The 72,089-nt window shown below is 42.0% G+C and overlaps 1 protein-coding gene across 1 annotated transcript; it reads right to left on the bottom strand.

The window, feature by feature from the left end:
* Window positions 1-42,068: 42,068 nt before the first annotated feature.
* On the bottom strand, window positions 42,069-46,242 carry LOC148035139 (uncharacterized). The gene is made up of 8 exons (XM_087680110.1): window positions 45,729-46,242; window positions 44,208-44,352; window positions 43,955-44,123; window positions 43,566-43,836; window positions 43,207-43,472; window positions 42,871-43,086; window positions 42,574-42,682; window positions 42,069-42,470 (listed from the first exon to the last, which is right to left on the bottom strand). Exons 1-8 carry the CDS (start codon window positions 45,877-45,879, stop codon window positions 42,406-42,408), a joined length of 1,392 nt encoding a protein of 463 aa, XP_087536236.1. The 5' UTR covers window positions 45,880-46,242; the 3' UTR covers window positions 42,069-42,405.
* Window positions 46,243-72,089: the final 25,847 nt, after the last annotated feature.

Raw genomic sequence — 72,089 nt, 5'->3', positions numbered from 1 at the left:
CATCCATCTGATATAGATCTAAGTCAAGCTGAGCAACCAAAGCCAAGACCAAGCGCAGGGTGGTCATCTTAACCACAGGAGAAAAGACCTCATCAAAGTCTACACCATGCTCGTGCTTAAAACCCTTTGCTACCAATCTAGCTTTGTATGCCGGCTTGGGGTGTCCAGGGGTACTTTTCAGCTTGTACACCCACTTGCATGGCAAAGCCTTCTTACCCTTAGGCAAGGCAACCAAATCCCAAGTCTCATTTTTATGTAAGGAGTCAATCTCAGACTGCATAGCCCTCTCCCAGGAGTGACTGTCACCCCTGCGCATAGCCTCATCATAAGTGAAAGGCTCTCCTGCATCTGTAACCAAAACATAATGCATAGAGGGCTGAAATCTATCAGGTGGATGTCTGTCTCTAGCAGACCGTCTCACTGCAGGCTCTGTTGTCTGCCCAGCTGCCTGTCCAACACCCTGACCATGAGCATCTGCTGCAGCTGTAGGCTGTCCAACTGGCTGTGCAGGAGCTCTAGGCTCCTCCTGAAAGATCGCTCTGCGGATCTCAACCACCTTCTCAGGCTGCCTGTGCATCTTGTCTTCATGGAAGACTACATCATGGCTACGTACTATTTTCCGCGCCTGCGGATCCCATAGGTGATAGCCCATCTCTCCTGAATCACCATAACCAAGAAAGATGCATTTAATGCTCTTTGGATCCAACTTACTCCTCTTGTCCTTGGGCACATGGCAGAATGCCTCACATCCAAAGACTCGGAGATGCGCATAAGAGGGTGGCTTACCAACCCAAACTTCCTCTGCAACCTGGAAATTCAATCCATTAGAAGGCGATCGGTTTATGACATGCACTGCCATACTAACTGCCTCAGCCCAAAAGCTCTGTGGTAGGCCTGTATGGCTAAGCATAGAGCGGACACGCTCCTGAATAGTCCTGTTCATACGCTCAGCCAAACCATTCTGGGCGGGGGTGTAAGGGGCGATCAACTAACGCTTAATACCCCTGTCATCACAAAACTGCTCAAAAGCACATGAGACATATTCTCCCCCATTGTCAGTCCTAAGGCATTTCAGCCTATACCCAATCTGGTTCTCAACAAGAGCAAGCCAACGCTAAAAGACTGCCAAGACATCGGACTTTTGCTTTATGGGATAAGCCCACACTTTCCTAGAAAAACCATCAATGAAGGTAACAAAGTACTTCGCGCCACCCATAGACATACACGGCATGGGCCCACAAACATTTGAATGCACCAAAGCCAAGGGCTCACTCATGCATGGCCTACCCGATTTCTTATGCGTAGACCTATCCTGCTTACCATAAAGACAAGGATCACATGAGTCAAAACGTGCATAGTCCAAAGGCGGAAGATACTGCAAACCAGATAACATTTTCATTCCCTTCAAAGACATATGCCCCAAACGGGCATGTCAAAGTGATACATGTGGGATAGAACCCACTGCCAAAACATGGTCTACAGAAGACCCAGATACAACAAGAGGACAGAGGTTGCCAACCTTGGCGCCTCTACCAAGCACAAGTCTGCCTCTGGTAATCTTCCAGGCAGAATCCCCAAAACAGACATGAAACCCTGCATCATCCAACTGTCCTGCAGACATAAGACTGCGCGTAAGCGCAGGTACATGACGTACATCCCTGAGCAAAAAGGAACTGCCAGTGGAAAACTGCAACTGAATATCTCCACAGCCCACAATATCAAGAGACCTGTCATCTCCAAGTCTGACTGATCCAGATACAGTACAGTAAGAGTGAAACCACTCACAGTAAGGCGTCACATGGAAGGACACACCTGAATCCAATAACCAGCACTGTGCATACATACTAGGTGTCTCAGTCAAGTGTGAGGCATCAGAAGAACTAGCTGCAAGTATGAACTCATCACTACCATCGGAATCCTAGGTCTGCGTGACATTAATTTCTTCAATCTTGACGCTGGACTTCGCAGGTACTATGCTGCGATCAAAGGACTTCTCCTGCACTTTCTCTTTCCCCTTATCCTTGCGCTTCTCATTGCGCAACTCATGACACTGTGGTCTGATATGGCCCTTTTTCCCACAATGATGACAAGTGACATTAGCGTTGTGCCCACGCGACTTACTACGTGACTTTCCACGAGATTTAGACCGACCCTTCTGCGAGTCACGGCCACGGCCATGACCACGATCATTCCTATTATTCCTGCCTCTAACTGTCAAAGCATGTGAAACACGAGAGGCATCCAAGTTTTTGCGATTAACCTCTTCCTGCAAAAGAGCACTCTCAACATCATTCAGTTTCAGAGTAGCACTAGAGGCACATAGGGCAGTGTGGAATACATCCCATGACTCATTCAGAGTCCCAAGCAATAAAAGAGGAGTTACTTCCTCTCCAAAGGTGATATCCTGCGAAGTCTTCAGTATAGCATGGAACTGGCTCAAGTGAGCAGACATAGTCGCATTATCCTTCATGCGCAGATCCATAAGCTGCTTCAACCAGTACATCTGACTCACCGGACTTTTCTTATCATAAAGATTCTTGATCTTATTCCATAGATCCCATGCACTTTGTGCTTCCTCAAATACATTATAATGTACCTATTCAGTGAGAGACAATATAATCGTGGACTTGCATAGCTTATCAAGTTCAAGCCAGTCGTCATTGTTCATAGTTTCAGGCTGCTCCCCGCTCAACCGAAGTGGCTTAATCTGAGATTTCTGCACCAAGACCTGCCAAGTTTGACTCTTCCAATAAGAGTACTTGGTACCATCCAACTTCGTGATGTTAAATATGGCATTATCAGTTGAAGAGGACGCCATAATGCAGGCTGGAAATGCACAGACAATGTAAAACTGTTGGTTGTTTTACTGCAGAAAATGCCCAAAATCCACTGAAATGAGCTCCAAATGGCGAGAAAAGTGTGCCAAAGATGCTGTCCACTTAGTACTAGGTGCGGTACACCAAATCAGGATATTTCAGCATAAAAAATACTGCTTAGTCCACCAATAAATGCTTACTGTAATAAATTTCAAAACTGCAATAATGAGAGCAAACTGTCCCAAAACTGGATCTAATGTCAACTAAACAATGCTAGGTCCAAAGCCGGCATAAAGAGGACAAAGCAAAGCCAAATGACAGTGAAAATACATGAGCATAACATCGAGAGATGTCAAATCGCATTTTCCAGTAAGAGGCACACCCCCAGACAATCTAGGCAAAATATACCTGCAACTGCCAAAACCTGACACAAATAGGTGTCTGCTCAAAGGAAAGCTGATCCAAAACTGAGACTTGGCTCATAAGCATCCTGTGAACTAAGACATATATTCAATGCAACATCCAATTTTCAGAGTATAATCCCAAAGTCTCAATACATCTGTAACTGCTCAATGACATAGACTGCTCCAATAGCATGTAATCCCTGCTCAAGATCAAGTAAGCATGCAAGATGCTCCCACTGGCACAAAAGGCGTACAAACGAGCTCAAGGGCTCAAGCAACCCAAGACAAAGTACCAGTGACAAGTGACCAAGTCAATGCGTCATACGCATCCCAAGAGAATGACATACATGAAGCAACTGATGGAAGCAACCAACGAGCAATACATAATTCCAAAATAAGATCTGAAGAAACCTTGTTGAGTCTCTTTGCATCAAATCCCAAATTTCATACTTCTCTTCTCAAATCTCTCTTTGATTGCCTAGATATTCTTCCATATGTTTGTCAATTTTAGGTCAATCGATGATTTTTGGTAAAACTATTGTGTCACATTCTTGGTTTTTTCTCAATGATAGGTCTAATATTGTGACAAATGTTAGATTTTTCTTGGCTTGAAGTGCCTAAAATATTTTTCAAGTTAACAACAGATCTATTTGCATACATTCTAGCTTTTGCATGGGATGTAATTTTATCAAGGGACATGGGAAATGAAATTATCTACAAATTGAACCATGCAACATATGCAATTCATTTGATACAATTTCAATATGGTTCAAAAAAATTTATCAATTTTCTATTATAACTTTTTTGGGGTTCCTTTGGCCTTTAATGAAATCATTAGTAGTTTTTATGGGAATGACATGAAGCATTTCATGGAAGTGTACGGCGGCATGTAGATGCATGTGCCTAATCAATTTGTGATATGTTTGGACTTTGTTGAGTGCATATAGAGCTTGACCAAATTTTTAGAGCTTGGCTAGATTTGACTTGTGAGATAGATTTGGGAGAGCTAAGATTCAACCTAGAGAGAGTAAATATGACTAGAGTACATACAAGAAATAAGGTATGAACTAGAAAAACATGTTCAAGATAAGTTGTCTAGGGCAAGGAACACTGTAGGCCTTCAACATCCTAAAAATACTAAACATTAAACAAATCGATAGTCAAAAGGCAAAACTAGAGAATACTTGGTAGAGGTAGGGTGATAAGAAGAAAGAAAAAAAGGCAAGAAAATGTACATAGCTTTCTAAAATAGAAGAACTACGATTTCTAATAAGTGATATCTCTATTGGAACTTGTACATATAACATGAGCTTGGTGTGACACAAGATGAACTTTTGGAGGAATAGATTTTGGACCCTTATAGTTTGGACTCCCAAATAATGGTTCAATATTTATATGCAACAAACCCTAAATTTCATGCTTCTTCTCACATATGTCAACATTTTCTATTTTCCAAGAGATCTTCCCATACATTAATCAACTTTTTATCATAGATAATATTTTGTAACTATTATTTCCTAATTTGGGCTTTTACTCCAATTGTGATAGGTCTAAGACTACAATAGAGGTAAGAACTGGCTTGTCTTGAATTGCTTAAATAGTTTTTCATGATAGTAGTAGACCTAAATTTCCATCCCTTGTAGCTTTTCATGGGATGTCAATTCTAGCTAAGAGTTTTGGAAAATGAAACTATCTACAAATTGAGCCAATAGCATTTAGAGTTCATTTGATCTAGTTTTATGAATGTTCAAAATATCTTTTGTGTGTTCTATTGTAGTTTTGGGGGGTTCCTTAGTGTGTGATGAATTTGTAGTAAATTTGGTTATGGGAATGAGATGAAACATTGGATGCAAGTTAAACACGTGTAAATACATGTTCCTAATCAGTTTGTGACATAATATGGGAGCAACATAAGATGGAGAAAGGAGAGATAAGACAAGGAGGAAAGAGATGGATGCCAAACCATTTTCTTTCTTTCATATTTTCTTCCACTTCACATAATACAAAGTAGATAACAAAGAATATATAAGATATCACTTTAGGAACTCTTAAGTTGAATCCAAACAAAAGTGAGGAGTTGGTGTTCTCTATGCCAACTATGTAACCATTGTAACCAACGAGGGCCCATAATAAAGAATCACTAGCACATGTTGGCCATGATGCTCATCATCCATGCCAATGTCATAAGTGTAGAACAATCAACTTAGTGGGTACTCTAGATTTATTAAATTGGACTTCTCAAGGACAACTCACTTGTTCATGTATTCTTGAACAAATTTATAACTACTCCATGCAACCTTGCCTAGGACGGTGAAGAGGGCCTAAAGTTGAGTGGGCCAATGACCTTCTAAAAGGGATATAATGTTTTAAAAATCTATTAGCACTTGTAGGATAAATTTTTTCATGGTCAGTTACTATGCATTCATAATGCTTATTATGAATTCATAAGGGACAATCTTTAATCGTAGAAAAGAAGTTAAAGAACTGCCACTAGATAGGAAAACTCGTTGTTCATGGAGAGACACTTCCATTGTAAAAGAAAAATTTTGTGTGTGTGCGTGTATGTATGCATGCACGTGTGTGTGCGTGTGCATGTGTGTGTGCATGCGTGTGTGGGTGTATGTGTGTGTGTGTGTGTCTTGTTTACAAATATATAACTAAGTCTATGCAACCCTAAGGGACCTAAGGTGCATATCATATTTTAAAACTTGGTTTTTTAGTTAACTTATTGTCATCATGTGAAAATACTATTAATGTGTATGCCCAAATAATATTCCCCATCATGGACAACAAATTTTCCTAAACACTCTTAACTTTTTTGGGGATAAAGGTGCATGTGCCTAACCGATCGTGTATTCATGACACTGACAGTACCTGCACACCTCTACACTGTAGGTGGTGGGCATCCATCACTCTCACTTCATTCTTTATTCTTTCAATGACATTTGGATAAGGTAAGGCTAGTCACACATTGTGACTATTGGAGTTTCTACATCTTGTGTCTCTTGCTCTTGTTCTCTTACTTCTTCCACCATAGCTCTTTCTTTCGCTCATGTGCTTCCACTCAGGGCTTCTCCCTTCAACTAGTAACAAAGCCATCATTGAGAAGCTTCACCCACCATTACTTCAGTGCTCGGATTTGAAAAGCTTTATCTATTCATTCATGGCAGCCATGGCTTCGCCTTCAAAGGTATGCATTTGATCTTCCCTCCTTCTTGGCTTGTTCCTGCCCTCCTAAGGCTTGGTCCAAGGCTACATTTGGACCTTGATCATCATTGTTTGAGCCTTCAAGCTAACCAATATGTTAACCCTCATATGAACAAGATGGAAAATCAGGAAACTCTAAAGCAGAGGACAAGGCCAAGGAAAAAGTGAAACGGAAGATGAAGGCACGCCAAGAAAAATATGGAAACATAAGAAGTGCAGAAAAGTCCTAAATCAAAAAGAAAGGCACACAAGAAAAAGTGTAAGTCAATACTTTTGTAAAAGAGCGCAAGGCGCACCATGATTTATTTTAAGAAGTGTTGGGCTCTCACCCGTGCAAATTGTAAAGGTAGATGAACGGTAGTAGGAAGGAAGCTAGGAAGATAGGAGGACAATGGAAAAGGGCCTATGACCAGCCATGTAAAAAGGAGATGACCGTCCAAATGGGATTTAGGGCTTTGTATATAAAGTTCAAAAGATGAATGAGAGCTCATTCTTTGGTGTGTGGCAAAGTGGAATATTCTTCTTCTCTCCTTCTCATCTCTTTGCTTGCTTGTGTGCTTAAGGAAGGGAGTGTGAGAGTGTGAGGAAGTGAGTGTGTGAGGGTTAGGGATCAAGGAGATTAAGCTCTCCACCATTTCCTCTCTTCTTCTTTTCTCCTCTCCTCTCCTCTCCTCTCCTCTCCTCTCCTCTCCTCTCCTCTCCTCTCCTCTCCTCTCCTCTCCTCTCCTCTCCTCTTCTCTTCTCTTCTCTTCTCTTCTCTTCTCTTCTCTTCTCTTCTCTTCTCTTGTCTCACGTGCGACTATGCAGGATGGAGCTTGGAGGTGGAGGTTTGAGGATGCTTGAGCTTGCATCAAGAATCATGGAGCTATCAGAGTGCTTGAGAGAGGAAGCAACTCAATCGGGCATTAAGATAAGCTCACTACACTCGTAGAGAGTGATAGCACGTCGACTATGTGAGAGGTAGCCATTAGTGCTCGCTTGAAATGCTTGAAAAATAAGCAGTCTGTGGGTCTTGGCGGTAGAGCTCGTGCTCGCCTCAACATTTGGTTCCGTTGCTAGGACAACAAATTCAAGCTTGAGTGCTTGTGCGTTTCAAATTGAGCATTAAAGTAAGGGTTCATCCCCGAACCAGAGCTTGAGGTAGATAGGAGGTTTTGGGTCTTTAACCCATGCTACAAGTAAGTATTTTTTATCTTTGATGCTTAGTTTAGTAGGAGAAATTAGTTCAATGCCTTGCTTTTGATTCTTGTTGCATTTAAAGTAGGTTAAGGTTAGAAAATCGTTTGGAAAAGTGTAGGGTTTGCTGCTGCAAAATAAACCACACAGGACACATATCTGTGAAAAACTGGAGGAAGGAGAGCTGAAGGGGGTTGACACCGACAAGCGAGGGGGCAGGATTGGCAAGAACTTTGTGGAGGAGGGGTTTAATAGCCAAGAGACCAAGGGGAAGCTCATTTGAAACCCTGGTTTCCTGAGAGAGTGTGAGAGAGAGCTTCATTGAGTGGACTTGCTTCAATCTCATCACCGACGAGTTCATTGTCTACTACAGGTATTCCCACACCTTGAACTACATGTGTAGCTAAGATTTGGAGGTGCTCGACCCATGGAAAGGCCTCAATTACTCAGTGCGAAGAATTTTGTGCAAGCTCGACGAAAAATGCATCGCGTTCGGCCCATTCAAGTGATGGCGATTCCGGGCCAAGTCCTAGAATCGGCCTATATTCGGCCATTCGGCCCACTTGACTCAGACACCCACCACTCGGCCCGTCCAAGTCAACCAGTTGGACCAACTTGCATTCGGCCCACCTAACTCAACCCTTAGCCGTTCGGCCTAAACCCCATCGGACAAACCACTCGGCCCTCGGCCCAGTCGATTCGGCCCACTACCATTTGCCCACTCGGTCGGCCCGCTTCAATTTGGCCATTCAGCCCTCGAACAACCTCATTTGAACTAGCCAAATTTGACACTCGGACCAATTGCATTCGGCCCTTTCTCATTCGGCCCTCAACCATTCGGACGGGCCGAATCGGACATTCGGCCCCTGCAATTTGGACTAATTGGGCCAAGTCTAATTTTTCAAATTTTTTTGAGCTTTGGACCACCAGACCACCTAGACACCGACTGTCCGAACATTCAAAGACCATACAGACACTAGAGAAGCCTTCTAGCACAAGGAACAAAGGGATCAGCGAGACTCAAGCATAGAGGTGATGCTAGTCGACCGTTTAGCGCTTCAGCCCAACAGCAGCAGCAAATGAAGTCTTAGAGCACTATCGAATCACGACAGAGCAAAGAAAATAACATAGAACCATATAAACCAACGAGGACAGCCAAAAACTAGGCATGCAAGTGTATCAGGCTAAACCCACAACGAGAGTGATAGAGTCATCTAGGCACTTGTCTTCTCACTCACCCTAAATTCCAGTCCTCAAAGCACAATTGAGAAAATCTCAAAGCATGACTTTGCACAGTGCACAAAAAAGAGCACACATGCATAGAGTGAGGGTAAGTTGAGGACTGGTTGTAATTAATAAGGAACTCACCCAAAAGTAAGAACTTGAGGAAACCCACCAATAGGAGAAGTCTCAAAGACATACGCAAGTAATCGAATCCCTGAAGGTGGGACCAAGTGAGAAATGCAGCTGAAAACCAGATGCATACTATTGTGGAGGTGCATCTACCCAACCTTATCAACTTGATCAACGACTTAGTAGAACAGGAAGTCCTAGACATGGAAGAGGGCAATTTGAGTAGTAGAAGCAACAATGAGTTTAACCTAGGAGACTTTCTTAAGTTTGTCCAACATTTAGTGAACCAATATGATGCTCAAACCCGACTAGAATACCACAGTAGGCCGGTAGAGGACATCATAGTAGACCTAGAGGAAGAGAGAAAACTGGCCCGCAGGGCTCTACAAGGCCTGGCTGCGTACAACCAAGATCAGCAAACCAGGAACTTATGCCAGAGCTTAGAAATGTGAGAGATCCAAAGAGTGCTAGCCTTAGCAGGTAGGAATTGGTTAGAGAACGAGAGACCGCTAGAAGGAGATCTCACGCTGAGCGAGCTTCTAACAAAGCGGCTGCTAGATAACACAGTCGCAGAACAAAGCATTGCAGCATCAGCAACATCGCTACTGACGGGGTTGGGAGTCAACCAAGGCTCTAAGAGTGAATCAAAAATCCTTGTGGTAGCAAAGCAACTGGACATATACCAAGCCACCGATGACCCATATAGCTTCATGGAGCAATTTGAGCAAGTCTGTGAGGCCAACGGCCTCACTGATCTTACTCAACACTCCCAAGCCTTCGAATTGTGCTTAGGCAACAAGAGTCAGGACCTTGTATACAAGTCTAAATATTGCAGAGTGTGCCGATTTCAATGGCTTGAAAAATCTCTTCATTAAGAGATTTTTCGAACCTGAATACTCTGATAACCTGTTAGTGCGACTTATGAACATCAAGCAAAAAGAGAAAGAGGATATTCAAGATTATGTGACCCACATGAGGAGCCTCTTCAAGAGAATTCCCATGGGTGAGAGACCAACCGAAAGGGTGGTATCCACAGTATTCATCATCAGAATACGAGGCGAAGAGCTCTACAAAGCCTTGGCCGGCAACTCAAGCTTACAGTGAGACGCACTGGCAAGGGTCTTTGAAGAAGCTATTAGAGTGAAGGACCAACTCAAGGAAAGAGGCTCCAAAGGCTCAAATCAAGAAGAGTCCAATGCCAGGAATTTCAAGAGAGCCTCAATGCTGAGTGAGAGAGCAGACCCAAGCACGCATGACAAAGGGAAGGACACTAAGTCGAGACAAGAGCTAGCAAAGATCAGGATGGACATAGCCAAACTATAGGAGATGATGAGACGACCAACACGCCCACACGTCCAATGTGTGCATTGTGGCGAAAACCACTTGCCAGTTAAGTGTCATGACCCTAGATCACGACCTTGTGCTAATTGTGGTAGATTTGGCCATGACACCATGCATTGTCGATTACCTCGGAAGCTCCCATACCCGCAGCCGTACGATCAACCCCACCTTGCAAATAGGTCATCGAACTTCTTTGGAAGGGGAGCCCCATTGGCTCTTCCAACACCAAATGATGCTAAGCTAACCATCCCTAGGATGGAAATAAATCCTACATGAATTCCAAGACCAACTAGACCCTACGTGGCCCATCCAATGAGTGACACTCCAGTCCACTATGTGGACGAGCCTAGCAACGATGAGCCTTATGTAAACCCATACGTGACGTATGATCAGGAAGGCAATGCTATCCTCATGGACTATCGACCAATACCATTGATGGCATTGGGTAGAGGAAGAGGCAAAGGCCTAGGAGGGCAAACCCAAGAACCAATCGTGTGTTGGATTTGCGGTCACCCACCAGGACACATTTCTTTGCACTGCCCCGAAAGAAAGCAAGCAAACAGAGATAAGGCTAACTTGAGATGCACTGAGTGTGGAATCACTCATCTCTTTATCGATTGCCCTAGGCAAAGACCATCCTCTAGTTTGGCAAACAAGCCATCAGTTCCATTGGGGTTGTTCGGTGTCGAGACACTCAACAGGGAGGCCACACATATCCCATTACATGCCATGATCCGTGTGCAAACGAAGTCAGCCGACATATCATTGCTAGGGCCTAGCAACCTTCACGCAACCTCAATTGGAAAGAGGAGTCAGAGACAAAGGAAGAGGAGACTAGACGCTAAGATCACCCTCAAAACCAAAAGTACCACAACTCTGCCAGCTAGAGGGAAAGTCATTGATGCAGAAGAAGAGGCGTCGACACCTTTGACAGCTGAAAAGGAAAGTGCTAAGGTTGGGGAGTACCCTAACCTGAAGCACCAACTCGAAGCCATCAAGAAGATGAAAGAATGGGTAAGGGAGGCCCAAGAGCACCTAAAGGATGTTGAACCCATATTGGAGAACGAGATCGATGATCTCTCAAGCATAGGCACCCCAATCTCTCTCCCACAACCAAAACCAAGGGAGGTGATGGAACCACAAGCTGAACCACCTGGACAAAGTCTAATTGCCTCAAGCCGAAAAAATAATCAAGGCCATTGGCCAAGAACCATAGATCTAGAAGAGGCGAGTGATAGCAACCTCCTCAGTACACTGGTGACCACTCCGGTAACTCTGAGCTTAAGCAACTTTCTTAGGCAGCACCCAACGCTATGGTGGGAGCTTAAGTAGTGGGTTGAAGAACTAAATGATCCAGTTGCCACAAACTTTCCTAAGCACGATGTAGAAACTCAAATATTGAGTCTGACACTACATTCCATGCATAAATCCCTACACGTCAATGCCTTTTGGGAAGGCACGAAAACACATTCAGTCCTACCACTCTTAGCACTAGGGGACGTCACAAGAAAGGGGATCGTGGACATAGAGGTAGGAGAGAGTGTGCTAAGTCATGTGGTACTCCAAACTTGGGGCAACCCATGGGTCGAAACTGCTAGATTTAACATTACACTTGCAAATAGAATGAAGGTGAAGCCATTCGGAGTGTTAAAAAATTGGCAAGTAAAGATCACAGGAATCAAGTTCTCTGTTGACTTCATAGTCATGAAGGGAGTGGACTACGACATCCTGCTAGGCCAACCTCAGATGCGCAATGCAAGAGTCATAGAAGACTGGGGCAATGATCTTATCTTCTTGGGCAATCGAATAGAAGCTATGAGAGTGGAGTTGGACACTTGGAAGACTACCCCAGTCAACCTAGATGCCATCTCCACCATGCTAAAGGGCAATGGACAAACTAGGGGATCCTATGGAGCCCTTACCGAGTATATCCCGTGCCTTGAGGATGAACAAGACTAGATGCATGTTTTGGCTACCATCGACCTACCGTTCTCAGATACTGAGGAGTACGAACAAGCCGTAAAGGCAACTGATCAGTTCAAGGACAATGGACAAACTAGGGGATCCTATGGAGCCCCTAGTTTGTCCATGCTAAAGGGCAATGGACAAACTAGGGGATCCTATGGAGCCTTTACCAAGTATATCCCATGCCTTGAGGATGAACAAGACTAGATGCATGTTTTGGCTACCATCGACCTACCATTCTCAGATACTGAGGAGTATGAACAAGCCGTAAAGGCAACTAATCAGTTCAAGGACATACCTTTAGTACCAGTCTGCATAATGATCGGAAGTCTACATGGAAGGCCCACTCATTTTGCATTCCGAGTCCCAAACAATAGATCCAAGCTCTAGAAGATCCTAGGATACTTAACCAACAAGTTGGCTGGCAATCCAGCGATGAACCTTAAGCCACTCCAAGATCTCTTGGATGAGTCTGAATGGCAATGGTTCAAGGTACACGATTTGAACTTGAAATAGAATTGGGCCTTACTTCTTGACCAACAAGAAGGGAATAGTCAGAACCAAGAGAATCAAGAGCAACCTGATGAAGATAGCTCCACGATGAATATGAGGACTATTGTTCCTTCAATGGTGAGAGCAAAAAGGAAATTGATACCCTAGAGTATGACACTGGGGGACATGTAATTGAACAAATACAAGTAGACCCCAGACCACGCAAGCAAAGTGCACTTAGAGGTGGAGTCAGACATAAGGACTATGATCAAACTTGGTTGGATTCACACAAGTGCAATCGATTATGAGCAGGCATGCCTAGCCCAACCAAGTGATGCACTGCTGCTGCTGTGAACGGACTCACCTTCTGAGCTACAACCACCAAGAGAGACCCCCTCTTCTAGCGAAAATGGAGAGTTTGATTCCGAATCGAAAGTCAACTCAAATAGTGACCCTGAAATACCTCAGCCTCCCAAGACTAGATGCACTAAGGGGGACCTACCCATTCACCTACAACGCCGAAGATTAAGGGAGAAACAACAAATACTGAGCAAAGAAATGTGGATAGAGGAACAATAAAAACAGTAAGACCTACCAAAATGATTCATGAAGTTCAAAAAGGGAGATAGGGTGGTGATCTTGCTGGGAGCCAAATGATAGGGGCAAGCAAGCGAACCAATCAAGGGAGCCGCCAAGGTCAAGGAGGTCAATTTAGCTAAGGGAGGGGAGACCCCATGACCTGCCTTTATAGCGGATGACTTGGCTGAGCAAGATGAAGCAAGTCTCGTTACTCTCCTACGAGAGTATATAGACGTGTTTGCCTGGTCCCTAGAAGAACTTAAAGGAGTAGATCAGAGTGTGGTGACTCACAACATACCCATAACACCTGACGCAACACCTGCCAAGCAGCAATTATATCCCATGAATTCAAAGCACGCTCATGCTGTTAAGGAAGAAATTAACAAATTGATGAGAGCGGGATTTATCTATGAAATTGAATACACAGACTGGGTCTTGTCCATAGTCATCATCCTAAAGAAAAATGGGAAGATTCGAGTGTGTGTCAATTATAAGAAGATAAATGCAACTAGAAAAAGAGATAATCACCCATTGGCGTACACCGAGCACGTGTTAGAGAGAGTGGTTGGCAAAGAGGCCTACAATTTCCTGCACGGCTTTTCGAGATACAATTAGGTGCAAATGCATCCTAATGATAGGCATAAGACGGCATTCGCCACTGAATGGGGAGTCTTTGCCTACATAGTCATGCCTTTTGGATTGACGAATGCACCAGCCACTTTCCAACGACAGATGTGTACAATATTCAAAGACATGCTGAGGAAGGAGTTAGAAAGGTTGGAGGAACCAAAGCTAATGACAATGTAGAAATCCTCTTAATTACCAAGAACTTTTGCTCCAATACTTTTAATACGGCTATACCGCCTCTCATTGAACCCCTTGAAATGCCAGTTTTGGGTGAAGCATGGATGTATCCTAGGACACGTGGTGTCAAAGAATGGCATTGCATAGATTTCTCAAAGATCAAGATCATTGTCAATCTTCCACCTCTAGCTGATTACAAGGGTGTTCAGTGCTTCTTAGGACATACCAAGTACTATCGACGGTTTGTGTTAAACTATGCATTGATTGCTAGGCCTCTATACAAGCTATTGATTGTATTCGAATGGACCGCGGAATGCCAACGTGCGTATGAGAAACCAAAAAAGGCTTTAACCACTGCTCCGATACTATGAACCTCAAATTGGACACTCACGTTCCACGTGCAATCGGTGCTTCAAAATTCGCCGTAGGAGCTTTGTTGTGCCAACGCGGTGAACAAAACCTAGATTATCCACCCAGTGAGCTTTGCTAGCAGACAACTCACTGAGACTGAAATGAATTACTCGACAACGGAGAGAGCTTGGCCATGGTGTTTGCCATAAATAAATTTTGGCACTTTTACTTTCTTTGTTGACCATCAAGCCTTGATGTACGTGGTTAATAAACCATGCACTACAGGACGCATTGATAGATGGCTTCTTCTGCTTTTGGAATTTGACTTCTCCGTGGTAGTATGTAAAGGGAAGTAGCACTACATGGTTGACCATCTATCTCGTATCCCCAACAGGAGAAGCAGCTAGCCAAGGCATTGTGGATGAACTGCCAGACGCACACCTATTCTACTTATCCAGCGAAAAATATTTATTTAGAGCTGACATGAACAATATTGGGTAGATGACATAATTCAAGTCCTTGAGCACGGGCTGCCGGGGCAACCAATAAATAAAGCATGACTTAGGCGGCTCATCCTCAAGATCCAACCGTACTGGTTAATAGCATGCCAACTTTACAGGCTAGGACAAGACAGACTACTACGCAGATGCATGTGTGAACATGAAATGCATGACGTGCTAACAGAAGCACATGGCGGAATCGTCAGAGGACATTTCAATGGAGAAGCGACAGCTCGCAAAGTAATGCAGTCCCAGCTGTGGTAGCCTACCCTTTTCCGAGATGCTACATGCTTCGTGAAACACTGTGATGAGTGCCAAATGACCAAAGTCCCGATTCGTAAGGATTGCATGGAGCTAACTCCAATTATCGCACGACAACCCTTCGAGAAATGGGGGATTGACCTTATCGAACCATTAGTCCTGCAGCACATTATTCATAAGCTAAATATATTATTGTGGCTGCCGATTATCTAACAAAATGGGCAGAAGCGCGAGCTACAAGAAAGAATGACACTCGGACCACTACTAAGTTCCTATGGGAGCAAGTGATCTCATGATTCGGCTGCCCCATCGAACTAGTTAGCAACCAAGGCACAACTTCATCAATGAAGTGATAGCTTACCTCCTGTCCTCCTTCCTAATCATCCATTGAACATCCTCGCCTTATTACCCACAGGCAAATGGTCAAGCCAAATCAACAAAGAAAATCCTAATAAATGCCCTGACTAAGTTCGTCTTTGCTTCACGCAGTGATTGGGATAACAAGCTGATGGCAGCCTTATGGGCCTACCACATTCCTTACAAGAGAGCTTTAGGATGACAGATCCCCTTTAGATTGACATATGGCACAGAGGCAATCCTCCCCTTAGAATTCTTCGTACCAAGCCTTAGGATCGCTCTTCAAGAAAGATGGGATGGAAAGGGGGCATAGACAGAACGCTTGATTGAACTCGAACGCTTAACGAAAACCCAACTTCTAGCCACCCATGCACTCATATGCAAGAAGGCAAGACGAAAAAGCTGGTTTGACAAGCATATAGGCAACAAAGCTTCGAACAAGGTGACTTAGTATTGCTATACTCAGTCAAAGGACATAAGAAAAAGCTGAAGTTTTGGGGGCTAGGACCTTTTAAGGTTTGGACCACCAGTCGAACTTTTAATGTAGAACTCGAAACCCTAGAGGGTGAAGGCATAAGCTTCTTCAATGGTAGCTGCATGAGCCCTCAAATCCCAGCACCCCATATCCACGTATGAGTAGCCACTATCACTAAAATAGACGATGAGGATGAGGAAGTAGTACCACCAGCCTACCTCAACATGACGGTCATTGCTAAGCACACGTACACCATCAATGCATTGATTGATGAGGGATTTGATTTTAATATCTTAACCCATGACCATTGGATCCAAATTGGCAAACTGCCATTGTAGCCTACTAATGCTAGCCTCACCCCTTATGGAGGCCAACCCTACAAACTTCTAGAAAAGTGCAAGGTTGCAATTTCTCTTGAGTGTGAGAGCATGCCAATAATTTTCTATGTGTTGCCCAACACTAAGGATGCATGCACAGAATCTCTATTAGGACAAACTTTCAAGAAGCAAGCTCGTTGAAATCTCGACTATGAGTCGCAGCTTATCCACCTAGCCTTGGGTGAAGTTTGCATAGTTACAACTTTCAGCAAGGGCGGTGTGACTCCTTTCAAGTCCACAAAGCCATCGGTAAAGAAAGCCACCGCCAAGTCTCAAAAGGGGGGTCATGACTTGTCACAACCTATCCAGCCTCGAGGCTAGCAACCCATAGAACCACCATTGAAGCCCATGAACCGCAATTCAAATGGGTACCTAAACAGGGAGTGCCACTTAGGAATAGAAACCCACGGCCTCGCAAGGTTAACAATCTGCACCCAAAACCTAAGAGGCCAAGGCGGAACCCTAAACATCAACATACAGTCACAAGCCGTGATGGGTCCCTAAGACCTTATTGTGTGCGCAAGGCTACTATGAGGGTAACACCTAGATTTGGATGCCTAAAGCCAAAGTGACCAAAGGCACTACGCAAGCACCACCCTCAAGCTTGACCACCCACAACATCATGCCAGAAACACTCAAACCGCCAGTGAATCAGGCTGCTAAGCCCATAGAACCTCTAAATCCTAGCTCCGCAAGGCTGAACCAATCTATCGCCCACAATCGCCGACTGCTACTAACAAAATGCCCAGTTCTAGTGCACATGATGCCCCTCAAATCTCAAATGCATCTAGTGGCACAACAACTGCAACCACCACTAAAACCATTAGACAGGAAACCCAACTCCAACCTGAAAAGCAAACCACGCCACAACCATTACCAGGTAAATTATCTAGCCATGTCAAGCCTCAACCACCCCCGGCCTTCGACCCTCTTATGAGCGATGATCAATTCTAACTTTGGTCGCAGACTTAGCTAAAAATACGTGGGACGACTTGGTTGCTTGCCTCCGACGCTTGGTCGCTACTTTCATGACCTTGGCTAAAAGCTACAAACGACTGAACTTAGGCCTCTTGAAAGAACCTATAGCAACGGAAGTATGAACACTCCCTTGCTCTTGGAAAGAGTTGAAATTTGTATTCGTCAAGGCTTTCGAAGTAGCTCAGGAATTGATCGCAACTGAGATATCCCAGGAGCAAGCTATCAAGCAGCGTCATCCCGACCACAAATCAAGAAATTGAGGAGTTGAAATAGCTTACCGACCATGACTCCTCCTTCTTGCAAAAATGGTATGCTCTACGATTGCAATGGGAGCAAGTGAGATACCAAATAATGACCAATGTTGAATAGCGGTGTGCAATCAAGGCATCTGAATATGAACCAACCTATGTCACTCCAACTTCCTATAGGATGTTGACTTCTATTCGTAACTGACCCCTAGAAGAACACATTGAGGGACATATGTATTTAGATCGCATCATCATTGAGGAGCAGTTGCATGTCGCTAGTCGATTGGACTCGGTAACTTCTTGCTTGATGTTCTCACTTATATTACACACGTTGGCATCCGCCCTTTCAACATGGTAGCTATGCTAACCTTGAGTATAATCCAAATTTCTATGCCTGGCTCATGCAAAGGTAGAGCACTCACATTGTGTGTTGAACGGCCCTCATCCTCTAACCCTTTAATCCTAGGAAGGATTCTTCTCAATTCAAAGAGGGGGAGGCATGGTGAAACAAACCAAAACACATAACAAGAACCATAAATGAAAATAACACACGCGGGACATGAGGGACCTCAATGTTAGAACAAAGCAACTTGTGACTGAGGAATTGACAATAAAACTTGAAAGCAATGGACTTAGACTGTTGGAGGAAAAAGTGTAATCATGTACTAAAAATAAGTTTATCTACTAAGCATGAAGTCTTTTCTTTCAGTAAAGCTAGGTGTGGAAAAGCACTAATGGCAAACCATGGCTTATGACTGGAGCTAAAGATGTTGTAGCAAGACCAAGCCCATCGCCTACCTTTCATGGAAGAGGAAAGAGCAAAGTACGGCCTATCCCTTGAAAATTGGGCGTACAACCAGCTCAGGTTTAGGAGCATCCACAACATTGAAGGGGTGGTGACCGACGAAGAAGCTATCATGAGAATCGTGGATTAGTGCAACCTCACCACATATATTGAAAAGTTCAGAGAAGACCCTGACCACACTAGGTGTGTGGAATTCCTGAGGACATATGACCGTGATAAGGAGAGTGGGATGGTATCCTTGACAAGCAGATAAGGAACCAAGCAGGTGCAGGTCCCGCTCAGCAAGACCTTAGTGGAAAAGGCACTGGGATTGGAACCAAAGGTGGAGAAGAGGCACAAAAGAGACATCTATGCCATGCTGGGGATGAGGAAGGAAAGTGTCTTAACAAATGATGGCATAAGTATCCAGGACATCCCCAACACGGAGATCAGATTGCAAGCAAAGGTGATCCACATCCTCTTCTCCAGCCTAAGGTACAATTTACTCATGCATAGAATCAGTGTGCCCGTGCTAGAGAGCATGGTGGCTCATTCATTGCATGAAGTGGATTGGAATGGCTATGTCAGGAAAATAATAAATCAATCAGCCAGGACACTAGCCCTTGGAAGTAGACCAGCAGGTGGAGAGTCCCCAGCATTGAAGGGAATTGATAGGGAAAATCCCTCAGCCAAGGCCTCATTCATAGGGTATGGAGGAGTCTTGACCGCCCTTATTAGAGAGGCGATGAAAGAGGCGCAAGACGGAGAAGAGAAATCAGATGAAACACCTAATAGGTCGCATCCCTGCCAAGAAGAAGAACAATCAAGTGAAAGGATAGTCAGTGAAGAAGAGGACCAGCAAAAAGCTCAATCCAGCAAGAGGAAGATGAAGACGCCCAAAAAGAGGACGAGACGAAGAAGACGCAAGTGGAAGAGAGGAAGAAAAAAGAGGAAGTGGACCTACTTAAAGCCAAAACTGAGTCAAAAATAGCTTAGGAAGAGAGGAGGAGAAAATTTATTGAACAAGAGAAGGAGTTGAGAAAGAAAGAAGAGGAGGACTTGGCACAAGTGCTACACATGTCCATAGAACAGCAATGCAGGCAGGAGGAGCTAGTTGCAATGAACCCGCCTAAGCATGACAAGCCGAGAACTAATGCCCAAGCATCAAAAGACTTATCTCCACCCATCCCTGAAGGAAAGGACAAAGCCGCACTCTGCCCAACTTCGTCTACCCTCTTGCCCACCACAGCAACACCGAGCACCCCAACCATGGTAGAAGCCACTAACCTTATGGCTTGGGTACAATATTTTGCCAACAAAGAGCTAGCCCAATCAGAAAGCATAGAAGTCCCAACTATGGGGCAGAAGAGACCAACAGCAGCAACAAATGGCAAATCAAGGCAGAACCCTAAGCGGCAAAGGGTGGAGGCCTCCACGGCTCCCATTCCCACAACTGTGATGCCACCCGCTAACTAGGATGACTATGTCCCGGAGTCCTCTCCCAACTGGAGAAGGCCAAGGAGAAAAAATGAATAGTGATGGTTGAGTTGGAAGCCGAAAAGGAGTCGGTGGCAGCCTTCCAACTGGAAAAAACTCCGTAGGTCACCACGTACCAAAAAGAGATAAGTGAGCTGAAAGCCAACCTCAGCGCCAAGGAGGAAAATGAGAAAACCTGGAGGCAGCAACTTTAAGAGGAAAACCAGGAGCTGGTGGCACTACAGCGCGAATATAAAACCTTGATACTACAACACTAGGACTTGGAAGCCTAATTGCAAAGAGTTCAATCAGGCATGGAAGAGCTGGCTGAAAGGAAAGCAAAGAAGGAACAGGAACAGGAGGAGCATTATTGAGAGGTCAAAGATCTCGTAGTTAGAGTATTCCTATAAATAGATGAGTAGGAGAGATTGGAGAGGGAGATTTGAGCACTTGGAAAAAGAGGAGGAGGAGCTCACTCACATGGGGAAGGAAGCATGCAAGCAGGGGGAGAGCTCACGAAGATTACAAAGAGAGCCAAAGAGTGGACAATTCATGCTAAAGAATGGATAAGAACCCTACATGCCGTCTGGCTCAAGCTAAGAAAGACAAAACACTTGCGGAAAGCAATGCAAAGGCTGCCCAAATGACCTTCCAAATGCAACAACTTGCCTTCTTAAATACCCTGTTAGACATCACCCAGGCAGAGGAGGGAGAGTCCATGGCGGCTGTGAAGAAGAAACTAGGAATGGCTCATAGAGCACTGAAGGCTGGACTCCAGATGCCGCCACAACCTAGTGGAGTGGGCTCAAGCCTAGATGAACAACGCCATTATCTCCTATTGGCAGGCCTAACTTCACAGGAAGTGGATGCACTCAGTTTAATCGAAGAGAAGCAGCAAGAGCCAAGCTGGCAAAGGGACATGGACGTGAGCTTTGAAATGGGAACACATGAAGAAGAGCTTGTCCCATCGCCTCCTTCCTCGAGGCCTGAAGAGCAGCAACGCGCAAACACCTCCACAGAAAGAAAGGTAACACTGAGAGAAAGAAGGAAGCAAATGGTGGAGGAGACAAGGAGAAAATGGAATACCAAGGGAGTGAGGGCACCCCATGCAACTATCCCACCATGCAATGATGATGACCTGGCAAGTTTTCACGCCGATCTTATAATCTGGGAGAGGCAAAAAATGGCCAGGAGCCCCTTCGACCTCAACTTCCAATTCTCCACCACCCTATGAAGAGTATTACCCATCAAGGTGGTGAAGGAGGTGATTAACATCGGCACCAGCCTCAAACAGCGATGGCTGGAGAAAAGAGAGAAAAACCCCACATTATGGACCACCAAAGATGCCAAATTTTGGCAAAATAAAGTTTTTGAGGTGCCAAGGTCTGTGCCCGACTACGAATGCCAACCTACATGGAGAAGAAGAATCTACGACACCAACCTGGACACGTGGATGGCTTTTTGCAACACTCAACCCTTCGAGAGGAATGACCCAACCTTTATGCCCTACCCTCAAAGGAACGGAGTTGATTTTGACCCCACGGCCGCTACGACTTCCCTGTAATCTACAACCCCCATTATACTACATATGAGGATGCCCTCGTCTTCACACCAAAAAACATGTACGATACTCTAATCCAATTCACTAATGCATTCTCCTCATGCCCTCACCCCGCCTTCATTACTACTTGTAATTACCTTAGATTGCTTAGGATACTCCTTAGGTAAGATCCCACCCCACAAGAACGCGGACTTCCTGTACTCCATTTTGACCCTAACGCTATAGATAGTTGTGCTATGGCTTGATTAATGATGTGAGCTATCCTATTGCCTTCATTTTGCTTAGTTCTGCTAGAGGACATGAATGATAGCCACTTCATTCATTGCAATCATTCCTTCCTCTCCACCACCACCCTTCAAGTTTGCTTAAACCTCAAGGGGTATCTCCAAAGCCACCAATTCCTTAGTAAATCTATCAAGCCTCCTTCTCCACCTCACTTTGACGACGAAGATTAAACTCCTATCACGACTATGTAACTTTATATTATTATATTATTCTTAAAAAATAAAAAAATAAAAAATAAAAAGATATCACACGTATCCATCGTAAGCTGCACATCGATCACAACCACTGCACCTAGGGGTCCTCAAGTTAGGTACGTTCGGTGGCTTCGATCGGCCGACATTGTCCCTAACCGCCTAGCCTCATTTTGACCCCCCAAGTCATTCCCAAGGCACATCAAGGGCAGGACACGCCTAGGGAGGTAATACTCGCCTGTGGTTAGACCTGTCACCCTAAGCTCCACCGCACTAGCATGCGCACAATGCATCGCATGACAAGGGCACACACCCACAAGTAATGCACCTTTCTTTCTTTCCAGGTACAAGCAAAGGCCCCACCACCAACTTCAGAGACCCCATCATCCATATAATGCACTCCCCATCCTATGCCCTGTGCCATCAGGCAAAGCACACCCAATCAAGGGACGGATGCGACAGCCCCAATCAGAAAGTGAATGAAGAAGCTCATTTGGAACAGTGTAGGCAAACTCAGCCACGGAGAGTTAAATGACGGATCTACCTAACACCATCTTAAATTTCAAAGAAGGATCTGTCCACATGCCATCCTCCAAGCGCGGATCCATCTAACACCATTTTTAATTTCAAAGATGGACCTGCCCCCCAACATCCCTCCAACACCAGGGATCATACCCAATGCCAAGGCCTTTCAGTTCCATAAATCCCTCCAACATGTCCATAAATCCCTTCAATACCAGGGCTCATTCCAAAGTCAAGAGCCTTTCAGTTCCATAAATCCCTCCAATACCAGGGCTCATTCCAAACTCAGGAACCTTCCAGTTCCACAAATCCCTCCAATACACCCTCAACACGGTATATCCACAACCTTAAGGAGCCCCTGGTCACCCAGCACCACCATCCCCCTCACCACCAGCAACTGCCATGGGACTAGCACTCATATAGGATGAGGGTAATGTTAACCCTGAGACAAACAAGGTGGAAAATCGGGAAACTCTAAAGCAGAGGACAAGGCCAAGGCAAAAGTGAAACGAAAGACAAAGGTGCACCAAGAAAAATATGGAAATATAAGAAGTGCAAAAAATTCCTAAATCAAAGAGAAAGACGCACAAGAAAAAGCGCAAGTCAATACTTTTATAAAATAGCGCAAGGTGCACCATGATTTATTTTAAGAAGTGTTGTGCTCTCACCCGTGCAAATTGTAAAGGTAGATGGGCGGTAGTAGGAAGGAAGCTAGGAAGATAGGAGGACAATGGAAAAGGGCCTAGGCTATGACCAGCCATGTAAAAAGGGGATGACTACCCAAATAGGATTTAGGGCTTTGTATATAAATTTCAAAAGATGAATAAGAGCTCATTTGGTGTGTGGCAAAGTGGACTCTTCTTCTTCTCTCCTCGTCTCTTTGCTTGCTTGTGTGCTTGAGGGAGAGAGTGTGAGAGTGTGAGGGAGTGAGTGTGTGAGGGTGTGGGATCAAGGAGGTGAAGCTCTCCACCATCTCCTCTCTTCTTCTTCTCTCCTCTTCTCTTCTCTTCTCTTCTCTTGTCTCACGTGTGACTATGGAGGATGGAGCTTGGAGGTGGAGGTTTGAGGATGCTTGAGCTTGCATTAAGAATCGTGGAGTTATCGGAGTGCTTGAGAGAGGAAGCAACTCAATCGGGCATCAAGGTAAGCTCACTACACTCGTAGAGAGAGATAGCGTGTCAGCTATGTGAAAGGTAGCCATTAGTACTCGCTTGAAATGCTTGAACAATAAGCATTCCGTGGGTCTTGGTGGTAGAGCTTGTGCTCGCCTCAACACAAGACAACTAGCAACATGGCCAACATAGCCAGCATGATTTATGCCTAGTTGTCCCATCCCCTTTCCTGATTAGTTTGTGCATCTTCTACCTCTCGTTTGCAATCTAACACTTCCAAGCACTTGGGCAACCTCATTCATCCTACTTGGCTATGTATTGAGCTTATTTACACTTGCTTAGTCAGTCATGTATCTAGTAGTTCTCTTTTTCTATCTTTGAAATCTATTATATACATGATAGTTATGCCTATCAGGTGTATCAATCTAACACATTGAGTTTGACAGTTCTCAGTACTGATTGCATGCGTACATATCCCACTTCTTATGGGATATACTTGGCACTTGCAGATTGATTTTTATCAGTTGATTTCTCACACTTGGCTTTGGGTTTTACTACTATCATTGTTTTCAACCTTGTGTAATTACAGGTTTATGAATCATTTATGAGGACAGATGCCTTGACTTGACTGTCATTCTTTGGCAATTAGTGGACAGCTTGCATTGTGGCTGGTGGGTTGAATGACAATGCTATCTATAATATTAAGAAGTTGGATGGCATCAAGTATAGCTATTGGAAGGCACAAATTTGGCATATTCTAGTACAAAAATTATATACTAAGCCATTAAGACATGAGGGTTTAAATCTCGAGCGCTTTGATGCAGAGGATTGGGCTGAACTATATGAGTTATGTAAATCTACAATCACTTCGTTACTCTCTAAGAAGGTCTACTATAATGTTATCTCTAACGAGCACAACTCATGGACCTTCGTATGAACGAGGGGACCTCCATGTCTACCCACTTAAATGAGTTTCATTCTATTTTCAACCACGTGTTTGCAAGGGATTGAATTTAAGGACAATCTTTCTCCCTTGTTCTTGTTGGTTACATTGTCTGATTCATGGGACATATTCTGTACTGTTATGTTCACAAATATGCTTATTACTGATGAGCTGAGATTGCAAGATGTAGAGCGTCCGCTCTTGAATGAAGAGGTTAACAAAAAGAATGTAGATGCTTCCCGCACCTCTCATGCTTTGATAATCAAAGACAATAATGGTAGGAGTAGTAATGACCACTGTGGGAGAGACTCCTAGAAGTCTCATTCTCAATCACATGGATAGTCGTGTAGTAAGTCCTATGGCCACAAGTCCACATTGACTTATCCCTATTGTGGGAATGTTTTATAGATCGGATGGACTTGCATGTAGTGAGCAAAAGAAGCTCCGCCTCTCTGTTTTTTATAAAATTGAAAGCATGACCCATAAAACTCAAAATAGACTTAAAGAAGAGTAAAGCAAAATTGAGCAATACACTATTGGGTGCAATTTTTTCCTGTACATGGAGTGGGCATCTCCTCCATGCCATATTTATAATATTAAAATGAATCTTGCTTTGCCCAAAGATAGGCCCTTTACAATCACTCTCTTCGCAAAAGAGTTTGAGTTAATTGAATAGATGGTTACAATCAGCTGCACAACTCACAACTACTAAGAGCCATAAAATATTTCTAAACTATCTTCAGCATATCTTCTAAAAATCTCAAGTATCAATAAATATTTACAAAGAGGATGTATGCACACCTTAGAATAAACAACAGTGCGTCTATTTAAATAATTTAATGAAGAAGTCTTTGGAATAAATTGTGCTTATCATGCATACATCCAATTCATCATGCTCTACACATCAGCTATCAAGAATTTAAAAAATTGTGTTAGAAAAGTAATTAATTAAATAAATGCAACTAGCTACTATAACAAATCAACTAATCATTGGAATTCCATTAAGTAATCAAATCATGTAGATGTTAGCACTTGAGATATGAATATTGTGGCATCACCCACGTATGGCTTCACCTATGTTCACACGTGCAAGTCTCATGCCTGAATAGGATAGGCGTTCCCATCAACCTTCCGCCCAAGATGAAAAATAAGTTGTTATTAGGAACATGCCCCGTGCTAATGGAGAACCATTCAAGGTACTCACCCCATCAACGTACACACAAGGGAGAACCATTGAAGGTACTCATCCCCTCGTGTAGGTGCCTCCTAGCAACATACCCCCAAGGTGGGATAGCGATTGTCCTCAATTGCTATTGGTTGGATATGGATTCAATAAATGTGGAGAACCATGCAAAGCATGTGCAGTCATCCATTGAGCTTCCTCAACAAGATGATTTTGAAATTTGACAAGATAGTGAGGATAAGCATTGCTAGTGTTGCGGGTGGTCATATAATCAGTATCAATAATAGATTCAGGAATTAAAAGTTCATGATCATCTTCAAGCAATGGTCGAGAATCATATACAAGATGAACCTTTGAAGGGACAAAGAATAATAATATGAAAGCTATTATGAATTTTCCAATGAGAGGGTGATTCTAATTTAAAAACATTAGCATTGATAAAATGAAGAATTTTGAATGGTCCATAAAATCTAGGTGCAAGTTTAATATTAGGATTCTTCTCAACACTATGCAATCTACATTTCTCAATGCGCAACTAGATATAATCACCGTCTTTAAAATGCATAGTTTGGCATTTCTTATTAGCTTTCTTAACATAGGATTAATGGGCCTTAGCAATCAATTGTTTAACTTGTCCAAAAATAGTAGAATGATGAACCCAACCATTAGCACTAGCAAAATGCACTTTTTGACATTAAATGAAATATTGGTGTTGGAATTTTACAACCATAAATAATTTCAAAATGTGCTTTGATGGTGGGTAGAGTGAGGTGTATTGTTGTAGTAGGCAAATTGTAAAAGATGTAAATGTTGATCCCATGTACTTGGTGAAGAGATAGTATATGCACAAATTAAATCAAGAATGGTACTATTAGTAGCGTCAGTTTCGCCATTGGTTTCAAGATGAAAGGCTAAACTAAAATCAATTTTAGTGCCAAGGTTAGAGAATAAAGTTATCCAAAAAGCATTGCAAAAATGGGGATCACGATTAGATACAATAATGTTTAGTAAAACATAGTGTACAAAGATATGGTTAAGAAAAAGATTAGCATCTTGTGAAGCAGTTAGATTTCTCTTGCATGGAATAAAATATACTTACATACTAAATCTATTGATAATAGTCCAAAGCATATTATTTTTTGCGAAGAAGTCAATGGCAAACCAATAATACAATCCATTGAGATTTGTTCCCAGGGTGAGATGGGAATAGGTACATGCATTAACAAACCATACTGCATATCATGATGTCTTTTAATGCATTGGCAAATAAGACATTCAAAAACAAGGGCAGAGACACCTTGATTCATATGAGGACAATACAAATCTTCTTGCAAATTACAAAGAGTAGAATTGATGCCGCGATGACCCATATAAGGTGGATCGTGAACTTCTTAGAGAACAAAATGATGAAAGGGTTGAGTACCAATGCCAAAACCACTAGAGTCAATAAAATGACTAAAAAGAATGGTCTATTGAAATTAGATAGTGGTAAAACAAGTGTATGAGTTAATGCATGCTTTAGTAAATCAATGGATCATTGTTGGTTGTAGCCCCAATGAAATACAAGACCTTTCTTTAATAATACATTTAATGTCAAAGCAAGTAAGGAAAAGTTTCTAACAAATTTACCAAAGAAACTACTTAAAAATGAGCGGACTTCATGCACATTTTTGGGTGTAGGCCATATATTAATAGCCTCAATTTTGCGTAATCAACTTAGATTCCTTTAGCAAATACAATATGACCTAAATATTTAATTTCTATTTGAAAGAAAGTACTCTTTTTTGGGTTAGCAAAAAGATGATTTTGTTTTAGTAAACTAAAGACTGAAGATCGATTATGTTCATGTTCTCTTTCAATTTTACTAAACATAAGGATGTCATCAAAAAAGACAATAACACAATGCTGAAAATTTAGAAAGATTCAATTCATCATCCTACTGAAAGTGACAAGTGCATTAGTAAGACCGAAGAGCATTACTAGAATTTTGTAATAGCCAAACTGGGTCCTAAAAGTTATTTTCTAAATGTCAAGAGTAGCCATGCATACTTGATAATAACCGGACTTAAGGTCAATCTTACTAAGCACAATAGCATCTTGCAATTTGTCTAACATATCATCCACACGAGCAATTGGATATTGATTTTTAACAGTAATTTTATTTGGAGCCCTATAGTCTATGCACATACGATAGGTTTGACTCTTTTTCTTTACTAAAACAGCAGGAGCTCCAAAAGGTGAACTGATAGGTCATATTAACTTTTTATTTAATAGTTCTTCAACTTTTTTTATGGATTTGTTTTTTTTCTACCTGATTATGGCAATAAGGAGCTTTATAGGGAGGTTGACTATCAAGTAGATGGTTGATTTGATGATCCTCGCGGGTCGTGATGGAGAAAGTTGAAGAGACAGGTTGAAAAACAATCAAAACTTTTACTAATAAAATTTTGATATATTATAATTAACTTAGACTTGGCAACTTTAATTTCATTAATTAATATAAGAAAAACTTTAGATTATTTTCGAAAGACACGCCTCACCTAAGTATGATAATTAATGGGTATATCTCAGTGTTTATTAGTCCTTCAAGAAAAAGAATTTTACCTTCATGTTAAATATGCATCGAATGCTTGTCATAATCAATATTGGGATTAAATTGATACCACTAAGACATACCTAAGATTACATCGGTAGATTGTAACAGTGCTACTATAAATTTTAATTTTTCTCTATAAGGTCCAATAAAACCTTAATTTTATAAGTAGACAGAATAGTTTTAAGTTGTAATTTTCTAACTAACTTTTTCAAAATAAAGTTTTCTCTCATAAGCATGGCTTCACCAAAATCAGGCATCGCTTTAAGGTGTTTAGTTGCTTCGTCAACTCCAAGATAATGTAAATGTGTAATAAGCTTGTTCCAATCCCGAGTGTTGTCCATAGGACAACCATTCGCAATATGGCCAAAGCAATTATATTTATAGAAAATTACATTCTTGGAATTTTTATTTGAGACACTTGGATTAATATTTTTAGATTCAAATGACTTAGGCAAAGTAGTAGGCAGATGAGAAATGTTAGGATTATAATTTGAAGTAGACTAGCTTACATTATTACAAAAATTTCTCATCCAAGGTCAGTGATTAGGACGATTCTTTCCAAATTGAAACTTGCACTTGGATTAATATTTTTAGGTTCAGATGACTTAGGCAAAGTAGTAGGCAGATGAGAAATGTTAGGATTATAATTTGAAGTAGACTAGCTTACATTATTACAAAAATTTCTCATCCAAGGTCAATGATTAGGACGATTCTTTCCAAATTGAAACTTGGAAGCACGAAAAGAAATAAAATGAGAATTTTTGTTGCCCATATTATTTTCCATGGAAGTTAGAAGTTATCGCTTGTTTCTTTTTGGCATCATGCACCAAAGAGGTAGCCTCGTCCAATGTGTTGGGTTAAAACATGTTGACTTCAGCTTGGAGAAACAAAAGAAGGCCGGACATATACTTTCTTTTAAAAGTAGATTCAGCTATAGGCTTGAACATTCAAAGTTGTAGCAAAGTATTCAAGAATCTTTCAGTGTACTAAGGAATGCTCTCTCGCACTTGCTGCATAAAGACATCCCATTGTTGTTGCACGTGCATACTATTTGATGCAATTTTTTTCCCTACATGGAGTGGGCATCTCCTTCATGCCATATTTATAATATTAAAATGAATCTTTCTTTGCCCAAAGATAGGCCCTTTATAATCACTCTTTTTGCAAAAGAGTTTGAGTTAATTGAATAAATTGTTACAATTAGTTGCACAACTCACAACTACTTAGAGCCGTAAAATATTTCAAAAATATCTTTAGTATATCTTCTAAAAATATCAAGTATCAATAAATATTTCAAAGAGGATGTACACGCCTTAGAATAAATGGAAGTGCATATATTTAAATAAAGAAGTCTTTGGAATAAATTGGTCTTAATGCATATATCCAATTTATCTTGCTCTACACATCAGCTATCAAGAATTTAGAAAATCGTGTTAGAAAAGCAATTAATTAAATAAATGCAACTAGCTATAATAAATCAATTAATCATTGGAATTCCATTAAGTAATCAAATCATGTAGATGTTAGCACTTGAGATATGAATATTGTGACATCACCCACATACAACTTCACCCGCGTTCACACCTTTAAGTCTCACGCTTGAAAAGAATAGGTGTCCTCATCAACCTTCCACCCAAGATGAAAAATAAGTTGCTATTAGGAATGTGCCCCGTGCTGACGAAGAACCATTCAAGGCACTCATCCCATCAATGCGCACACAAGGGAGAACCATTGAAAGCGCTTATTCCCTTGTATAGGTGCCTCTTGGCAATAAGGAAGCATGGTTATATTCGGCCACAATGCCATAAAATGTGTAATAATAGGCACAACGAAAAGGGAAAGAGTAAAGTGCAAGAAAAGAATAATGATCACAGCATTGTCCTTAACAAGTCGAGTATCAAGATTGAAGAGATTAATGTTGTGCAAACTGATTCTAATGGTGACTATACACTTATAGCTTCTTCTCTTGATGTTTCGTAGTTGACTAATGCCTCGTCTACCTATGCTCAATGTTTGCTAATTGATTTAGGAGCTTCATTTCATTTACTCCTCATTGAGAGTGGTTTCGCTCATATGATATCATGATAGGATCTTTCAGATTGGGTAATGACTTGGCATTGGGTATTGTTGGTATTGGAGATGTCCAGCTACAATTTCCTTTAGGCAATGTGTTTACTTTGCATGATGTACACCATGTTCTAGCTTTGACTAAAAGCCTATTTTTGACTAAACAATTGGATGATGCAAGTTATATTGTCTCTTTTGGCGATTTCTGATGGAAGCTTACCCATGAGAATCTTGTCCTGCCACAAGGTACCAAGTCTAGCACTCTTTATCCCTTACTTGTATTTAGGTCTATCAACCATATTTTGCCAATGGATGTAGTACCACATGTATCATTATGGCATCCCCACCTTGGACACATATCATTAAAGGAAATAAAAATGCTTACTTATTTGTAGTATCTTCTATCCATTGACTATAAGTGTTTTGATTATTGTGATCATTATCTTTATGGGGCAGGCAAACCTGTAGTTTGTATAAGAAGTAGGGCATTATGTGCATGGGTGAGCCATTGGCTCTTATTCATTCTGATGTTTGTGGACCTGTGCCTTATAAGTCTTTAGGTGGCATGAAGCATTTCATTACTTTTATTGATGATTACTTGTATAAGGTATGGGCATACCCCATAAAGTAGAAATCAAAAGTCTTAGTGTTGGCTTGCTCTTATTGAGAACTAATCTGGGTATAGGCTAAAATGCCTACAAGCTGACAATGGGGGAGAGTGTATATCTAAATACTTTTAGCCATTTTGTGATGAGAGGGATATAACCATCAATTGAACGCCCCATACACCCCCTTCCCTCAAATGGTATGGCTAAGCACATGAATAGGACAATTCAATAGTGAGTTCATAGCATGCTTGTCCAAGTAAGCTTACGACAACACTTTTGGGCCAAGTTAGTTATGACTATCGTACATTTGATTAATTGATCTGCATACACTACTCTTGATATCAGGTTACAGAGGACGTATGGTCTGGAAAACCTTCATCATCATATGCTCATTTGCATGTCTTTGGTTGTGAGGCTTTATGCCATGTTCCCAAGGACAAGTGCAATAAGCTAGATCCTAAGTCTATTGCAATGCATCTCTCTTGGTTATGGGGATGCATTTGAGATGGGCTATCACCTATGGGATCTGCTGGCTCGGAAGGTTATTCACAGCCATGATGTTGTTTTCCATGAGAAGAAAATGCATAAACAGCCTAAGCAAGTTGTTGAGGTATGCAAGGTAATATTTCAAGAGGAGCCTCTTATTATTGTATAGCCAGCTAGATAACATGTAGCACAGTTGATGCTCCAATGGCCCAAGACCATAATGTTAGATAACAAGTACATGCCCTACATCATGTTTTGGGATGGTCTACTAGAGATAGATGTCAGCCTGATTGATTTGCACCCTCCATGGATTATGTTATGGTGACATATGCTAGTGGCCCTCTTACCTATAATGAGGCCATGCACAAAGGTGATAGTCACTCTTGGGAGAGGAAAATGCAATTATAGTATGACTCATTGTAGAAAAATCGTATGTGGGATTCAGTTCTTTTGCCTAGTGAAAACCGTGCTTTGCCATGTAAGTAGGTGTACAAGTTGAACAGTACCTCTCGGCACCCCAAGCCAACCTAAAAGGCCAGATTGGTTGCTAAGGGAACCTAAAAGGCCAAATTGGTTGCTAAGGGTTTTAACCAAGAGCATAGTGTTGACTTCGATGAAGTCTTATCTCTTGTAGTCAAGATTACTACCCTACGCTTAGTATTAGCTTTGGTTGCACAACTAGATTTGGACCTCTATCAAATCATGATGTCAAGATGGCCTTCTTACATGGAAACTTGCATGATAAGATTTATATGTAGCAGCCTCAAGGCTTTGAGGAAAAGGGCAAGAAACACCTAGTATGCAAGTTGAGAAAGAGCCTTTATGGCCTTAAACACTGGCACCTAGGAAATTGTATTAAACAGAGGGAGAGTGTGCTGAAATCTGCAAGGCGGTGTCAGGGACTAATGGGGGGGAGGGGGGGAGGGGGGGCTGCTATATAGAGCCCCCAACCTCAAAACTAGCCGACATGGCCTAAAACTGGCCGACTGGCCTAAAACTGGCTGACTGCCCCATAATGTCTGACCTGCCCATAAAATGGGCCGACTGCCTACACCCAGGAGCTGACGGACTGGCCAAGACATGCTAACGCCCCCTCTCAGATCTTGGGAGGCTGAAGACCTAACATCCACATGTGATGAAGCAAAGAATCCTGAGGCAAAGGCTTCGTGAAGAGATCAGCCGCATTGTTCGCCGTGGGACAGTAGGCCACCGCCAGCTTCGAGTCCACGATCCGCTCTCAAACATAGTGGTATTGAACCTCAATGTGCTTCGAGCGAGCATGAAACACCGGGTTCTTCGCCAAAGCAAGAGCGCTCTGGTTTTCCACGCATAGCTCTGTAGGCCTTGTCTGTGGGAAGCCAATCTCCGCCATCATATGACCGAGCCAAACTGCCTCCATAGCGGTCAAACATAAGGCCTGATACTCAACCTCTATAGAAGAAAGTGCCACAATAGGCTACTTCTTGTTGCTCTAAGAGACAGCACCGGATCCAAGGGTGAAAGCATAACCTATAGTGGATCGTCTTGAATCCACATCACCTTCCCAATCAGAATCACTCCATCCAAAAAGAGTGGTCCTATCTCCATACATAATCCCATAGGATCGAGTCCCCTACAAATACCAAAGGACACGCAAAGCTGCCCTCTAGTGATCCTGTGTAGCAATCTTCATGAAAGAAGACAACAGAGCCACCACAAAAGAGGTATCTGGGCCGAGTGTGAAGAAGCCAGATAGTGAGCCAACAAGGCAACTATAACAGGTGGAATCAATAAGAGGAACTCCATTTGCCAAAATCTTGGACTCTGGATTCATGAAATAGGCCAACACTTGGCATGGGTCCATGGGTCCATGGGGCAACCGGTAGACATGATCCTCCTTCCCCTGCACAAGAAAACCTGGAGGTTGTGAAACATAGATCTCCTCCTCAAGGACGCCGTTCAGGAAGGCTAACTTGACGTCCATCTAGTAAACAGGCCAACGGTGGTGAGCTGCAAGAGCCAAAATAACTCGAATGGTGGACATCCGAGATGTAGGAGCAAAGGTCTCAAAGTAATCCAAACATGCCCGCTATGCAAAGCCCTTGGCAACAAGCCTAGCTTTATGCTTGTCCAAGGAACCATCTACAAGATACTTAGTCTTAAAGACCCATTTCACACCTATCACCTTCCGTTTCGTGGAACGCGGTACAAGCTCCCAAGTCTGATTTCGCTCAATGGAATCAAGCTCTACCTGCATAGCATGTCTCCAAACATCCTATGTAAGAGCCTCCTCAACTGTGGAAGGCTCAAAATCTTGAAGAATCTGTGACATAAGAGCATAGTTCACACAAAAAAGAACTATCCCCCTGGGCCTATAATCCGGACTGATCTGGGTGGACTTGTAGAAGAAGCAGGAAAGTGAGTAACACCTGAATCTTGTATAAGCTGGCGATACCACAAAGGAATCCTAAGAGACTCCTCTTGCTACAAGGGAGACCGAGTAGGCCTCCGAAACTTGCAAAGCACCTATCTGAGAAAGGGACTCCCCCTCACCAAGGGAAGGTAGATCCTCCTCATCTGAAGAAGGCTCCCCATCGGAGGGCTGTGGATCCCTGGAAGACTCCTGAAGGAAGGCAAAAGGGATGGAAGTACTCAATGAAGAAGGAGTAACATCCACCACAAGGGGAGGGGAAGCCAAAGTGGAAGGAGGGGTGCTAAGAGGCATCCTAGAAGGAAGAGAAGGGAGAGAAGGTGGGGGAGGGTCTGTCGATGATGAAGAAGCACCTGTAAGAGAACCATCAATCAAATCCTCGGAGGTTTTAGCTGCATCGAAGATCACATCCCTGCTCACCTCAATCTTTTGTGTCGTCAGGTCGTAGAGTTGATATCCCTTCGTGGTCGTGCTATAGCCCACAAAGATAAGCCGTCTCGACTTAGAACTGAGCTATGTCTTCCTCTTCTTCTTGTCCACATGGGCAAAAGCATCACATCCAAAGATGCGAAAGTGAGACACAGAAGGCTTCCTCCCAAAGAAAGCCTCAAAAGGAGTCATGTCCTACAATGGCGAAGTCGGAGAGCAGTTGCAAATATGCACCGCCATAGCCACCACCTCACCCCAAAGGGAATGAGGAAGACTCCTATGCTCTAGCATGGATCCCAGCATGGATCGGGCCATCTCCACCATGGTCCGACTTGCATGCTCCACCACACCATTCTCCGATGGGGTGTTTGGATGGGAATACTCCACCCAAATGCCATGATCCCTGCAAAACTAAGAGAAAAGGTGAAAAATGAACTCGCCACCGTGATCATCTCGAATGCCACGAACTTCAGAAGGAGTTTGTGTCTCCACAAACACCTTCCACTTGTAGAAACAAGACTACGCCTCGCTCTTGTACTCAAGAAATAAGGCCACACATAACGACTAAAGTCGTCCACAATCAGCATCAGATACTTGGCCTTCCCAAGGGAGGCCATGCCCATAGGTCCGCAAAGGTCGATATGAACCAACTCGAGCAGTGAAGAATCCCTCCGAGAAGCAACCTGTGTGTTGAGATTGCCTATGTTGCTTGCCCCTCAAGCAGCTAGAGCATAAAGTGTGAAGAGGAGGGAAATCTGGAAGTCCCTCCACCATCTTCCTCTTGGAAGCCCGTCGAATCGCATCAAGGTTCATATGCTCGTAACGAGCATGCCAAAGCAGCCCAAGCTCATGGGAAGCCCTCACAGCCAAGGTTGTGAGCTTGTAGAGCCCACCCTCCTGTGTACCTGTCCAAAGAGCATCACCTGTAGAAGCATCCTCCACTGTGACTGCATCCTAGGTAAAAATGACTCAGGTACCGAGCTGAGTAAGTCCATGCATAGACAATAGGTTAAAACCCAAATTAGGTACATAAACAACTTTGACATAAGAAGATCGCATGTCTGAAAACATAGGTAAACTCCCCACACCTCGAGCAGGAACTATAGAGTTGTCACCAATGGTGACAGTGCCCCCTCTTGAACAAATGTCCTGAAGCCAATCCTTCCTAAAGGTCATATGAGAAGATGCTTCGTTGTCCACAAGCCAAGGCTTCTCCTAAGTGGTAGAAGCTAGGGTTGTATCCCCCTCAACAAAGACATGCACAAAAGCAGACTCTGTTGTGGCTGGGGCCACCTTCGAGTCTTTCTCCTTAGGCTTCAGATGGGGGTACTTCTGCCAACACTTCTCCTCAGGATGAGTGCCCTTCCCACAGTGTGGGCACTTGGGCTTCTTCTCCTTCGCATCCTTCGTGTCCTCCTCTTTCTTGTCCTTGGCCTTCTCCTTCTGTTGCTTCTTCTTCTTGCCTCTCCTGGTACCTGTAGTAAAAGCCTTGGTGGAGCCACTGGCACCCACCTCTCTGAGACGCTTGTCATGCTCCAAGACAAGTGGGAAAAGTTCCTCCCATAGGAGTTTCTCGCGGGTCCTCGAGGTGATGAGGTTTGTATAGAAAACATCAAAACGGGGTGATGGCAGCTAAGTCAAGAGAATCATTGCCATATCCTTGGAAGAGATCATCCGACCAAGAGAGGCTAGCTCGCCTCGCATATCCTCTATCTTCGTGATGTGCTCCTTCATGGAAGAAGAATCATCAAGACTGAGCATCCACAATTTCTTCTCCAGAGAGGTCTTGTGGGAGAACGTCTTATACCGGTACAAAGACGCAAGCTTCGTCCACACTTCCGCCGCAATCTTCAACCTGTGAACATGAACAAGAACAGAGCCGTGAAGACTCATAAAGAGAAAGGAACGAGCTCTAGAGTTGAGCCAATCCCACAAGGCTACACGGTCCATAGAGGCCCCATCAAAAGAATCCACCAAGGGACGATCGATGGGTGAAGAAACAAGCTCCCATAGGTCGAATGTGTCAAGGATGCACTCCACTTTGCACGACCAGAGGGAGAAGTTGGAACCATCCAACTTGTCTTCCTTCGGAAAGGAAGGGAGTATGGACACCTAAATCGAGGGAATCAAGGAAGGCATATGGAGCAGTCTTTGCCGACGGAACCTTCATGATAGATGGAACCCTCTAAAATGCATGGACTGAAGAAGGCTGGGTACGAGGAGGCTCCTCATGTCATTGATCACAAAACTCCTAATAATCCTATCTTCGCTCAGAGGAATGATGAGAAAGAAGCTCATCATCTGAGTCATCGAAGCCTGAAAACTAGTAAGACATCTTCCAAAACTACAAACAACAAACAAAGTTCGCTGATGCCGAGGGATAACCACCAGAGGGGTCAGCAGTCACCGATCAGACCGCCAAACACAAGAAACTGAGGTCGCCTAGCACCAGATGCTATAAACGCAACTGTTCATGATGCAAATGCTTGAGGAGCAGTGGTCAGACACCAAAACGCAGGTTGATATGCAATCGCCAGTAAGAAAATGGCCACCAATGGTCAAGAACACTGCCAAAATAGCAAAACGCCAGTAGGAGTGTCGCCCAGCTGTAGATGAGGCCGCCTTGCTAGAAACGCAAACAAGAAGGAGAGAATGGTGATATAGCTGCCACAGAAGGGGTCGTCTGCAGTAAATGCAATGTGGGAGACCTTCAGGGATGGCCACCTTGCTGATGGTGAAGGTATGGCAACAGCAGAAAAAGGGAATGGTGTGTCTCTATGGAAGCTCTCCTCCGAGGGATCTCCGTTAGGCGATGATACCATGTGAGAATGCGCAACGGAAGAAGAAATATGAACACACACACACAGAGCGGAGAAAGTGAAGGAAGAAAATCTGCACTGACCCAAATGAATGCTGACTACAAAGTTGTAGACTGATCAGTCCTTGTACGCAGCTCGGAGCATTAGTTAGGGCACCAGATCTGGCTAGAAACAATGGCAGCACCAATGCCGAAGTGGGAATGGAGGGAGAGTGTGCTGAAATTTGCAAGATGGTGTCAGGGAATGATGGGGGGGGCTGCTATATATAGTCCCCCTAGCCTCAAAACTGGCTAACCTGGCCTAAAACTAGCCGGCTGCCCCATAATGTCCGACCTTCCCATAAAATGTGCCAACTACCTACAGCTAGAAGCTGACCGACTGGCCAAGACATGCTAACATGAAGCAGGCTCGTGATGGCAACCTTATGATTTTGGTACTCTGTGTGGATGATATGTTGATTATTACTGGGAGTGCTCATGATTAGTTGGATGCCTTGAAAGGTCATCTCAAGAAAAGTTTTGAGATGAAGGACATGGAACATGCCACATATTCTGAGGATGTGCATCATGCATGATTGCTCTAAGGGGATCCTTTACTTGTCATGGAAGGATTACATCCAGAAGATCCTTAAGTGGTTTGATATGTATAATGTTAAGCCTACTTGTTGTCCTTTACCTTCTCATGTGAAGGTTAGTCGTGCCAATTATCCGCATCCTAATGAGCAGAAGGCTAAGATGGCCAAGATCCCTTATGTATCCATAGTGGACAGTTTAATGTATGCCATGATAGCCACTCATCCTGACATAGCATTTGCAGTGGGAGTTGTGATACATATGGCTACATCTAGGAGACGCCATTGGCATGTCATGAAGAGTATCATGAGGTACCTTAAGAGCGCTCCAAATATGTGCATATGTTATGGTGGCCATGATGCAAGAGTCATGGGGTACGCTGACTTTGAATATGCAGGACATGCAAACAGTAGGAAGTCCACCTCTAGCTATGTCTTTACCTTTACTAGAGATGTTTCTTAGATGTCCAAGGTGTAGAAATGCACAACTCTATCCACGACACAGGCAAAGTATATTACAACAACTAAGGCTTGCAAGGAGGCTCTCTGGTTAGGCTATTTGGTGGGGCAAACCTTGGTATCAATGATATGGTCCCTACACTACATTATTTGGATTCTATGAGTACTATTCAATTGGTCGGGAATCCGATCTTCCATGTGAAGACAAAGCACATTGAGATGTGTTACCACTTTATCAAAGAGGTTGTTGAGGACAAGTCCATCGAGCTTGTCAAGATCTCAACTAACTAAAATCCTACAAATCTACTCACTAAAAGTCTCTCAATGGAGCATATTGCCTTCTTATGAAGCTGATGGGCATTGGATGAGATGATGTCTTTCCTCATCCTGTTATACTTCATGTACATTTTGTCCCTTTTTTCTCGTTCTCTCCTCACTAGGGGCACATTCTTTGTTGGGGGTAAAGGCATATGTACCTAACCACCCGTGTATTCATTACACTGACAGTCCATGCATACTTGTACACTGCATGTGGCAGGTGTCCATCACTGTCACTTTATGCTTTATCCTTTCAGTGGCATTTGAATAAGGGAAAGCTTGCACATTGTGATTGTTGGAGTTCCCACATACTATGTCTCTTGCTCTTATTCTCATGCTTTTTCCACCATAACTCTTGCTTCTGCTCACATGCTTCCACTCAAGGCTTCTCCCTTTAAACTTATGTGAATTAGAAGTTACTATAAAACACTCTACCCACAAAAGTACGTCATGGTTGGTTAGCTTGAATGGAGAAACATATTTAATTATTGTTTCTTGTTCTAATGGTCCTGAGAAATGGAGTCTCCTATTTCTTAAATGTGTCATTTTGGAGCATCAAAGGCTCCACAACAAAATAAAAATGAATTTAAAATATTTAAGTAACCCCAAAGTGTGATATTTAAAAACCATACAAAAGTAGTTTGAGACAAAAGGATATTGTGAATTTGTTGGAAGAAAATAAGACAAGCCTAATGGAATGATACCCATTGTAAATAAGAAAATCAATATTCTATGGACTTAAAGCTAAAGATATCACTTCTAAAATCAATGCCTTTATCGAAGAATTAGCCACGTCTTTATGGAAACATCAAGTATTAGGCTCTACACACCTAGCGTCTAACACTTCACGCTTGGGTAAATCAAGCAAGCGGCAAGTTTACGTGAGCCAACCAATCGACCAAATCACTAGTCAACTAGCTAACCAAATCACAAGCACAATAGCATGTTTTGCAAGGGGGCTACACACGCAACAAGTGGCACCCACTCCAATCCTTTCAATAATAATATTAAAAGAAGGGATAAGAGGTAAGAGATGCTTTCTAAAATTATACCACAATTTTCTAGTTGTTGCAAGGAAATGTCCATAGTCAAGGATCAACTAACAAATGTTTCAAAAAGAGAAAAGATAAGCCATCAATAAAATATTTTTAAAAAGTAAAAACAAAAGAATATCTAGAGTCTACATGAGATGGTCCTTGTAAGAGAGTTGGTACTCTATAAAAGGATCTTGAAGATATTTCTACAAAAGTTTAAAACTTTAGAACATGGCTTCATTTTGTTCCTCTTTTATTAAGAAGTTTCAGACTCCGCTCATTGGCATAACTCCTAAGGTGAAATTTTGTCTACCTCAAGCTCTCAAGAATCCTCAACATGGTCCCAAAATGTGTTTGTGTGTATGGTGGCAAATGCATTACTTCATTCTACCAATGATTATTGATTTTTATCTTACTACAAAAATTCAAAACATTATCTATCATTCGATGTATCCACTATCATTTTAAAAAAATGTAGTTCAATTAAGAAGAGTGCTTTAGATACTTAATTAAGATTATCAATGATAAGTTATCAAGACAAAAAGCATGAGTAAAAGGCTCTATAGTTGGAGGATCAACTTGCAACAATAAACCTTGTGCCACCTCTTTGCATGGTACATCATGAATTGGATCTCACTAGATGCAAAAAGTTTGGTGTATTTTGGATGTAAAGTTGGTTGGCTTTAAGTACGCAATTTTAGAACACCATAGTATGACTCCATATTCAAACCCCAAATGTCTTGCTTCTCACTAAGTGCCATAGACAATGCCACTAGTACAATCAAAGGTCAATTGCCTAACTCTTTATCCATATTGACAACACAATTATTAAAATGGTAGAAGATGATAAAGAAGTGAAGATTCATATTTTCATGGTTCATTAGATGGTGGACTCTAGCCAACTCAAATTGTATCAATATATACCAACATAAACAATTCTTGCTTCCACTCTATGAGTAGTATTGAAGTGTACCATTTATCTTTGGACCTTACAAGTAGGGTTGACTAAGATCTACACAACCAACCATTAATAGATCCCCATCTCATCTCACCATGAAAAGTATCAAGCCAACTTAATGACATGATATCACCAATATCTACTTGCCATGGCTACCTCTCGAAACCCCATCTCAACAAAATTGTGACAAACCAACTAGCCTTTCAAAGGAGCCACCTAAAGGTTGCATATAGGTAGATCTCAAGTGAATCTATCCACATGCCATGAGCCCATGTTTGCAATCAAAGCATCCACATCCTTTGGTGGGCCCATGGGCTTCTCGAAGGCTACTAGAGCCATTGCTCCTAGATGCCTTTCTTGTATTACTTGCTTGCACCTCGTGCTTGCAATCCATTCTTGTATTACTTGCATGCATCTCATGCTTGCAATCCATGAGAGGCAACCTCCCTTAAGAGCCACCCAAAGAATGTGTGGAAAAAGTCTAGAGTGAGTCCATCCATGGAGTAGGTCTCAAGTGATTCCATCCACATGCTTGCAAGCATAGCATCCAAATCCTTCAACGAGCTTCTCTAGAGAGCACATGTAGTTCTAGTGGTACATTGAACACATGGTAACTATTAAGTGTGGAGTTGCATTCCCATATCAATAAGATCATCCAATAATAGCAAACAAAATAAACTAAGATTTGGGCTAGTCTTTCCAAAAGGCTCTCACCTAAGGCCATACAATCACGTGTGTGAAGAAGAGAACACCAAGCTTTGCAAAAGCCTCACCCTTACAAGGCATGCTAATAAAAGCCCAAAAACACAACCTACTCCTTGCAAAATCACTATTTCTAATAACTTGTCCAAACAAGAACATAACCTAGACCCACACCAAACAGTGAGCTCTACCAAGAAGAAGAGAACACCAAGCTTTGCAAAAGCCTCACCCTTACAAGGCATGCTAACAAAAGCCCAAAAACACAACCTACTCCTTGCAAAATCACTATTTCTAATAACTTGTCCAAACAAGAACATAACCTAGACCTTTCCACCACATTAAAATGGCCCTTCCCAATAATGGTGGTGTACACTAAACCAAGTCTCCATAGAAAAGGTAGACAAGAAGCAATCCCACATGTAACTACGGAGTCCACATTCCAAGGCACAAGCACTCACATCAAGTCAATGGAACTACATTCAATAGAGACCAGCTGATGAGCACAATGAAGCCAATGAAAATAATCCCCAAGCATATTTCACTTGTGTGCACCCTCAATCATGAGTACTTCTCTCTTGTAGACTGCATATATTGCACCACCTCAATCTATCTGAAGTGTCAACCTTACTGTGGCAGGGGTATCCTTTGGTACTTGAGCAAAACTGTCATGGAAGGCTAATAAGACACTGTAGGTTCCTCTTGTTATCGCTTTAATATTGTGTAGTCCAGATGGGTGGGTTTGTATGAGAGTATCATGAGCTATGTGATTTGTAGTCTAAATACGTACAACATCTGATAGCACTACATAGTATGGTACAAATTTTTGTCACTTGGTATCCATACCAAAAAAGACTAGAAAGACGGCCAAAATTAAGAACCACTTTCATTCATTAGCTCATACTAATGGCTCCTTCATGCTTGGGCCATGTTGCCATCACATGGCAGGAGATATTCATACATGACATGCTTTACACCACATGCCACTTGCTATGTCAAAGTTTAATGTCCCTTCACAAAATAGGGACATATCGCTTTCACTGTGAGGTTTGCAAAGAATTTGCTTTTTACAGAGTACCAAAGAATAGAGGATAGAAGCCCTTAATAAAATCAATTAGCTAGAACCTGGTGGAGTTGATTTGCAGGGCTAGCATACCACCCAAAGAGGTTGGTTGCATGGTGCCATCAGTTGACTGCTGTGAACACATGCTTAGACAGTCAGCGGCTCTTGTTCTGAATCAAGAGTGCTTTCAGATGACCAAGCCTCAATAATTTCTACAAATAGCAGAATCCCAGTCAGATTTTGAAACAATTCCATACAAATTTAAGCCTTGATCAGATTTTATTGAAAAATGTAGCTAATGCTAGGAAAGCTCACTTGTTTTGGGTCTTTCAGACACGATCATCAATCGGTTTTGTAAAACAGAAGCCATGAATAAAAAGATAGAACACATTCCAAACATGACTGTGATGGGAAAGGCATTGACCTGCAGCAAAATAGGACATAATTAGCTTGGAACGTATTTTGTATTAAATGCCAGTACCAGAGGGGCTGCACAGCAAGCTTGGATGAAAACCGCACTGCTAGAAAGGACAGGCAACAAGAAGTTTGAAAGAAACTGGACTTTATGATAAAACCCAGCATGAAACAGTTCTAAATTATTATTGGACTTACGTTGTATAGAACAACACACACAAATATGTTGACTGGGATTCGAAAGAAATTCAGAATAGTGCTCCTGGACTCCTCCGGAACATGTTGAGACCGCAATTTCATGATTGATGGCCAGAATATGCCTACACATGCTTCAAAAACACAGAATGCAAAAAGCTGTACCCTACCGGATGCTCTCATAGTGCCACCCTTTTCTCCAGAAGATTTCATGAAAAGCTGTTCAAACAATCCAAAAATTAAAAAAATCTAATCTAAACTAACACACACTATGATACATAATATTGACCTGAAGGAGAGAAATGTCAACTTTTCTTCCAAAAATGTAAAGCAACTTACTTTAATAGCAACTGGAGAAAGAAGAGTGGCAGCTGAAACAAGAAACACCATTTGCATATAAGCCTCCACCTTCAATGATGATCGTGCCATTAGTCGAGCAGCCAAAGAGCTTCCAATCATAGAAGACAGCATGAACGTAGCGAAGATAAACCCATGGGGGATATCTTCATCATTAGGGCTCAGAGCAGGTGTCCAAAGGAAAACAAACGTGTACATTGAGCCTTCAAAAAGTGATTGTATTGCTCCCAGCAAGGCGATCTTTTCATCTGCTCTCATCAAACCCCCAGTAAAAGCCTATGTGAAAATTCAATGTCAAGTGATTTCACACAAGGAATAACACAAAGGCCTTCGATAATTACCAGAAGCAATAGCAGTTGCAGCAGATTTAAACTGAGAAAACAAACTTTTGTCCTCTGAACTGTCCCCATAGTTTTCAGACCATGAGTACAGTATAATAGCCATTCCCACTGCTAGCACACATGAGGCAGCATCAAAAGGGGACACTGGTCCAAGGGATAATGTATCAGCCAGCAGATTGGCAACCAATCCTGATACAATAGCTATAAGCCCATTTCCCAAAAAGACTGCCTTCGAAAAGGTCAAGGACAGCCATTGAGCTTCAAAGCCTCTCTGCATCCTCCAAAACAATTAAGTCAGACTTGGAAACTCCAAAATAAGAATGTGTTAAGAAAGCATCAAGAAATAAGTTGAGATATTTAGCATACATCAGCCATTGTTTGCAAGTTACCTTGAAGTGCTCTGCCACTAGCCAGGATTCAAAGGCTGAAAACAGTAGAGATGTAGCAATGCCACCTAGTATTCTGCCTGCCATAAGCACCTTATATTGAGGAGAATGCTTAGTCATACAGCTTAATATATATGTGATGCAGTATGTGATACTGGCCCTTTTTCGTCCACTGTAGAGACAAACTAGATGTCAAGAGAATTTTCACTGCAGCTATAATGGCAGGCTTGAACAATGTATGAATCTTTATACTCACTATTTGTCCGCAAGTGAGCCAACAAAAGTGCCGAATACCATTGATGACCCAAACCCAGCTATGAAAAGCCTTCCAATATCACCTTTATTGAAGCCATATTGAGTATACAGAAAATACACATATGGTCCTTGAAGCCAGTCACCAGCTGCAAACCCACCAGCCAACAATCACTAAGTATGTGCAATGGCGAAAAAATGTTTGCAAAAACAAAGTCCATTAATGCTCCAAGCCTCCAGGTCCAAAACCTCCACATTGAAACATGACACACAGCACCACACACTGAGAAACACCAACCGACACTGAAACCAGATTAATGGCTTGTATGTACACTAGAGGGTAACAGTTGATTTCCAGCACCTTCATTCAAACAGAGCCTAGGCAAACAACTGAACAACATGCATGTAAGTCAGGTGTATAAACTTGCATAACCTAGATTGAGCTGCAGAAAATTTTCAGTACCAAGAATAACAAGTTAGAAACTTTTATTTCTGCTGAGATTCAGGTACTCTTGGTCTTGTTCCAACTGATCAGGCAAACCCACGTGTCTGTAACAGCTCACATTGCCTCTCCACTGCACATTGGGCACCACATCTGAATACTTCATGTGCCACACCATCAGCCCCAACTCCTCCTGCTTACTCCACTAGAAAGCCCTATCCTCAGTGGCATCATAGGTACTTGGGAAAGGTTCAACAATGTGCATAGCAACAGACAGGATCCACAAATGAGACAGTACTAGCAAGGATCCCAATCTTATTCAACATCAATGCTTCATTTAACTTGAGCCGGAAAAGCAGAGGCAGCTTGAAAGTATTGCACATCTGGTTTTAGTGTCAGAGATGTCTGTTTCCCTCCAGAATATCATCCCTCAAAACATTTGCTACAATTCCAAAAGGCACGTTAAGATGCTCACATTTCCCCTGATAAGCGGACATACAGTGTGACACAACACTGATACAGAATGGAGAATCCTGTCACATTGGAAGGTACTTCCTTGTTCCTCTAACATCTGAAGAGCCCCTTGAAGATGTTATTTGGGATTTGAAGGATTGAAGAAGGAAGCATGGAACTATATGTCCGTGTGATTTTCAAACTATGCATATAGATCTGCTAGCGAGATCAAGTTTTGCTGGGATTTCATTGAAAGGAAGACTGATAGATCTGTTCCTTTCCTCCTTATAGTCCTAAACATGAATCGGCGGCTCGTTTTACTCCTACAAAGTGGACTGTCATCTGTATGACCGACCTCTGACGATGCCCTGACATGAAAGCACGCTCTCCTTTCTATTTTGCACTGCAACAGCCTCATAACAAGATGAGGTCCGCAATGTGCAGACTTTCATCGTCACATTACATCGAGAGGCCCCCAATGAGTGCAGGTTTGCATCGTTTCACTCCAGTGTGCAGATTTGCACCGTTACGCTCTTTCACCTTAGAGAACACAACGAGCGAAGACAGAGCCAAAACCTGGAAGAAGGAAACGAAGAAGAAGGAGAGGAAAGATCAGATATGGAAGCTTACCCATCATGAGGCAGTATACGAGCAGGTAGTTGTTCTTGAAGGCGGAGAATGCAGAGCTGGTGATAATGCGGTCCTTGTTGGACTTGCCGAGCTCCACGCCCACCAGCAGCAGGAGCAGGAAAAGGAAGAGCGCAATGTAAAACGTCTCCATGGCTGGCCGGAATAATGAGGGATATTCAGAAGGGGAAGCCGACAAAGGGCGAAAATTTTGACCTGAGATTTCTTGATCACGATCGAGAATTTGATGAAGAGTTGCTTTGTTCTATTAAGTCCGCAGTCTCATGGCGAGCTATGGCGATAAGTAAGGCTCCTGTGTGACAGAGAACGGGTGTGGGGTATGGCTATGGAGCGAATGAAGCTTTCTGCTGCAAGTATGAAAGGGCAAATGCAGCAGCAGAGAGCAAGAAGAGCGCCGGGACAAGAAGAATGCCTGGCCTAGGGTTTCTTGGCCATGGCTGCCCTCTCTCTCTCGCTCTCTCCTGACTGAAGATGAAGGCAAAGCATTTGTTTTTGCCCCTCCTTTTCTATCATCCTATTTTCTCATTTAAAACTTTACAATCCCACAGTTTTTTGAATTCATAGACAATATAACTCACATAAATATCATTTTTTGGAAGTCATAAATAACGTCATCAAAATGAAGAATGATCATATTTTTAAATATGATTAATTATCATATTTTTAAATAAACATATTAACATATCATGTGTAATCCCCATCTTCACAAACATGTCTATTTTACCGAGTCTTTCTCCGAGACAGTGCCCCCCAATAAACATACACATCAAATGAAGATATTTACTCATAAAATGAAGAATGATCATCTATACTATTAGTTAACGAGAGGTGGGGGGCGGGTGCCGCGTGGCAACTCCCCACCTCCCCCACAAGAAAAAAAAGAGAACGCAGGGGCGGGTGCCACGCATCCAACACCCGCCCCTGCCCACAAAAATCGCGCCCTTCCCGGTGCGAAGTGCAGGGGCGAGTCTAGGCGCGGAGCGCCTAGTGTTTTTAAATATGCACATTAACATATCATGTGCTCATTCATAACTTGATTAAACATACACTTTAACAATTCTTCATTTCATAATTAATCTCATCCATGTTGGATATGCCATTAGGAACTTCATCAAAACTACTAGTGTGAACTCATGATATTTTGTTTTTCACTAGAGACTTCTGAAATTATTGATAGCATAGCTCTTATTAAATTATGGAAAGAAAGAGGACTAAAGATGGTATGCTTGAAAAAAGATACTATATTACAAATATCCAAATACACAAAAGTGATGAAGCTTTTGGCCATTCTTTCTCCTCTTCTATCATTCTTTCATCAAAATATTTGCTTTTAATTATGCATTTTTGACAATGGAATTTTAATTAACTTAAAACAAAAAAGGTAGACAAATGATGGGAACCCCCACTCTTCCACTTATCTCTCATGATTTGCTTCAACCAAGAATTATCTACCTTGTCTACATTCTTCCCAACATTTCTAGGTGCATTTATTTTGTCAATGCCTTTTCCTCCATTCCTCTCCTTTCAATTACAATTCAATGTTCACTTATAAATATTTGTATAAAGTGTAGTTACATTTAAAAACTAAAGTGAGAAATTTACATCATTTGTAAAATCCTTCTAGATAGCATGCTATTTTCACATGTTCGATGGGCTAAGGGCTTCGACAAAAAATCTTGTAGACTTGTGCTAACTTCTTGGCAATTCTAAATACACAAAGAATCTCATAGCAACAATAGGGGGATGCTTCACATAAAAGTTAAGGAGTCTTGTGCTTTTTTGAAAAGCTTAGTATTTTTTAAGTTCTAGATGTGGCAAATTACAACTTGCCTAATTAGGTTCTAAACTTTTATCGATTCCTCATCCATTTTTACATGTTCACCAAAAGGGATCAGCCTCACATTGATTTCATCATTAAGTCCAGCGCATTTGACTTGTCCTTCAATTCTCTTCTAAAGAACTTTGGATATTGGATGTTCCTAGAAGAGGTCTTATATAGATTGCTCCATGTGTTAGCATAGCACACATACCAATGTAGGTTTAGGATAAGAGTTGGGGGGTGAAAATTTAGCCCAATGGCTATTTTTAAGAGGTTTTTGGGCAACAAAGCTGATATTTTGGGTAGCAAAGCGCAAAGCTGATATTTTGGGCTTCGAAACTTAAGAAATAGGCCATACATAAATCAAAATTGTCATTCAAATTTAACCCTAGAATAGTCAAAATCAAAGTTTTTTTTAGCAAAGCTTCACCCTATTTTCTAATTACTTGATATTTTATCAACAAAATATTCACCAACTTGTGTTTAAAGGCAAGAAATTATGAAGGTCCCTTGTTTTCACCCCTAGTAACTTTTTCACTTTTGCCATTCTTTGTTAACTTTCAATCAAAGATTCACTCAAGTAAATTCATTTTTTAACTTTCTATGATACATTTTGTAGGAGGGGAACTCTACCCTTGTAAAAGTTAGCTTGTTATTAAAATCAAAATTGATTTGAATTATACCTCTAGTGAGACTATTAAGTCCATGATGCTTATGAGTTGTGCTTCTATTCATCCACTTAATGGTGGTTCGCTAAGGTCATGGCATTCAACGGATATTCAAAACCTACGCATGTTTTATGGTAGTTGTATGAGTTTTTGCTATTTGTTTAGCTAGCATTTCTTATCTTGTGTGCCCCCATCTGTGGCATTCGTTGTGAGGGGGTGGTTGTAGGGGGGATTAAAGAGATTTAGCTAACAATAAATTGAAAAAAAAATATTTGTTGTTTTCATTCGAAATATTTGTTTTTAGCATTCTAAAATAGTACCAACAAACTATTTCTTTTTTTTCTTTGTAATATTTGTTTTTAGCATTCTAAAATAGTATCAAAAAACTATTTCTTTTTTTGTTTGCAATTTGCTCTACAAATAGAAGGTATTCAAAGTGCAAGTGATTGTAAATTTCTTGCATGGGACTTTCCAAAAAAAAAAAGGATTATTCTTATTCATTATCTCACAAGGATCAATGATATGCTTATTCATTGTGTGCTTATTGGTGTGTTTGTTATTAGTATTTTGAGAAGGATTCGTTTGGAAGGCTTGGAGTTTCTATTTTGAAGATCTAGCTCCTACCATTAGAGTTGGAAAGTCTCTCTTATTTTGTGTTTTCTATTTTCATTAATTGAACGTTGGTTTTCTTCTTATGCTCATCTAAGGTGGTAGTTGTTGGTTTTGTTGTTTGCAATGCTTTTTCTCTTCTTTGAGGTGGTTTTAATTGTTAGGAGAGCTTGGAGTTCTACTTTGAAGACAAAACAAATAGAATTATGGTATTTTTATCTTCTTTACTAGTATGAATCATAACTATAATGTTATCCTCATTTTTTGATGTATTGTTATCCTCATATTTTGAGGTGTTTGTTATCATCCCATTTGTTATCTATCTCTTCTTTCGATGGTGTGAATCAGATAACCATTTATCCATCCTCCTATTTCAACGTGTGCACAATTGTATGTTTTCAAATGTCTAAAATTTAGTGCATCCTTGCTTTCTATAATCATTTGATAACATGTACTAGCTACATCCCATGTCAATGCATTTCTAAGAAAAATCCCTATTGTTCCAAGATTTTCTACGATTGCATGAATATGCGCGTCAACAATGTTTATGATAATGAATTCAACACCTTGAATCCGGAAAAAGTGTTTACAAAAATATTCTATTCTAATGATGCAATCTCTTTCTCCACAATTGTTTGCATGTCTCTATTGCAAGGAGTGAAAGCCTATAGATGGAAATCATAGGAAAGAAAAGGCTTATCGATTCTAGAATTTGATGCGTTCTGTGTGGCACTGGTAAGAACAAAAAACTATTTATTCCATGTTTGAAATAAGTTCCATAATAAGTTGATGCAATGTAGTTTTATCAGAATGCAAGATTTTGGTTTCATCTTACTATAAAATTGAGTTTATGAGGTAATGATACACTTGAGTGGGAATTGCAATGATATTCTTGGCATGCCTCATGTATCAATGGTTTCTTGTTTTGTGTCATGTAGATTAGAAGGAGTATTTATACCAAAAACATGTCCATCCACAAGTATGAATTCCTCATCAATAGTCTCTTGATGAGTGGTACAACCACTAGTTTCTCTTGTTACATCAAGAGGTCTTACTTTTCTATCATCTAGACAAGCAGGATTATATTACATGACTATCTTCAATAAAAGGTGTGAACTTATGAGTTACAATATAAACATGGGCAATACCAATTAGCTTTGTACTAATGTGCAATCTATAGAAGTTGGGCTATGGACTATGCCAACATCATCTTGATCTATAGGGACAAACTCTTTCCTAACAACATATTCTTTACTGATTGCATGAGTATTGTTTGTCTAGTTGGAAGTAAACTCTCTAACACTTTTTGCTTCATCAATTGTTGTCACCTAATTTAGAGAAGCAAATCTACTACCTATGATAGAATTTCTTTCATTTGGAGGTCTAAAATCATATGAGAACGGCAGAAGAAGAGCTATAGGAGGAGGAGAAAGAGGGCCGAGACGAAGGTAACACTCAAGACAGATGGTGCCACCACACTACCTAAGGGGAAGCAAGTCACGGACGTAGATGCGGAAACATCTGCTTCTAAGAAGACAGAAAAGGGGAGTGCCAAGATTAGGAAGTATCGTGACTCGAGGAACTAATTGGAAGTAATGAATAAGGTCAATGAGTGGGTGAGAGAATCCCAAGAGCACCTCAAAGATGCCAAACCTATCATGGAAGACAAGATCAATGAGCTATCTAGCATGAGGACACCAGTCTCGCCAATGCAGTTAACATCGGGAGACGTATGTGCACCCCATGTAGCACTACAATGGCATAGCCTAGACACCACATGCAAGCAGACCGGGCGAGATCATTGGTAAATGGGCATAAAGCCTAAGGAAAAGCAAGCAATTGGTAACTTGCTCATGACATTGATATAAGCCCTTGTGACTCTACCTATGGGAGAGTTGCTTAAGCAAAACCCAACATTATGGCAAGGGTTGCAGCAATGGGTAGAAAGACCTAACAAGCTTGGAGTGACTAACTTGCTTGACCATAATGCAGTAATGTAGATACCAACTTAACCCTAAACTCAATGCCTAAGTCTTTGCATGTAAATGCTTTTTACGAAGGCATAGAGGTGCATGCAGTCTTACCTATCAATGCATTAGGAGATGCCACAAAGAAGGGAATTGTACATATAGGAGCGAGAGTCTGTGTGCTTAGCATACAACCCTATAGGCTTGGGGTAATCCACTTGTGGAGACCGCTAGGTTTAACATCCTCAAGTACACAATGAAGGTTAGACCATTTGGAGTACTAAAAGATTGGATGCATGTGCTAGCCACCATCGATCTCCTGTTCTCAGATCACAAGGAGGATTGTAAGCGAGTTGCCATGGCAGTGAGTCCCACAAGGTCCCACCATCTCACTGGCCTACTGTGCTGAGAGTAGGATCCCACCATCAGTACCACTCTATGTGATGGCCAAGAGCTCTGGTAAACAACCAATGCTTGTCCCCTTCCACATCCCATCTAGTAGACTCAAACTCCAGGGGATTCTTGAATACTTGACTAGAGAGATAGTTGGTAACCCAATTGTCAATCTCAAACCCCTCAAGGATCTCATGGATGAGAAGCTGAAGTGGTAATGGACCAAAGTGCACGGCTTGACTCTATTGCACAATTGGGCGTTAATCATGGACGAAAAGAAGGTTGGGAGTAGAAGCCTAAGAGATGAGGAGTAGTCAAAATATGACGATTCGAACAACAAGTACAAAGACTACTACTCTATGAATAAGGAAAGTGGAAAGAGGCTGATACAATAGAGTATGATATGGACGGCCAAGTGATTAAACAGATACAAGCATACTCTAAGCCACCACAAAAAGCCAATGTCTTTAGGATTGAAAGAGGAGCCATCAGGATGAAATGCGACTGTACTTGGTTGGACCACCTGAGCGTAATGGATTATGAGCAAGCATGATTAGTTTAACCAAGTACCACACCATTCTTTAGAACTAAATCAAACTCAGAGTTGTGATCACCAAGGGAAACTCCTTCCTCTAGCAAGGGTTGTGAGTTTAACTCTGAATCGGAAGTGCACTCTGAGAGTGATCTAGAGATACCCTGACCACATAAGAGCAAATGCACCAAAGGAGACCTATTGGTCCACCTAAGGCGCAGGCGATTGAGGGAGGAAAAGAGGAAGAAGTCAAAGGAGTCAAAAATTGAAAAGCATAGGAAGCCCCAAGATCTACTGAAGCACTTTACGAAGTTCAAAAAAGGTGATAGGGTGGTGATCTTGCTAGGAGCTAAGAGGAAAGGACATGCAAGTGAACCAATAGAGGGACCCACCAAGGTCAAGAAAGCCAACTTAGCGAGGGAAGGTGAAAAGCCTCGACTTGTATTTATAATTGAGGACCTAACTTAAAAAGAGGAGGCTAATCTTGTCGCTCTCTCACTAGAGTACATAGATGTGTTTGCTTGGTGGTCCTTAGACAAACTAAAAGGAGTAGATTTGAGGGTCATGACTCATAGCATCCCCATGACTCCTAATGCAACGCCAGTCAAGCAACAACCATACCGAATGAATCAGAAGCATGCACACACTGTTAAGGAGGAGATAGATAAGCTATTGAAGGTTGGATTCATCTATAAGGGTCTTAAAGAAGAATTGGAAGATTCAAATGTGTGTGAATTATAAAAAGGTCAATGCTGCAATGAAGAGGAACAACTATCCACTGTCTTACACAAAAAACATGCTCGAAAGAGTAGTGGGGAAGGAAGCCTATAGTTTCGTGGATGGCTTCTTAGGCTACAACTAGGCGTAGGTACACCCTGAGGGACAGACATAAGATAGCGTTTGTGACCAAATGGGGCGTATTTGCCTACGTAGTCATGCCATTTGGGCTAACAAATTTGTGGCTACCTTTCAGCACCTCATGTGTGCTATCTTCATCAAAGACATGATTAGGCAAGAATTGGAGGTATTCGTTGACGATCTATGTGTCCACTCTAGTTGGGGGAAACACCTAGATAAACTTTGTATAGTCTTTGAGTGGTGTAGGTTGTATAATCTTTCCTTGAACCCCCTAGAGTGCTAGTTCTAGTTAAAACATGGATGTATCCTAGGGCATGTGGTGTCTAACAATGGCATTGCCATCAACTTCTCCAAAGTCAAGGTCATTGCGGATTTACCACCATCCATGAACTATAAGGGAGTTCAGTTCTTCCTGGGACAGACAAGGTACTCTCGGGGATTCATCCAAAACTATGCATTGATTGCTAGATCCCTTTACAAATTGCTAATCGTATTTGAGTGGACTAAGGAATGCCAATGTGCTTATGAGGAACTAAAGAAGGCTCTTACGATCGCAACAGTCCTATGAGTCCCAGATTGGAGCATAACATTCCACGCACACATTGATGCATCAAAGTTCGTTGTGGGAGCCGTTTTGTGCTAACTTGGTGAGCATAATCTTGATTATCCTGTGAGCTTTGTTAGTAAATAACTCACATATACAAATATAAATTACTCCACAACGAAGAGGGAAGGCCTAGCCATGGTGTTTGTTGTGAATAAGTTCTATCATTATCTTCGAGCTACACCTTTCACCTTCTTTGTTGACCATCAGGCTTTGCTTTATTTAGTAAACAAACCTTGTGCTACGTGACGCGTAGCTAGATGGTTACTTTTGTTTCTAGAGTTTGACTTCTTCATGGTTGTAACACAAGGGTAAACAACACTACATGGTAGACCATATGTCCCACATACCCACAAGAGAAGCTGCTGACAAGGGCATCATAGATGACCTTTTAGATGCACACCTTTTTAGCATGACTAGTGAGAGAGACTTGTTCAGGCTTGATTTAACACCATATTGGGTAGATGACATAGTCCAAATCCTAGAGCATGGATTGTCTGAGAGACCCATAGAGAAGGCTAGACTAAAGTGCCTTATCCTCAAGGTCTAGCCCTATCAATTAATAGTTGGCCAACTCTATAGACTAGGATAGGATGGGCTATTATGAAGATGCACATGTGAGCACGAGATGCATGATGTACTTGCTAAAGCGCATGGTGGAATTGCTTGAGGACAATCTAGTAGAGACACTATGGTATGCAAGGTGTTACAATCTCAACTATGGTTGCCCACCCTATTCCATGATGTAGCTAAGTTCATGAAGCATTGTGACAAGTGCCAGATAACCAAAGTCTCAATACCTAAGGACAGGATGGAGTTGACCCCAGTAATAGTAGAACAACCCTTTGAAAAGTGGGGAATCGACTTCATTAGGCTGATCAGTCCCACAACGCAGTACTCATAGGTGAAGTACATAATTGTGGATATAGATTATCTCACAAAATGGGCTAAAGCTCAATCCACTAGAAAGAATGACACTAGGACTATGGCTAAGTTCTTTTGGGAGTAGGTGATCTCACAATTCGATTACCCCATCAAACTAGTTAGTGATCAAGGCACACACTTTATTAATGAAGTGATTGCCTACTTACTATCCACCTTCTTGATTATCCATGGGAAATCCTCACTATATTATCCCAGGCTAATGGTCATGCAGAATCCATGAATAGGATCCTAGTAAATGTCCTGGCTAAGGTAGTCTCCACCTCGCCCATTGACTAGGGCAATAAGCTCATGGCAGTGCTATGGGCCTATAGGATGGCTTACAAGATGGTCGTAGGGGGTAGACACCATTCAAGCTAACCTATGAGACTGAACCAATCGTGCCAGTGGAGTTCTTCATTCCAAGCTTGAGAGTGGCAATACAAGAGAGATGGGATGGCAAGGAAGCATGGACGGAATGCCCAGTGGAGTTAGAACGCTTCTTTGAAACCCAACTCTTGGCAACTCATGCACTAATTTGTGAAAAGGCAAGACACAAGAGTTGGTTTGACAAGCATGCCAAACAATGTGACTTCAAGCAGGAGGGAGACCTAATGCTCCTACACTCGGTGAAAGGCCATAAGAAAAAGATGAAGTTCAGGGGATTGGTATCTTTCAAGGTTTACAACATTAGCCGAACTAGCAATGTAGAGCTTGAGACTTTAGAGGGGGAGAGCATAAGCTTCTTTAATGGTAGTTGCCTCAATGTAGAGCTTGAGACTTTAGAGGGGGAGAGCATAAGCTTCTTTAATGGTAGTTGCCTCAAGATGTACTACCCTCCAGTACACCCACTACATGAGCCTCTAATGTTGGACTGGCGTGTGAATGTAAGAGTAGCCACCCTCATTGAGATAGAGGATGAGGATGAGGAAGTAGTGACATTTGCATACTTGCGCATAATGGTCATTGACCACAGGACATATGCCTTTGATGCACTTACTGACGAGGGAGCTAACTATAATATCCTCACATGATCATTGGACCCTCATTGGTCAGCCCCACTTGCAACCTACTAACGCAAAACTTAGCCCGTTTGGGGGGCAAACTTATTCATTGCACTAGGAAAGTGCAAGGTAGCGATCTCTATCGAGAATGAAAGCCTCCTAAAAGCCTACCAATGATCTTCTACATAATGCCTAACACCAAGGCCGTTGGTAAGGAATCACTGTGATAGGATGTGCATTTAAGAAACAAGCACATTGCAATGTCGACTACGACTCATAGCACATTCACCTTACCATTGGAAATGTTTGAATAGTGATGGCTTTTAGCAAGGGCAGCACGGTTCCATCTAAAATCGCAGTGCCATCGATAGAGCAACTTTATGCCAAGCCTAAGGAGGGGGGTTGTGACTTATCCCAACCCACCACAACAAACCGACCACAACCACCAACAAGTGCACCCAACCACTAAACAACAACTCAAATGGGCTCTAAAACCATGATCACACACCCACCTAGAAGCCAATTCGCACGAACTCATAATCCCAGAACCTCATGCCCTAGGCTTAGGAGACACATCTATTGCTATAGGAACCCACAAATGGTCAAGCCACGATGGATGCCCAAAGACCTATTGCGTGCTCAAGGCTACTACGAAGGTAACACTTGGATTTGGTTGCCCAAAGCACAAGTGGCATGCATGTCCCTTAGCCACTACTCTCCAACCCTTCTCCACGAGACAATAAGCCAACTAGGTATGAGAAATGAACCGACCCAAAATGAACCAAACCCATCGAGCCTCAATAGATCTATTGACTAAAACTGTGGCCCATTGCATTCGAACCAACTCAACCTGACACATCTACTATTCCAACCGCTCCATAAGTAGAGAGCAGCACGTTAACTAAGCCACAAGACCAGAGCATTACACAACACCCCACTGAATAACCAAAGTAAGGATCGAATCATCAGCCAAGGCATTGTCATCGAGCTAAAGACCTATATAGGTGAGTCACTGGCCACCACAACTAAGTCGACCAAAAAATGGCCGCATCGAAAGCGTCCATGACAGGGTTTGGAGGGCTATTGATGGCCATTATCCAAGAAGCTGCGGGAGAGACAAAAAGGGAAGAAGAAGTAGGGGAAGTCCGGAGAGATCTCCTATTCAAGAGCAACACATGTCCCTAGTCCCAAAAAGCCCATCAACATCTTCGAATGTGAGAAAGGTGAGAGAGGAAGAAGCAAGCAAGCCACATAAAGAGAAGGCAGAGCAAGCTATAAGAAAGAAGGGAGCTCAACTTCAAGCACAACAGCAATAGGAGGGGTCTAGTGAAAGGATCGTTAGTGAGCAAGGTGGGGAGGGTTCAGTCTCATATTGAGCCAGGGGGAGGAAAAGAAAATCATGTTGAAAATCTCGGGCAAGAAGAAGAAAACCACAACAAGAGATAATAAAGCCCAAGCAGTCGTGTGGAAGAGGAAGCAAAAAGAAGAGGAGGAATGCTTGCGAAAGGTAGAAGAAGAGTCCTGAAGGACGGAGGAAGAATGAAAAAAGAAGCAATAAGAGGAGGAGGAAAGGCTAAGGAGAGAAGAGAATGAGTAAATGGCTCTTGCCATCAGGTTATCGGTTGAGCAACCCTCTTGCACAGAAGAGCTTGATAGGAGGAGACTAGATTATGCACCTAGAACCAAATTTGTAGTGGCAGAAGTGGTCAGAAAACCTATAGTGGAAGGCAAAGGAAAGGCCCCATTAGATCTGATTTCGCTCGTCATAGTTGCCACCACTACCACCACCCAAGAAACCACAGATGCAAGAGTAAACCAAAGCAATGTGATGGCTTGGCTATAGTACCTAGTCAACATAATGTAATAATTTGGTTTAGTGCCCACCAATGGAGGAGCCCCTATACTAGGAATGAAGAGGCTTGCCACTATTGACATCGAATATAGAAAAGACCCAAAGAAGGCCAGAGTGGAACCCTCGATATGTCCATACCCTCGGCCATGCTAGAATAGTATAGTGTGTATGTCTAAGAACTACTAGGTCAACTGGAAAGAGTAAAAGAAGAGAGGAAGGTAGCATTGCCAAAGTTGGAAACTGAAAGAGAAATATTCTCGGCCTAGAAACTTGAAAAAACATGCCAAATAGCCACCCAACACCAAAGGCAAATAAGTGACTTGAGAAAGGAGTTGGAAAAGAGGTACTAGGAGGGAAAACGAAGGAGAAGGTTGCAAAAGAACCCCATGGCAAGGAAAGAGGAGAACAAATGATGCTTGAGGAGGACTTTTATGTCCTCTTGCAGAGCAGAAGGAGCTGATGTAAGAATACCTCGACCAATTGAAGAAGATTGGAGACAAGGTCATTGAGGAGCTAGAAAGGGTTAGGAACCAAGCCTACATAGAGTGTAGAAAGGAGAAATAACAAAACAAACAATTGCTCAAGGAACTACATGAGGCTAAGGCACAACAAGATGAAGTGTCTGCCAAAAATTTGACAGAGGTGGAAAACCAACTTCAGGTGGCCCTCTTAAAGCGAGAACAATTAGTAGAGCAATTGAACTGCCTTAGACAATAGATGAGGAAATGCTCAAAATTTGGAAAGACCACGAATAGATGATCATGATGTTGTCTCAATGCCAAAATCAAGGCATGGAGAGGATGAGTGAAAAGGCCAAGGCTTGGGATGAAAAAACTACTGAAAGACTCAGAGATCTTGATGAACACCTTGTCTTGGCAGAAAGTGAACAAATCATGGCACTAGCAAGGACGGAAGTAGTGGAGGTAGGTCTTGAATTCCAACAACAGTCCTTCCTTAAACACAATTCCACATGTGACCCAAGTCAAGGGCAAGGATATGATAGAAGGGATGTGGAGGAAGCTAGAACTTACAAGAAGATCCCTAAGATACAGCCTCCATGAAAGAGTACCGAAAGAGAGCACTAGCTTGAGGCATGTTGGGCTCTCGACAAAGGAGCTAGAAGAATTAGGGTTTGGAGAGCCAAAACATCAAGCTCAACTATCCACTGCAACTCCAATGGAATCGCTAAGAGAAGAAGGGCTAGATTTCAAACAAGGCCAAGATGAAGAAGAGCAGCCATAAGAGCCAAGCCTAGCATAGCAGGTACAGGTACAAGCACAAATGAAATAGTAGGTTGAAGAAGAAGCCCCTCACAGTGTTGTGGGAAGGAAGTGTAAGCTGAGAGAGTAGATGGAGTTGGCACAAAGGAGACACCAAGCAAGGCCATAGCAAGTTCCTGAGGTTTAGATTTTGCAAAGAGAGGAATGCTATCTTTTGAACTGAGCCCAATAACTAGTTGTTTGGAAGTATTGGGAAAATCAAGGCCGATCCTTTGAGTTCTCCTTCCACTACCCTCATTCCTTAGATAGAGTTCTATCTCTAAGGGTGGTGAAGCATGTGATTAGGCTCATGCAAAGGGTGGGGAATAAATGGACAGAGGAAAGAGCAAGACACCCCACAAGGTGGCAGAGAGAGCCTACAGATTATTGACAAGAAAAGGTTTGGGAGATTCCAAGGATTGTTGGCAGATACGAAGCCCAACCAAAATGGTGGCAACGTGTCTCAAACTCCAACCTTGAGCTTTGATGGACTTTTTTAGCACCATACCATATGAGTGCAACGATCCCATCTACATACCATATCCGTGTGGAGAATAGGGGTAGATTATAACCGGATATGCATGGTGCAGGTACGACTTTCCAAGGATCTACAATGTGAATTCAGGAAGTCCATAGGAGTGTCTAATCTTCACCGAGTAGGATATCCGCCCATCCATCACGTAGTTCCTTGACTAGTTCTCATCATGGCCCCCGACCCCACCTTTATTACTACATGTAATTATCTTAGCGTACTTAGGATTTTGCTCAAGCAAAAGCCCACAACGAAAGAGGTCTGACTTTTGCCACTCTTTTTTTATCTAAATGTAAGAATTGATAAATGTGTGATGGCCCATCTCATGATAGGGCCATGGTCCTGCCTTCTTTTTACATGGCCATGCTTGAAGATATGAATGAAAGCCACTTCACCAGGTGCAGCCACCCCTTCTTCCTATCAATGACATCTCTAAATGTATGTATTAACATAATGGGCTACTTGCAGAGTAGACCCTTTCTTACCAAGTCCCTTAGGCCCCCTTGTAGTGTAGCTTCTGAAGAGCATAGGGATGACATCTAGCATGCTCCTTCCTAATATACTAAATATAAAATACAAATAAAAATAAGGAAGGCAAAGGAAAGACAAAGATGAAGCAAAAGCAAAGGAAGAAATTGAATTCTCATCTATCATCAGAGTGCCATAAACACTACACCTAGGGACAATTATATCCCTAGCCCCTTTCCCCACTTCACATACTTAGGGCAGATTAAGGGCATGACACACCTAGGGAGCTTCCATAGACCTGCCTCCCTAAGTCACGCCCACAACACCTCTCCTTGTACACAAATTGGGTCCTCAAGTGTGGGACAACACCATGGCCTTGCTTGAGGTTTGACCCAACTCCTAGTTCCACTACCATGGATACCATGCACTATTGCACGATGAGGTAGATTCACCCCCAAGTAGTGTACTTCCTTTTCCTTTTTAGGTACACTTGACAACTCGTGATCAACTATCGACATTGGAGACCCCTGTCACCCACCCAATCTATCCTCAACCTCCACAATCTCTCATCCAGTTTGTTATGCTTCTTCTCCACAGCCAATCTCCCTAGAGCCCCATCATCGATCCACATGGCAAACCTTCAACCGCCCGAGCCCTCACCAACAAGTGTTATGGGAATGGCACTCGGCTAGGAGGAGGGTAATGTTAATCCTAGTGCAAAGAAAGCGAAATGAAAACAAAGACCTTGATGCAACGAAAGTGAAAAGGAAGCAGAGAAAAGTAAAAAGATGTAGGACAAAGCAAAAAAAGACGACCCAACAAAAAAATAGGAGGAAAAGGGCCAAAAGTGCAAGAATCAAACTCAAAAGTCCAAGGCAAGTGCAAAAGGAGAAAGACACATTTTAAATATAAAAGTGCACCCTAAATCCTTGTAAAAGAGTGCGAGGCTCCCTCTTGTGCAAATTGTAAATGTAGATGGGCATGAGTGAGGAAACAATGTGAATAGAAAGGGAATAGGGAAAGATGACCTAGGCTAAAATGGTTGGTCATGTAAAAAAGTGACGGGCGCCCAAGAGGAGTAGGGCATATATAAAAAGGCAAAAAAAGAATGAAGAAGCTCATTCTTGTGTGTGGCCAAAACTAGCTCTCTTCTTCTCCTTCTTCTTGTTCTTGCTTGTGCTTGTGCTTGTGCTTGAGAGAGGGAGTGTGAGGGAGTGAGTGAGCATGTGAGGGTGAGGAACTGTGATGGAGAATCTCTCCATCTTCTCCTCTCTTCTTATTCTCTTCTCTTGTCTTGTCTCGCACATGGCAATAGAGCTTGGAGCTTGGAGCTTGGAGCTTGAGCTTGCACCTTGGATTGTGGAGCTATCGAAGAGCTTGTGGAATAAGGAAACTCAATTGGGCATGAAGGTAAGCTCACTACACTCATAGGTGTGAGAGTGTGCATGGCTATGTGAGAGGTAGCCTTGGCACTTGGCTTGAAACGCTTGAAACAATAAGTTCTTTGTGGGTCTTAGCAATTGAGCGAGAGCTGCCACACAGTGTATCCATGCCTAACTCCTAAAATGCTCCATAACTCATTGGCGCATCATGAGGATTATTTCATTCATCATTAAAAGGATTCAATTTAATCATTACAAGAGCTAGACTAGCTAATTGAGAAATCGTGGTGGATGCTTCTTGCAGTGGTGATCTCCTTATAGATAGCTGGCTAATTATCATATGAAATAACTACATCCTCATAAATAGCTGATTTGGATCATCTAGCATAGTTTCATACTCTACATTAATAGTTTTTAGTTAGTGACAAGGGCTAACTTAATTAATTATAAACTAGTTGCAACTATTGACTCTAGCTAGGATGAGGTTGGTCATCATCATTAAGGCTCTTCTCACATGTAATTGTTGATTGGTGATGATATGGACAATAGCTAGATTTGTGAGTAAATAATTAGCATATTATGAGGATGTTTTGATTCATTATCAAAAGGATCAAACTTAATCATTGCAAAACTTGGATTGGTTGATTCACCAATCACAATGGATGGTCTACAATCATCACCATGACTTCTACAATCACCAATAGGGAAATCTTCAACTTGCTAAGCATCACGATCGTCATTGTCATCCTAGTAATCCACACAATCTGGTGGGCATCTCTAATACCATTGTCCTGATTATAGGAAGGTGATACTACCTCAACCTCTATTGTTTTAGAGTTTGTTGCCTTAGCTTCTATTTATTCCTCCCTTTTAGCTTCTACTATTTCAAATGTGGCTTCTTCATTGGATGATGACAAGGATAGAGTTATGTAAGAACTCTTGTCTTTGTTTCTAGCTAGTTTCATTAAGTGCTTCCTCTTGGTAATGAGCAAGTTCAATTGTGCTTCTACATACATTGGCTCATTTCTTTGACCTACTTCTAATTATTGGGGAGAAAGTTTAGACAGCTCCTCTTTAAGTTAACTAGTTCGATGATTAGTAGATTCAAACGTGAAGTTGGATGGAACCATCTTAACCTTTCGCTTCCTTGTCAATTTCTAGGGTCACTTCTTCATGAGTGGATTGTAGGTTATCATCTCCAATGACCTTTTCAACTTGTTGATTATCAACATCATCTCAAGTACAATGCTTTGATAAGAAGATGCATCTCAAGTTTGTGGTTTACCATTAATGTTAGTGAATATGTTTGTAGTTACCTCATTTGGAGTCGGCTTACTATGTTTAGCATGTCAATGAAGGACTTGATTGCAAAAGGAGTTAAGAGAAGCAACCTAGATAAACTAGCCTCAACAATCTTCTTATAGGTTTGATGAACCATGTGCTTGTACATATTGATACATGCTTATAGACATATAATACAACACTTCTAGTGTTATAATGGTAATGGTAGATAATTATGGAAGAATATATTTTTTTGATTGACCCCAAGTGCAAATTGATTGTTGTTGCAAACTAAAATTGGAATGTAGGAGATTGATTGTCAAAGGTAGAGCAACCTAGTGTGGATAGGTCAATCTAAGGTAATATTGCAATGACAGACTAAACATCCAATGTGAGAATCAGGGTGCATAAAGAACTAGAAGAACCAAGTGAACTTGAACCTGATTGGCAATGCATAATAAAGGACTAGTGTGGCTATCCACAACTATGAGTGTTACTTCAAGGCTGTCATTAGAGTTACTATGGTGACTAATTCAGTAATTTACTAGACTATTATGGTAATTATTGACCTTGACTTTTCCTTAGTAATGTTTGCATGAGATAACCTTGGTTTTTTGTACAATATATTTGTTATTCCTAATACTAACTTGCTTCATTACAATTGCTAGCCTTTTTGGCAAAGTTGTTTGTCTAAGAGAATCAAGTCAATTTGAACCTATTGGCATTGTCAATGCATGATAAATAACTAATTTGGCTATCCACGACATTGAATATTACTTAGGGTTGTCATAAAAGTTACTATGGTTGCCAGTTCAATTGTAGACTATATCACTATGCATAACTATTGACTATAGTACTATGGTTGCCAATTCAATAGTGCACTATAGTACTATAATGGTTGCTACCAATTCAATAGTACACTATAGTACTATAGTGGTTGGTGCCAATTCAATAGTATATTATAGTACTATGCATAATTATTGACGTTGACTTTTCCTTTAGTATTGCTTGCATTAAAGAAAAACATGCTCATTGAAATATGCATAATTATTGACTATAGTACTATGGTTGCCAATTCAATAGTACCCTATAGTACTATAGTGGTTGTTGCCGATTCCATAGTATACTATAGTACTATAGTGGTTGTTGCCAATTCAATAGTATATTATAGTACTATGCATAATTATTGACCATGACTTTTCCTTAATATTGCTTGCATTAAAGAAAAACATGCTCATTGAAATATGCATAGAGAACATAACTCTACTTGATGGATTAGTAAATGAAGCAACTAGCATTTGCAAAAAATGCATTATTGACAAAAGTGATATAATGTGGATCAAATTACAACATAAAGTTGAAATTGAAAACAATCGAACCCCTATAAAACAAGTAACAAAAGAATTCCAATTAGGAAAGAATAACAAAAACACAATTTCTAGAAGCTAATTTCCTATATAGCTAGTTACATATAATGCATTGAACACAAGGATGAACACTGTCGACAATAGCATTTGATCCATCAAATATTAAAACGCATTGCCTAGTTTATGGAACACTTGCTAGGATAGCTAATTTTGATAACTTGTATATTCTAAGCACGCTTTAAAAAACACACACACATACATGTATATCCTTTAATTATAAAATAGAAAGATTTAGAAAAATAAGTAGCATGTGAATTCACAAACTGAATACTTTAACGCAAACATTGAACAAAATAAATTCGATCCACACTTTACATTATAAATAATAAAACAATACTACAATCAAACATTCCATGTTTCATTGATACATACTCAAGCAAATATGGATATATTTGTCACTATGTAAACTTTGCAAATGGACATGGAATAGCTCTTTACTATGACAACACAATACAAAACATAAAATTACAAACACTAATGAACACCTACAAACGAAAGTACAAATGCACACAAATAAAACCATAAATATCATTTCCACTTATAGACCTCCAATTACACCAATAATAACACTAATATCTACAATTGAAAACTTAATACACAATGTTTCATAAGAACAACAATTTATATTTGTAGATGACTTCAATATCCACTACAACAATGCATCAAAAAAGCAAAAAATCATCAATATGTTCGTAAAATACAATGCAACACAACTAATACTGCACCCAACATTATCATGTTAACCTATTATAGACCATATATCAACAAGCATAACATCAGAATAAAATAGCATATACACTACATTTTGTCATTGAACAAACCGCTCGATTGCATATAACAACATTTAGCTACTTAGTTACTAGAATTGAAGTTTCAATACTCTTTAAATCTTACACCTACAAAAACTTGTAAGAAAAAAACATGCAACATTTAACTAAAAGAAAGTGCATCCCCTTGATATATTTATCACTTGGTCAACTCAAATTTTGAAGAAATTTTCCATAAAGTTCTACATTCACAAACTCTAAAGTTATTTCTTCCTTTCTTACCCATTCTAGACCACACAAATCAACATTAGATTTTTCCAATGTCTAATAAGTAAAGTTGGCCCCTATATAGCCAATATGAGGCTTAAACAAGGTGCCACATGTAGCTCGCTTTACTTGCTACACATCCCAAAAGTTTAGCAAGTAGTGTCAAGTGTGTGTGACATCGCCCTTATAGTGCTACCATGTTCTTGAATAAAAGTAATGGGGCTAGTAGGATCCTATTCACACCATGGTTGGGGTGTTGAAAGTGGTTTGATGCTAAAAAGGTATTAAAAGGACATGTGGTGCTTCTAGTTGCCTACATTTAAATATTCAAATGTTTTAAAGTAAGAAGGGTTGATGAGACTGGATGTATCAATGGTAGCCATTTATTGAAAAAGTGACATGTTTTATCATTTAGTGATTGGTTTGATTGGTAAACAATTTGGACCATGTGCTCCCACATAGCCCATTATGGTTGCAAGCTTGAAACTGGTTGTGAATCCAAAAGCCATGGAAACCTAACAACTTTGTCACTAGTTCACACCTTGCAATCCAAGCTGAAAGGAGAGAAGGATTGAAGCTTGCACTCGAGAGCTATGGCAGGAGAGCAAGAGCAAGAAAGAGAGAGACAAGAAATGGGAACTCCAATAGTCACAATGTGTGACCGAGCCTTCATTTATTCAAAATGTGACTAAAATAATAAAGAATAAAGTGACGGTGACGGGCGCCCACCACCTGCAGTGTGTAGTGGCGGTGACTGTCAATGTAGTAATACATGGGTGGCTAGGCGGAGGCGCCTTTACCCCCAACAACCTCCCACTTAAAGGTGAATCTACCCTAGTGAGGAGTGAAAAGAAAAAGAAAAAGAAAAGACAGTACAACACGTACACATGTACAATAGGATGAGGAAAGACATCATCTCATCCCACGCCCATCAACCTCCTGAGGAAGGCAAAGCGCTCTATAGAGAGGCTTTTCGTGAGCAGATCTGCAGGATTCTGGTCAGTCAAGATCTTGACAAGATCAATAGACTTGTCCACAACGACCCCATGTATGAAGTGATACCTCACCTCAATGTGTTTCATCTTCGCATGGAAGACCGGATTCTTGGCTAACTGAATAGCACTCATAGAATCCGAATGCAGTGTAGGGGTAGCATCAATACCAAGGTCAGCAACCAAATGACCCAACCAAATGGCCTCCTTGCAAGCCTCAGTGGCTGCAACATACTTGATCTCTGTAGTAGAAAGGGCCGTGCATTTCTGCACCCTGGACATCCAAGAAACAGCACCTCCAACATAGGTGAATACATAGCTGGAAGTGGACTTCCTACTATCTGCATGTCCTGCATAATTAGAGTCAGTGTACCCCATGACTCTTGTATCCTGGCTACCATAGCATATACACATATCTGCAGTGCCCTTCAGGTACCTCATGATATCCTTCACGACATCCCAATGCTTCTTGCCATGTGTAGCCATATAGCATACCACAACACCAACTGCAAAGGCAATATCTAGACGAGTGGCTATCATGGCATACGTAAGATTGCCCACTGCGGATGCATAGGGAATCTCAGCCATCTCGGCCCTTTGCTCATCTGTATGCAAACAATCAGCCAGTGAGACCTTCGCATAAGAAGGCAATTGACAGCCAATAGGCTTTACGTCCTGCATGCAGAAGCGCTCAAGGACTTTATGAATGTACTCTCTCTGTGACAAGTAGAGGAGTCCCTGATGCCTGTCGCATCTAATGCGCATACCAAGTATGTGAGAGGCCTATCCTAGATCTTTCATCTCAAAGCTCTTCTTGAGCTGAGCCTTAAGAGCATCTAACTCATCATGAGCTTTTCCTGCTATCAACATATCATCCACATAGAGTACCAAAATCAATAAAGAACCATCACAGGCTTTCTTCCTGTAAAGACACGGATCCATAGCACTCCTGCTGTAGCCTTGTGACTGCATAAAGGCATCAAACTTATGATACCACTCCCTAGGTGCTTGCTTCAAGCCATAAAGACTTTTCTTCAATTTGCACACTAGGTGCTCCCTGCCAGGTTCTGCAAAGCCCTTAGGCTGCTCCATATAAATCTCATCATGCAAGTCCCCATGTAGGAAAGCCATCTTGACATCCATCTGGTATAAATCCAAGTCAAGCTAAGCAACCAAATCCAAGACTAAGCGCAAGGTGGTCATCTTAACCATAGGGCAAAAGACCTCATCAAAGTCCACACCATGCTCCTGCTTAAAACCCTTTGCTACCAATCTAGCCTTGTATGTCAGCTTGGGGTGTCCAAGGGTACTTTTCAGCTTGTACACCCACTTGCATGGCAAAGCCTTCTTGCCCGTAGGTAAAGAAACCAAATCCCAAGTGTCATTCTTATGCAAGGAGTCTATCTCAGACTGCATAGCCCTTTCCCAAGAGTTACTGTCACCCCTGCGCATAGCCTCATCATAAGTGAAAGGCTCTCCTGCATCTGTAACCAAGACATAATGCATCGAGGGCTGAAATCTATCAGGTGGACGTCTGTCTCTAGTAGACCGTCTCACGGTAGGCTCTGCTGCCTGCCCAGCTACCTATCCAACACCCTAACCATGAGCATCTGCTGCAGCTGTAGGCTGTCCAACTGGTTGTGTGGGAGCTCTCGGCTCCTCCTGAAATATGACCCTGCGGATCTCAAATGGAAAAAGCCAAGTCGTAACGAAAAAATCCAAGTCAATGTCCAACTGCTCAAGGGAATACTCAAATGAATGTCAAGACGAGCTCAAACAACTGCCATCCATAGCCAAAGCATAAAGCATTCACCAAGACATCATAACCCGTACTGGGTAGCCTAGGCATAAACCATGTCATAGATGAAATGCCAGCTGCAAAGAAGTGACAGTCAAACCCAAATCGAGCTCTAATCTCAGCTCAAAAGCATTCTGGAGCATAAATAAGACATGTGGCATAGTCCAAATACATCATGACATCATACCGAGTAGCCGGGAGCACCCCATGACCAATAGGCATAACCCAACAATAGCATAAATAGCTTCAGCCCTGAAGTTTCCAGTAGCATATAACCTCTATAAACTAAGCAAATCAATGCTCAATCCAAGCTCAAATCCATAGGCAAACCATAGGCGTACATTCCCGTATGTATAGGCACCAACCGGGCATAATTGGGCATCAAATGCCAAGACCTGTAAACATAAAATTGAAGTAATAGGTGGCTTCCCTATTTTGGACAAATCTAGGATCGTTTAAAACAGATGGCTGAGCTAAATCAGCTCCAAATGCGTCTCACATAAGAGGCATAACATCCACAAGTGATCTGGTATCAATAGACATCAGTAGAAGCATCACATAAGCCATAGGCATACAAATACATGTTGTCTCAGACCTGAAATCTATTTTAGAATATTTTGTCATCAGAATTTGGCGAATCCGACATCACCATTGCCTTCGGAGCATGCCAAAACCCCAACTTAGACTCTTACCTTGCTTGAATCGGGTTTCGAATGCCTGAGATATGACAAAAAGAGTGATTACCCTGTTTACCTAGACCTATGGACTGAGATAGATCTTTGAAATAATGAAACAATACCTCAATGTCAATGCCCTGATGGTGCCTCAACAGGCCGGGAAGAAGCTTGGGAAGCTGGGGAGTGATGGGAGCTCAAGAGAATGAGCTATGGCTGTCGGAAAGGAGACTCAATGCAAGTGGGGAGTCAATGGGAAGCTGAGAATGCCACGAGCCAAGCTCAAGAGTTGGGAAGCCATGCTTTGATACCAGTTGAAAGGAGAGAAGGATCGAAGCTTGTACTCGAGAGCTATGGCGGGAGAGCAAGAGCAAGAAAAAGAGACAAGAAATGGGAACTCCAACAATAACAATGTGTGACCGGGCCTTCCTTTATTCAAACTGTCACTAAAAGAATAAAGAGTAAAGTGATGGTGATGGGCGTCCACCACCTGCAGTGTGTAGTGGTGGTGATTGTCAGTGTAGTAATACACGGGCGGCTAGGCGGAGGCGCCTTTACCCCCAACATAAGCCTTGGTGGGAACATGTTTTAAATACTTCTAAACCCCACTCAACCCTATAAAATGTTTACATGAGCTTTTTTTAAATAATCTATATCTAGAAAAAGAAACTTTTTGGTGTAACTCTTCCATATGTAAGCATACACATGTGTGGGCATACACACACATGTACGCATGCACGCATCGCGCGCGCGCGCACGCACACACACACACACACACACACACACACACACACACACACACACACACACACACACACACACACACACACACATGCACACACACATGTTGGGGGTAAAGGCGCATCAACCAAGCCGCCCATGTATTACTACACTGAGAGTCACCGCCACTGCACACTGCAGGTAGCGGGCGCATGTTATCGTCACTTTATTCTTTATTCTTTTAGTGACAGTTTGAATAAAGGAAGGCCCGGTCACACATTGTGACAGTTGGAGTTCCCATTTCTAGTCTCTCCCTTTCTTGCTCTTGCTCTCCCGCCATAGCTCTCGAGCCCAACCTTTGATCCGTCGCTCCCTTTCAATTGGTATCATAGATTTGCTTTTTGACTCTTGAGCTTGGTTCGTGGCATTCTCAACATTCCATCGACTCCCTACTTGCATTGGGTCTCTTTCCCGATAGCCATATCCGACTCCTTCGAGCTCTCGTCAGTCCCCGGCTTCCCGAGTACCTTCTCGGCATTGTTGGGCACCTTTAGGGCATTACATCAGAGGTATTTGATCATTTTCTTTAGGGTTTACTTCGGTTCTCTGGTTACACAGGTTGTGAATAGTTTGGGGCAGCCACCATTGAAGCTCCGGTGCTTCATATCTTCATTGCCCCTGCTCAAGAACCCTTGAGGCTTGGTGTGTGCCCCCTTGGGCACCTACTTGAGCCCCAACTCCACCCCAGGTATGCCACATGGGCTGTAGGCCCCCCAAGACAGCAACATGTTGTTTGCGCCTGTTTCAGGCTGATCCATACCTGCTCCACCTCAGTCCTCCTCAAGCTCCAGGCCATTGGGCACTTCCACAAGCTTCATCTGAGGTATTTGCACATGCTTGATGCTCGGTCTTGAAGGCTTGAGCATTGGACATTGATTTGGGGCTAATTCAAACACTGTTTGGGACTGTTTACAGCAGTTCATAGTCATGTTATGCTGATGCTACATTGACAGTAAATGCAATGCTTGTCTAGGCATACATAGTCAACCGGTTTGATGCCTATTGGATGCCGATCAACTTGAGGATGGATTGCACATGCTATGCTTGTCTAGGCATACATAGTCAACCGGTTTGATGCCTATTGGATGCCGATCAACTTGAGGATGGATTGCACATGCTATGCCATCATTTTGGCACTGATTTGGAACTGAAATTTCTCAGTTTTTTGCAGTCATTTCATGCTGTAATAAAAGCGGGCTGAAGCTATTACACATGCTTTGGGTTATGCCTATTGGTTCCGGCCTATGTCTTGGATATATGCCATGAAGTGTTGATCTTCGGGGGTACAAATTCGAGCTTGGATTTCATTCCAGATGCTTTTGGAAGAGCTTTGACATTACACACTCATTGACATGGTTCATGCTTGACCGTGGTATATGCTTTGACAATGATGCTCCTTGGGTTTATGCATACTCGTTGCCTACGGCTTGATGCTCATGTCACGGTTAATTACCCTATGTATACGTTGAGCTTGAGTGCTCATTGGAGGTCTACCTTGAATGTATCTTGGATTATCTGGAGTTGTCTTTGATGTTAGTTGGCTTGTCAGAGTTTGGATTGGGACGTACTTGATGTCTTACATGCTTATGGATGCTACATACGGATGCTCTACCGCCTACATGTTCGGGATGTACTATTGATGTATTGTCTTGGACTTATGTCATTGGCATTGTGTCTTGCCTTGGCTTGAGCTCTTGAGCTCGTACATACAGCTTTTGTGGCAGTGGGAGCATTCTTGAATGCTTATCAGACATTGAGCAGGCGGTACTTTTATGCATTCAGCCATTACATGCTATTGAGCAGTTACAGACACTTGAGACTTTGGGACTTCTTACCCTTTGGGATGATACATCATATGTATTGGTTCATTGTATGCTTATGAGCTAAGTCTCAGTTTTTGGATCCGTATCTTTGTGAACTAACACCTACTTGTGTCAAGTTTTGGTAGTGGCAGGAACACTTTGCCCCGTTGACTGGGGGGTGTGCCTACTCATTGGCAGATGTTTGTATGACATACTTGGGTGTTGGATTCATGCTTATCGACCGTCATATGCTTATGCTATGCCTGCATGATGCTGGCTTTGGTCTTGGTAGTATCTGATTGCCTTGGGATTCGATTTTGGCACTGTTAGCTCTCTTTTACTGAAATCTGAAATTTATTACAGCAAGCATATATGTATGGACTGACATGGAATTTTCATGCCAAAACACTTTGAAATGATGTACTTTTACTAGTATTTGGTGTGGGCAGCAGCTTTTGTTCCACTTTCCTTGCCATTTTTCCTCGATTTTGGTGATTTTTTGGTCATTTTCTACAGTAAACAGCAAGCAATTTTGAACTGTCTACAGTCTTCCAGCCTGCATTATGTCGAGTTTGTCCACTGATCATGCTATTTTCAACATCACTAAGCTTGATGGTAGAATTAATCTTATTGGAAGAGCCAGATTTGGCAGGTGCTGGTGCAGAAATCGCAGATCAAACCTTTGAGGTTAAGCGGGCATCTGCCTGCAACTATGCCAGATGAGGAATGGCTTGAGCTTGATGAGTTATGCAAATCCACTATTATATTGTCTCTCACAGAATAGGTTCACTATAATATCTTTGAGGAAGAACATAGTGCATGGCAGTTGTGGAAAAAGATAAAAAATCTCTGTGATAAGAAAAGTCCAGTGAGTTAGATGTATTGGCTGAAGCAGCTTATGGATCTGCGCATGAAGGAGAATGTGACTATGTCTGCTCACTTGAGCCAGTTCCATGCAATACTCAAGAACTTGACTTCGCAGGATATCACTTTTGCAAAGGATGTCACTCCTCTTTTCTTGCTTGGTACTCTTAATGAGTCATGGGATGTATTCCGCACTGCATTATGTGCCTCTACTGCTACCTTGAAATTATCTGATGTTGAGAGTGCTCTTCTGTAGGAAGAGGTTAACCGTAAGAATTTGGATGCCTCTCGTGTGTCTCATGCTATGAAAATTAGAGGTAGGAATGCTGGATATGGAAAGCATGGCAGTGGTAGTGGCCATGGATGGGATTCTCAGAAATCTCGGTCCAAGTCTTGTGGGAAGTCACATAGCAAATCCCATGGCAGGAATGCAGATGTTACTTGTCACCATTGTGGGAAAAAGGGCCATATTAGGCCACAATGCCATGAATTGCATAATGAAAGGCGCAAAGATAAGGGAAAAGACAAAGTGCAAGATAAGTCTTCTTATCGCAGCATAGTACCTACAAAGTCCAGTGTTAAAATTGAAGAGATCAATGTTATGCAGCCTGAGAATGTTGATGATGATGATTATATCGTAGCAGCTTCTTCTAGTGCTTCGCAGATGACAGAGATACACTCTATGTATGCACAGTGTTGGCTCTTGGACTCAGGTGCGTCCTTTCATGTGACACCTTACTGAGAGTGGTTTCATTCATACCGTACTATTTCAGGTTTTGTGCGCTTGGGTGATGACAACTCTCTTGATATTGTGGTCATTGGT

The sequence above is a fragment of the Lygodium microphyllum genome, chromosome 6 (genome assembly GCF_053477565.2).
Source record: "Lygodium microphyllum isolate KBCC chromosome 6, Lygodium_microphyllum_v1.1.10, whole genome shotgun sequence".
Lineage (NCBI taxonomy): Eukaryota > Viridiplantae > Streptophyta > Polypodiopsida > Schizaeales > Lygodiaceae > Lygodium > Lygodium microphyllum.
This window is presented reverse-complemented; position numbering and strand designations above follow the sequence as displayed.

Excerpts from the sequence above, each read along its gene's own strand:
- LOC148035139 (XM_087680110.1), bottom strand. The coding sequence starts at position 45,879 with ATGGAGACGTTTTACATTGCGCTCTTCCTTTTCCTGCTCCTGCTGCTG. Across the intron at positions 43,473-43,565 it reads TGCAACTGCTATTGCTTCTG|ATGAAAAGATCGCCTTGCTG; the intron begins GTAATTATCGAA and ends TGATGAGAGCAG. Across the intron at positions 42,683-42,870 it reads TGTGTGTTGTTCTATACAAC|GTCAATGCCTTTCCCATCAC; the intron begins GTAAGTCCAATA and ends ATTTTGCTGCAG.